This window comes from Bombina bombina, chromosome 1, assembly GCF_027579735.1.
Source record: "Bombina bombina isolate aBomBom1 chromosome 1, aBomBom1.pri, whole genome shotgun sequence".
Classification (NCBI taxonomy): domain Eukaryota; kingdom Metazoa; phylum Chordata; class Amphibia; order Anura; family Bombinatoridae; genus Bombina; species Bombina bombina.
The window spans coordinates 1,348,305,141-1,348,372,663 of record NC_069499.1 but is presented as its reverse complement, the minus strand read 5'-3'; the positions used below and the strand labels follow the sequence as shown (position 1 = coordinate 1,348,372,663).

The 67,523-nt window shown below is 39.8% G+C and overlaps 1 protein-coding gene across 1 annotated transcript; it reads left to right on the top strand.

Moving 5' to 3' along the window:
- Nucleotides 1-12,028: 12,028 nt before the first annotated feature.
- On the top strand, nt 12,029-58,312 carry GINS3 (GINS complex subunit 3). The gene is made up of 3 exons (XM_053695392.1): nt 12,029-12,252; nt 20,205-20,438; nt 57,528-58,312. Exons 1-3 carry the CDS (start codon nt 12,085-12,087, stop codon nt 57,753-57,755), a joined length of 630 nt encoding a protein of 209 aa, XP_053551367.1. The 5' UTR covers nt 12,029-12,084; the 3' UTR covers nt 57,756-58,312.
- Nucleotides 58,313-67,523: the final 9,211 nt, after the last annotated feature.

The window sequence follows — 67,523 nt, the reverse complement described above, 5'->3', positions numbered from 1 at the left end:
GCATCTGTCATGTATACTGTCGTTAATAGGGCTTTCTTAGGCACTGTATACACGGAGCTCCCAGATCATGCGACCATCTCTGTTGCTGGGCAGCTCCGCCCCCCCCAGTAATTAACTATTTAATAGCTATTGTAACTAGTTAAAATAAATACAAAGTTGCCTGTAAAATAAATATAAATCCTAAAATAGCTACAATGTAACTATTAGTTATATTGTAGCTATATTAGGGTTTATTTTATAGGTAAGTATTTAGTTTTAAATAGGAATAATTTATTTAATGATAGTAAATTTAGTTTGTTTAATTTAAATTATATTTAAGTTAGGGGGGGTGTTAGGGTTAGGGTTAGACTTAGGTTTAGGGGTTAATAACTTTATTATAGTAGCGGCGACATTGGGGGCGGGAGATTAGGGGTTAATAATTGTAGGTAGGTGGCGGCGATGTTAGGGAGGGCAGATTAGGGGTTAATACAATTTATTATAGTGTTTGTGAGGCGGGAGTGCGGCGGTTTAGGGGTTAATACATTTATTATAGTGGCGACGATGTCCGGTCGGCAGATTAGGGGTTAATAAGTGTAGGTAGGTGGCGGCGACATTGGGGGGGGCAGATTAGGGGGTAATAAATATAATATAGGTGTTGGCGATGTTAGGGGCAGCAGATTAGGGGTTCAAAGGGATAATGTAGGTGGCTGCGATGTCCGGTCGGAAGATTAGGGGTTAAAATTTGTATTATAGGGTTTGCCATGTGGGGGGGCCTCGGTTTAGGGGTTCATAGGTAGTTTATGGGTGTTAGTGTACTTTATAGCACTGTAGTTAAGAGCTTTATGTTCCGGCGTTAGCCCATAAAACTCTTAACTACTGACTTTTTTTGGGGTTGGAGTCTTGGCGGTAGAGGCTGTACCGCTCACTTCTTCCAAGACTCGTAATACCAGTGTTAGGCAAATCCCATAGAAAAGATAGGATACGCAATTGACATAAGGGGATTTGCGGTAGCCTCGAGTCGCGGAAAGAAAGTGAGCGGTAGACCCTTTCCTGCCTGACTCTAAATACCAGCGGGCATTAAAAAGTTGGTTACAACCCCCCCACCCCCCCCCCCCCTCAACAAAAAATGATTTTGATACCTTTTTTTTTTCCTCCAATTTTTTAAAGGAAAAACAAACAAACAGTGGTCACTGCACAGATACTATATAGCTTTGACATGGGCACCGGGTACATGCAGGACGTTTGGGCATCACACATCACAGAGATTGGCACACACTTGATGCCCATGGGCAAGCATACAGAGATCCTGACTGGTGGGTACACGCTGTGCACAGCTTGTCTGTAGCTCTGACATGGGCACCGGGTACAATTTTTGGGTAAGACTATGATAAATACCTACAAGTGAGATGTTAAATACATTATAAAGTGGAACCCTTCCAGAGCATAAGACACAAATGGTTTAGGGAATTGATTATAGCAAAACATTTTTTCTGAGACAAGGCACTGGGCAGAGAGCTCCCTGATACCTCAGTGAACCAGAGCCATAGGAGAACATGGGGTTTGAGAGAGATTAGAGAATGAGCCGCTCACATGCTCATGCTGCACACACAGATATCACCACCTTAACATGCCCCCTTGCTCGTACACGAACACCCTCTGCAGGTGGCTAGCGGCAGTCAGGCAGCTGCATTCCAAGCATCCCATTAATGCTGAGCGGATACATTGTAGCGAGCAGGCGGCAGCATGGCTGGTGTGTGCGCGGCTTTGCTAAGTGTACCGGGGCTGGGTGTGCCTAAGCAGGAGGACCGGGGTTGCAGCACACGGGGAGCAGAGCGAGTATACGGGCATGCGGGTAGCAGATCTTTCTGCTGAGCTAACGGGGTTGTGACAGCACTGGCAGGCGGCTTTCCATTCTGGGACACTGCATGAAGGTGCCCGGGACAGACCTGCAAAATGTGGGATTGTCTCGGGCAATCCGGGACATGGGTCACCCTAGCCTATTGCCATACAATTTTATTTCCCCCAGAAATGTACTTTATCCAGCAATTCAAGGGTTAACCTGACTTTTATGTATTTTGCTTGAATGCCCAGCACTTCTGCCAGACCATCCTCACTGTGTATTCTCTTCCCCAACTCTTCCTGGCCAGCATGCGCTCCTCAGGGTATTCACATTTCAAAGCGACTACGTCACAACACAGCACATTCGCTCTTCTGACAGAACTACTGCGTGCACTAATGTTAGCATTTCTGCTAGAACACCGGGGAGCTGCTGAATCCTATTGCCCTGGTTATATCACATTAATGCTGCCACAACATTACCACATTGTATTTTCACTGCAGTTCTTTTGCAGCCATTTTTGTGCCCCAAAAGCAATACAAGGGTTAACCTATTGTATGCCAGAAAATGAACCATAAGGTTAATATTACATCTCCACTGTTTTTATTGCTTTTGGGGCACAAAAATGGCTGCTAAAGGACTGCAGTGAAAATTCAATGTGGTAATGTTGTGGCAGCATTAATGTGATTTACCAAGGCAATAGGATTCCAGACATCCCAACTCTCCCGGAAGTTCCAGGAGTCTCCCGCATTGAGTGGCTCCATGACACCTGCAAATTAAAAACAAGATCCTGTAAAGAGCAGTGCCAGAGAAAATTAAATTTGTGCCTGTACTTTTCATTTCTACCTGTAGGTGTCACTGTTCCGTTATAGCAGTGATTTGCAACTTTTTTTTTGCCGTGGCACACTTTTTTACATTAAAAAATCCTGTGGCACACCACCATCCCAAAATGTTACAAAATCACACATTGTAGCCTAATACAGGATATATATATGTATATATGAGGAATCTGTTGGCGCTCTACAAATAACCGATAATAATAATAATAAATATATATATACACACACAAACTGTACTGTGCTGTCATGCCATGCCTCCTACAAACTATATATGACATATTGACACTCATTCACAAACAATCATAATGATTGTCTGTGAATGAATGTCAATGTCATGGTTGTAAATGATGCCTGATGAGCCTGTCACATACCTCCCAATATTTCAAAATTTGAAAGAGGGACACCCCCGCACTGTTGTCAGCTGTGGCACACCTGAGGATCTCTCACGGCACACTAGTGTGCCATGGCACACTGGTTGAAAAACAATGGCTTAAAGGGACACTGAACCCAAATTTTTCTTTTGTAATTCAGAAAGATCATGCAATTTTAAGAAACTTTCTAATTTACTCCTATTATCAATTTTTCTTTGTTCTCTTGCTATCATTATTTGAAAAAGAAGGCATCTAAGTTTTTTTGTTTCAGTACTCTGGACAGCACTTTTTTATTGGTGGATGAATTTATCCACCAATCAGCAAGGACAACCCAGGTTGTTCAACAAAAATGGGCCGGCATCTAAACTTACATTCTTGCATTTCAAATAAAGATACCAAGAGAATGAAGAAAATTTGATAATAGGAGTAAATTAGAAAGTTGCTTAAAATTGCATGCTCAATCTGAATCACGAAATAAAATTTTTGGGTACAGTGTCCCTTTAATGTAAATAGTTACTGCATTCATCTCTGGACTTTCTACCCCTTCCTGATCTCTAGTGCGGTGCAAGACATAGCAGACATGATACAGGTGAGATGTGCAAACTCACATACTTTCTATTGTGCCAGATTCCCATGCTGTATATTGTGCCAGACTCCCATGGTGTATATTGTGCCAGACTACCATGCTGTATATTGTGCCAGACTCCCATGCTGTATATTGTGCCAGACTCCCATGCTGAATATTGTGCCAGACTGCCATGCTGTATATTGTGCAGACTGCCATACTGTATATTTTGCCAGACTCCCATACTGTATAGCTATAAAATGGTTATTTAGATATTTATACATGCAAGGTTCATCTTGTCTTTAGATGGGTGTTTTTTCCCCCCACATACTCTTTGTGATAACATTTTCAACCATTTCATAATCAGAGAACTGAGGAATTCTGAATTGGAAAATTTACAACCAAAGAAAGTTGCTAGGAAGGTGTACACAGGAATAGCACTCACTCCCTCAAGTGGTAAATTATACACGTGTGGTGTGGTATATGTATGGGAAAAAATGACACGTTAAAACATACATTTTAATAAGAATTAATTAAAAATTGGGCTCACTTAAAAACCCTAGAGGACTAGTAGTTGTAATAGGTAGGATTGTCTGGATAATACCAGGTGAATTGAATTATGACTTAAATTAACAGATAAGTCATTGTAAGTTCATACGGGGTAATAATATACTATTGATTGTGGTTAAGCAAAACTATATAGGTACACACGGTGTGACCTCAATTTGGTCTATAATAGGTACCTATTGGTATTAAGTGTAATACTTTATCTAGTTATGCTAAAACCATCTAAATTAATAGGTAAGGTATCATAAGAGCCATGTTAGTAATCGTTACTTTGATAATTACAATATCCACTGGCTGTTGGACTTGTTATAGTAAAAATTACGATTAATACTATAATATTTACTGCGTGATGTATATGTATATAACAGTAAGCATGCCAATTGCACTAGTGGTATCACCTATTGATACTATACTGCAGTTTTTATGTAAGTAATCTAGCTGTTATAAATAGGATAGTACGATTTCAAGCCAAAGATAGTACTTTGGGATGGTAAAAATTATTATGTATCAAGGTATCTTATACATTGCCTCTAGATGTACTGAGATCTAATATTGTATGAATATATTGTAACCACTCAGTAATAACTTGAGAATCAAATAATCGTTGTTGCTAAATGAGGTTGCTATATCATTTTAGTGACACCTATGCTCCAAGATATTTGTTGCTGTATACTGATACTAGGATGGCTTAATAGCGTGTATTTGTTTCCCAATTTAGCAACTCAGTAGTGTTGAGGATAAGCAATCCGTATGGGTATATAAGATTATTATACCGACTTAATGATGTTTAAGAGACAAAATAAACTTGGTTGCTGTGTATAAATAATAGAACAGCTAGGTAGCGTATTGTTCAGTGTGTTACCTTGTTATTACAGTTAAGGTGGTTTGAGTAAACCGCAGTATTCCGCCGTCAGATCAAAGCGTATTTGCTCTGCTAGCTGTTCAACATATTTATAAATTAATAAGGTTATCGTCGGTCAGATGCTTGTTGTTTAAAATAAACAATAGCTAGCTCTATAAACAGATATTCAACTGTGTGGTGAGCTGTCCGTTAATGCATTATGATGACTAATACAAAAAATAGTATTGTATAGCTTATCAGTATGTTACTATTGAGTCACGCAATAATTTAAGATTGTTAAAGCTACCAATATTCTTCAATATCAATATTCGTCCATGGAAGCTGTATGTAAACAATAGAAAAACTAGGTAGTGTATTGTTCCATATGTGACTGGATTTTAAAGTTTAGGCAGTTTGAGAGGAACGAAGTATTACGCCGTCAAATCAAATAACTGAAAGGCTTACTTGTTATAAGTATACAGCAGAACCTACTGATTATTAAGCATGTTTACGTCTTAATAGATTATCATTGGTTGTCTGCCTGTTGTTGAAATAAGTAGCAGCTACTTCATTATGTTACATGTGAATCGCGTGATAATTTAATGTGGTCAGGACTACAAATATTCTCCAATAACAATATATGAACTACGGTGCTGTATGTAAATAATGAGACAACTCAGCAGCATGTTATTCAGTGTGTAACATTATTGTACAATATAGGCGGTTTGAATATAACGTAATATTTCCCCGTTAAAACAATTAACTGAAAAGCTTGTTTGTTGTGTGTATAACGGAGGACCTATTGGTTATCCAGCATATTGATGTATCAATTAAATTATCCTTGGTTAGATCCTATTTGTTTACAGTAAGCAACAGTTAGATATATAAACGGATACTATGCTGTGAAGTGAGCTATCCGTTAGTGCTTTATGGTGACATTTACAGGATTAGTGCTGTATACAACTAATTTGTGTGTTACTTGTGAATCTCACAATAATTTGAGGTAGTTAGGATTACATTGTAAAAGCGGATACAAGTTATCAACTATATGAGACATTAGTCTCACGTAATATCACAGAGCGCTGCTCCCCGATGAATATATCTGTCTGGTTAATCTGAGAATACGGTCATCGTCAGCTCAGATATTACAATTAAACAACTAAACTAGTACTTCTAGATTAAAACAGAGGGGTCCCAATTTCCCCTACTCCTGACATGTTTCGCCGGCTACACCGGCTTTTTTGAAGGCAGGGCGCCGCGGATTCCGCGGTCTTTTGTACTGTTCAAACCACGCCTAAAAAGTTCAAATGGCGAATCAGATCCTGAGGTATGTACTCAGTTTGACCTGATGGAGTTATGAATTGTTGGAATGTGGCATCATAAATAAAATCAAATGCTAGACAAGGATCTAAATACGTAAATAAAGAAATGGCAATAGTGAAATAATATGGCGAGTGTTTTTGTCTGCCATTTAATTGTATATCCTGAACTGTATTGCTTGTTAAGTTCTGAGTTCAATACATTGTATTAAATCTGTTATGATTGAGTATTGAATCAGACTAGTATACTCTGTTTTCTATGAATTCCTTAATAATAATAACACTGTAAATATACATAGGACGAATATATATTTTTTATAATATTCGTATATTTTACTCTTTTTTTGGTAATTATTATTTAAAGGGACACTGTACCCCAAATTTTTCTTTTGTGATTCAGATTGAGCATGAAATTTTAAGCAACTTTCAAATTTACTCCTATTATCAAATTTTCTTCATTCTCTTGGTATCTTTATTTGAAATGCAAGAATGTAAGTTTAGATGCCGGCCCATTTTTGGTGAACAACCTGGGTTGTCCTTGCTGATTGGTGGATAAATTCATCCACCAATAAAAAAAGTGCTGTCCAGAGTACTGAAACCAAAAAAAAAAACTTAGATGCCTTCTTTTTCAAATAATGATAGCAAGAGAACGAAGAAAAATTGATAATAGGAGTAAATTAGAAAGTTGGATTAAAATTGCATGCTCTTTCTGAATTACAAAAGAAAAAATTTGGGTTCAGTGTCCCTTTAAATCCGTACATATGAATCAGATCAGTAGTTTATATTTGACCTCTATAATTTTTCAAGTGCCTACTTGTGCAAAATATTTTTCTGTGAAGAATAGTAATATGTTAATTATATCTATTGTCAGTTATCAAAATGTGGGTGCTGATACCCATCATTAAATAAGAAGTGGTATGCATATTAAATTAATGATATTTCTATTTAATATTGTGTGATATTAATTATGTGGAATAGTGGAGTGAAATTTTGTGTTGCAGTGATAATATGTGATGTTATTAGTGTAGAAAAATTATGAAAAACATTTAAAAAAAAAAAATTATTATTAAGATTTATATCAAAATTAATATATTATGAAAAAATATGCTTAATCATAAAGTGATGATGACAGGAGAAGAGGCATGTCATATGCCTCTAAAAAATACTATGTGATAGTGATGAACAAATTCTTGGTTGTGATATTGATCATTTTATTAGATTAAACTCAAGTTAAAATGTGAGAGTGTGTCTAAGTTAAAAATATGGAACTGATAGTTACCATACAACCCCATGTGTGGTAGTGTTGTAATAATATTCTTGAAGAGTATGGGGAGAGTAAAAACAGTGAGAATGGTCTTGCAGGAGTGTAGAGCACTTATGAAAAGTGAATACAAGTCAGTTTAACCCTTGAATTGCTGTAGAAACCATATTTCTGGGGGAAACCTAATTTAAGGCAAAAGGCTTCCTATGAGATTGCATTTCTCGTGGCCAGGAAGAGTATGCCGAGAGAAAAACAGTGAGAATGGTCTGGCATGAGTGTTGAGCACTCATGGAAAGCGAATACAATCAGTTTAACTCTTGATTTGCTGTATAAACCATATTTCTGATGGAAACCTAATTGTATGGAAATAGGCTCCCTATGTATATGTGTTTCGCGTGGCCAGGAAGAGTATGGGAAGAGAAAAAACAGGAGGTAAGATGGTCTGACATGAGTGTTGAGCACTTATGGAAAGTGGATACAAGTCAGTTTAACACTTGAATTGCTGTATAAACCATATTTGGGGGGGGGGAAACCAAATTGTATAGCAATAGGCTTCCTATGAGATTGTGTTTCCCGTGGCCAGGAAGAGTATGGGGAGAGAAAAAAACAGTGAAGATGATCTGGCAGGAGTTCTGGGCATTGAAGTAAAACAGATAAAAGTCAGTTTAACCCTTGCATTGCTTTATAAACCATATTTATGGGGGAAACCATATTTTATGGCATTAAGATTCCTATGAGATCCTGTGGCCAGTATGGGGAGAGTAAAAACAATGGGGATGGTCTGGCAGGAGTCAGTCATGGAAAGCAGATACAAGTCAGTTTAACCCTTGAATTGCTGTATAAACCATATTTCTGAGGGAAACCTAATGGTATGGAAATAGGCTTCCTATTAAATTGTGTTTCCTGTGGCCAGGAAGAGTATGGGGAGAGAGAAAAACAGTGAGGATGATCTGGAAGGAGTGTTGGGCATTTAAAAAAAAAAAAAAAACAGATCAAAGTCAGTTTAACCCTTTAATTGCTGTATAAACCATTTTTGGGGGGAAACAAATTTGTATGGATTCCGATGAGATTGCGTTTAACAACGCCAGGAAAAGTATGGGGCGAGAAAAAACTGTGGGGTGGTCTGGCAGGAGTGTTGAGCACTCATAGAAAGCAGATACAAGTCAGTTTAACCCTTGAATTGCTGTATAAACCATATTTCTGAGGGACACAAAATATAATGGCAATAGATTTGCTATCAGATTCTATTTCTCCTGGTCAGAAAGAATGTGTGGAGAAAAAAAAAAAAGAGTGAGGATGGACTTTCGGAAAGGCAGGAGTTTTGTGTTAGGAATTACAGATTAGAAATCAGTTTAAACCTTGAAAAGCGGATTAAAAAGCACAATAAAATGCACTAATTTGACTTTGAGATTGATTCGCCTGCTGCACTCATTTAAAAGTCACCCACATGTTCAGCAAGAGAGCTGAAATCTTAGTGACCATGGGCATATTTACTATTCAGTGTTTGGTTTTAATAGGTCATGAAACACACATTTCTTATTTATACTAATTGGAGGCTCCACATATATGTCTTTATTATTTTCAACAAAGGATATACAGAAAATGAAAGAAATGTGATAAAATAAGTAAATTGGATAGAGTTCTGCTCATTAGGCAGCTTTACAAATGTATGCATTTGTCATTGACACAACAAATGTGCCCAGATAGCTCCCAGTAGTGTATAACATGTTTTTTCATCAAAGGATAGATAATGAAACAAATGTGATAATAGAAGTAAATTGGAAATAGTTTGCTCATTAGGCAGCTTTACAAATATATGCCTTGTCATTGACTCAACAAATGAGCCCAGCTAGCTCCCAGTAGTGTATGACATTTTTTTTTTATCAAAGGACATACAAAGAATGAAATAAATTTGATAATAGAAGTAAATTGGAAATAATTTTGTTCGTTAGGCAGTTTTACAAATATATGCCTTGTCATTGACTCAACAAATGTGTCGAGCTAGCTCCCAGTAGTGTACTTTTTCAATAAAGGATATACAGAAAATGAATGAAATGTGATAGAATTATTAACATTTTTTATTAATCTTTATTTCATGAATATTACAACTTGTTTGTTTATGTACCTGAGTATTTAAACATTTTTGTGAAGAAGTAAATAAATGTATTACAGACATCCCAACCTGCAAAAACTCATTTCAGGGAGGTGGCTTCACCAGCTACTGCGCTGCCAACCCCCCTCCCAGTTATATATTGGACACCTTGAAACCCTAAATAAGATACAGACTTATCATTAAAGTAGCTTCCCACTAAAGTCACATTAAAACCACATACAGCAATCCTATTTTCCAGTGATCGTACACTTGTTGAATGCTTAAAGGGACACTAAACCCAATTTTTTTCTTTCGTGATAAAGATAGAGCATGACATTTTGAGCAACTTTCCAATTTACTCCTATTATCAAATTTTCTTCATTCTCTTGGTATCTTTATTTGAAATGAAAGAATGTAAGTTTAGATGCCGGCCCATTTTTGGTGAACAACCTGGGTTGTTCTTGCTGATTGGTGGATAAATTCATCCACCAATAGAAAAGTGCTGTCCAGAGTACTGGACCAAAAAACAGCCTAGATGCCTTCTTTTTCAAATAAAGATAGCACGAGGACGAACAAAAATTTATAATAGGATTAAATTAGAAAGTTGCTTAAAATTGCATGCTCTATCTGAATCACAAAATAAAAAATTTGGGTTCAGTGTCCCTTTAAATATTTTAGAATACAAAGTTTAATTATGTGCAGTAAATAAGGTAGTATTTGTGTTTTAATTTGATTAAAATAAGTGGGGGCTTTTTGGTTACTGATCCATGCTTTGAGGGTTCTATAACGTCCCAGCAACTAAAGGCATTCCTTAAAGAAACACTTTTCCGGATTTGGGCCACATTGGATCATGGTACTTGGAGTTTCAGGGAGATTGCATTCCATTTGCTGGCATCAGGGAGCCGCTATTACAATCAGGGAGACTCCCTGAACTTCAGGGAGAGTTGGGATGTCTGGTATTAGTTTTCAACAAAGGATATACAGAAAATGAAAAAAATGCGATAGAATTATTAACATTATTCGTATTAATCATTTATATTACAAACTGTTTCTTCATGTACTTGCGTAACCTTTTTTGTGCTGCAGTAAATTTATTAACAAAAGCTCAATTTGTAATGTATTGAAGATATTGAAGAAAGCCTGAGAAAAGCTGCATAGGAGCAGCTGAAGAAGGCTGCAGAAGTCATCTTAATTTCTCAATACTTCTGTATATTATCTGTTTTTCACATTATTAGCCAAACTACATGAGTAGCAGGCCTTTAACAATTGTTTTAACTCATAGAGAGTCCACAAATCATCATAACTTGTCAGACATCCCAACCTGCAAAACCTAATTTCAGGGAGGTGGCTTCACCCACTACTGCGCCTCCACCCCCCACCCCTCCCAGTTACATATTGGACACCTAGAAACCCTAAATAAGATAGAGACTAATCATTAAAATAGCTTCCCACTAAAGTCACATTTAAAAAAAAGTAGCTTTATTGCACAAGCACATACAACAAACCTATTTTCCAGTGATCGTACGCTTGTTGAATGCTTAAATATTTTAGAATACAAAGTTTAATTACGTGCAGTAACACCTTAAGGACCAGCTACGTACCCTGTATGTCGCTGGCCTTTTTTTGGGACTTGATTGTTTTATAGCGTGGTCTTTCCACCAGCATTGAGACTGCTCTATTCCACAAAGCCTGCTGGAGGGAGGGCATTAATAGCGTGTTCTTGCTAGACTCATGATATTATGTCCTGAAAAACCCTTTAACGACCAGTGACATACAGGGTACATTGTGGTCATTAAGGGGGTAAATAAGGTAGTATTTGTGTTTTATTTTATTAAAACCAGTGGGGGCTTTTTGGTTACTGATCCATGCTTTGAGGGTTCTATAACGTCCCAGCAACTAAAGGCATTCCTTAAAGAAACACTTTTCTGGATTTGGACCACATTGGATCATAGTACTTGGAGTTTCAGGGAGATTGCATTCTATTTGCTGGCATCAGGGAGCCACTATTACAATCAGGGAGACTCCCTGAACTTCAGGGAGAGTTGGGATGTCTGACTTGTACAGGTTCAAGAAGCAGTGAGTGGAGAGATAGCCGAGAGGCGGGAGAGGGGCTGCTTGCTTTAGGAGTGTGGAAAATGGGAGGAGCTGCAGTGGGGGGAGCTGCGAATGTTACCTAGGTGCCGAGGAAACGGCTTTCCATGGGGGAACCATTTTTTATGCAACACCCTCCTCTGTACTTACCAGTGTTTCCAGCAGATGGCGCCTAATAAAATTAGAAGGACTAACATAAGCAACGTTACCACGGTAACTGTTCCTGGGTCAGCTTTGCCTTGCTGTGACGCAGTGCAAGAGGCGTGGCCTGGGGCGCGCGCGGGAGATTCGCAACACAGCCAGATTAGTTTCGAGTACTGGGATGTGGGAGCCGTATAACCCTGTGCAGCCCGGACTGGGTAGGGAGGAGAATTTCCTATCTTTAGATGACTTGCTCATGTCACAGGAGAAGCTACCATGTCGTATTGCGAGCGGCTTTCCTCGACTTGGATTTCTGGAAAAAGGCGGCGAAAGTGACAGCATCCCTGAGGTAGCTGTTTGGGCTCTAAACGCTGCTGTCATATAGTTTAATGAGCCACAGAAAGGACCTAATATTTGCGGCTCCTTCGTTTATTTGATCCAACTCGCGTATCCTTGAGCTTGTCCAGGAATTCGTGTGTTTATTTACATTTTTTTTAACTATTGATATAACACGTAAATGCTTTATGGGTTCATGTATTCCAGAGGTTAAAACAAACCGTACTTTATCTAATTGTAAACAATTTTAAACATACACGACTCGCTGGTATGAGGCAGTATTTATTGTGAATACATCAGTCTGTCATACCTGCTAACAGAAGTATTTAAAGGGTTATCAAAAATGTAAATACTTTAATTCTTTAGACTAGAGTGTCTTTGACTAGCTACCCTGCACCTCTGTGTTTTAACCCCTGCAAAGGGATTAAACACACAGTAGAAGCTCTTGGGACCTGCAGAGCACTGCTTGTCCTGAACTACCCGGTGAGCAGCGTTAATTGCACGACCCAGCAAAGTAGAATTGTAAAACTACTGATGTAGTGTGCACGAAGCTTGCTCCCTTGCCTGTCCCGTGACAGACATGCTGATTTGCTGTTTAGGGCTAGATGTATCAACCCTGAGGCGTACAGGGGCGCGTATACGCGCCCCTGTACGCCTCAGCTCGCCTGCGGCGGGGCGCAATTACCCGCAGGTAATTAACATTGCACACGAGCGCAATTTTGTGCTCGCGTGCAATCCCGCCCCCTTCCCGCGCACAGCCAATCACGCGCGGGCAGGAGCTGTCAATCTCCTCGGTCGGACTCGACCGAGGAGATTGAATTTCGCCACAATAGATGTGGCGAAGATGTTGGGGAAGCAGCGGTCTGGTGACCGCTGCTTGATAAATCGCGGCAAGCAAGTTCTTGTGAGAACTTGCTGCCGCAGGGGCTTGATAAATCTAGCCCTTATTAATATCTTTTACAATGCTATGTGTATACTTAGGTCATTTTGAGATACAATATCTTTCTTTTTTACATGTTCAGGTGATATTTTCTAGTCAGCTTTTTACAGCTATGCTGTTTCACTTTCAAGTGTTTAAACATTTGGGTATCATGGCCCTTTAAAACAGTGATTTTCAACCTTTTTTTGCCGTGGCACACTTTTTTACATAAAAAAAATCCTGTGGCACACCGCCATCCCAAAATTTAAAAAAAATCACACATTGTAGCCTAATACAGTGTATGTGTGTATATATATATATATATATATATATATATATATATATATATATATATATATATATATATATATAGAGAGAGAGAGAAACAAGTATAAGCATAAAGACAGGACCTGGTGATGATCCCTGTAGTCCCACGCCAATAAAGCCAGCACTCGAGATTTAAGCAACACACCTTCCTTTAATGTCAACAAAGCATGCTTTGTTGACATTAAAGGAAGGTGTGTTGCTTAAATCTCGAGTGCTGGCTTTATTGGCGTGGGACTACAGGGATCATCACCAGGTCCTGTCTTTATGCTTATACTTGTTTCTACATTTATCTTCTGGTCGTGCATTTGAGTGGTTACTACATTGGTGAGTGCTGATCTTTTCTGTAAATATATATATATATATATATATATATATATACACACACACTGTATGTATTGTGATGCCATGCCTCCTACAAACTATACATGACATATTGACATTCATTCACAAACAATCATAATGATTGTCTATGAATGAATGTCAATATGTCATGGTTGTAAATGATGCCTGCCTGTCTGCCTGATGAGCCTGTCACATACCTCTCAATATTTCAAAATTTGAAAGAGGGACACCCCTGCACTGGGAGTAAAAAACAAGCAAAATTTAAAAAATATGTCACACTGTTGTCAATCTGCCGCGGCACACCTGAGGATCTCTCACGGCACACTAGAAAAACACTGCTTTAAAACATGTAAAGTTTAACATCACTTTAATTTTAATTAGAAATGCAATACAATGTTTTTCAAATACCACTAATTTATACCTTTAAACCTAAGAGTAGAAAAATTGTATTACTGCAAAGATGCTTTTTATGTCTGAAATGCACTCCTTTAATTATAGGGGTTTATCTTAAAGGTCAAGTTCTGCTCGTGCACTGCATGCATTTTTTTGTATTTAAAGGGACATATACTCGTAAGCTAAATCACTTTAAAACTAATGCAGTATAACTTAAAAGCTGACTGGAAAATATCACCTGAGCATCTCTATGTAAAAAAGGAAGCTATTTTACCTCACAATCTCCTCAGCTCAGCAGAGTAAGTTCTGTGTAAAACGTTATACTCTGCTGTAGGTAAAAAAAAATGATGAAATGAACAGCAGCCAATCTGCATTAGCAGTGCTGAGGTCATGAACTTTTACTGTGATCTCATGAGATTTGACTTAACTCTCATGAGATTTCATTGTAAACTTCCTTAAGATGAATAGGGAAATAAGATGAGAGTTCACAAGGCTCAATCCCTTAGCTGTCCCGGGACAGACATACTGATTTGCTGAAAAGAAAAAGTGGGTGTAGTAAGGGCGCTAACTGCTAAAGATACCAAAAAGTGTCTTAAAAGGTGATTTAGAAAACAAATAGGTATGTAAAAATTCGTAAAGGCTTTGTGTTAAAGACATAAAATTATTTAATAGATGTAAAAATATATTTCACATAAAAACACCATCATATAACTAAGCATAAAATATAAAATGCAACATTAGTAGAGACGTCTCTAACTTAAACCACTATGTTTAATTATTAGGAATATACTTATTTGGTTATTGCGGAGTAGACAGAAAATAGAGATACTTTGTATCTTATCAAAGACTAAATCTGTTTCTAGTTGTTAGATACAATAGTATAGAAAGACCATTTTCTTTGTTCTCTAAATATTTGGTTGTATACCTTACGTAAAGTACATATAAAAATCACTTAACACAACGATTTTCTTATTTTGTCACTATATGCATAAAAATTAAACTGTTAGGAAATGTTCATGATTGAGCTCATTTTTTATATATTAAGAGTCCGTTTTGGCTGGTAATTTAAATTTAGCAAGTTCTTAGTAGTGAGGCTGTGCAATATTGGCTAATAATAAAGATGCCTGTTAAGGATCGTACCTTTAAACTTGTTTATCCACCACTGCAGGGTATCCAATGCGTCCTGCGTCTACATCAATGTCATAGTGTGTCACAGTTGGCAACTACTTGTCAAGTATCGTACCTTAAAGCTTGTTTATCCAAGACAGCAGGGTATCCAATATGTCCTGCAGTGTATCTTGGCTAGCAGATTCCTCGTGTTCTCGGCGTCTTACGTCACACCCGGTACTTTGGGGGGCTTGACTCACGCCTGCCAATCAACGCTTTAAGAACTCGTCTTGATTCTTGCTTATAGGTTTCTTGTCTCTCAAATCTTATATTTGTATAAATATCACAGAAATTAGTGGATATAGTTTGGGAAATAATTTCCTTGTGGTATAGGTTTTTACCTGCCCTTAATGCACACAATTTTTTCCACCGCTAATGAAGTTATAGTTGGTATATGATCAACCCGGGTTGTTAGAAGCATCATTCTTGATAAAGCTCTAGGAGAGAGCGAAACGCGTTGAATTGTGGGACTGTGCACCTTGTTGACTAAACTAATAATTTCTATTACTATCTTATAACAACCTGGGTTGATTATAATATACCAACTATAATTTCATTAGCGGTGGAAAAACCTGCGTGCATTAGCACTAAGGGCAGGTAAAAATCTATACCACAAGGAAATTCTTTCCCAAACTATATCCACTAATTTCTGTGATATTTATACAAATATAAGATTTGTGAGACAAGAAACCTATAAGCAAGAATCAAGACGAGTTCTTAAAGCGTTGATTGGCAGGCGTGAGTCGAGCCCCCAAAGTACCGGGTGTGACGTAAGACGCCAAAAACACGAGGAATCTGCCAGCCGAGATACACTGCAGGACATATTGGATACCCTGCTGTCTTGGATAAACAAGCTTTAAGGTACGATACTTGACAAGAAGTTGCCAACTATGACATTGATGTAGACGCAGGATGCATTGGATACCCTGCAGTCGTGGATAAACAAGTTTAAAGGTACGATCCTTAACAGGCATCTTTATTGTTAGCCAATATTGCACAGCCTCACTACTAAGAACTTGCCAAATTTAAATTACCAGCCAAAACGGACTCTTTTAATATATAAAAAATGAGCTCAATCATGAACATTTCCTAACTGTTTAATTTTTATGCATATAGTGACAAAATAAGAAAACAGTTGTGTTAAGTGATTTGTATATGTACTTTACATAAGGTATACAACCAAATATTTAGAGAGCACAGAAAATGGTCTTTCTATACTATTGTATCTAACAACTGTAAACAGATTTAGTCTTTGATAAGATACAAAGTATCTCTATTTTCTGTCTACTCCGCAATAACCAAATAAGTATATTCCTAATAATTGAACATAGTGGTTTAAGTTAGAGACGTCTCTACTAATGTTGCATTTTATATTTTATGCTTAGTTATATGATGGTGTTTTTATGTGAAATATATTTTTACATCTATTAAATAATTTTATGTCTTTAACACAAAGCCTTTACGAATTTTGACATTCCTATTTGTTTTCTAAATCACCTTTTAAAACACTTTTTGGTATCTTTAGCAGTTAGCACCCTTACTACAACCACACTTTCTTTTCACTTATTGTTTAGATTGAAGGATCTAATCTTTTTTTGTAAGGTGTCTGATACCCCACATTTGACACCAGCGCACTATTTCACACACTTTTGTTCACATACTGATTTGCTGCTTAGAAGTCCTTTACAATGGGATGTGGCTACTGAGGAATTTTTTGAGGTAAAATATCTTTTTTTTTTACATAGAGATGTTCAGGTGATATTTTCCTGTTAGCTTTTTACAGCTATGCTACATCACTTTAAAGTGTTTCAACATTTGTGTATTATGGCCCTTTAAATGATTAGACCTTAATGATTAAAAAATCGGTAACTATTAATGTGAAAATTGTTAGCTATTACCTTTTTGTGGCATTTTTTCCTCCTTTATAAATTCAGGTTGATACAGCTAATCTAAGGCTACACTGGAAACTGTTTTAGTCTGGAGTGTGCTCCTGTGGCTTTGATTTGTACTTTGTCAAGAGTATCTGTGACTGAAGGTGTGCATGTGCACACAATGGCCAGTGCTACTAGTGTGGATATTGGTATAGTGAGGTTGATTTTAGGACCTCTCTGTCTCTCAGAACTGTTTAATGGGGATGTACTAGAAATCTTCATAGTAAGTAGGATTATATTTCTAAATTTTACACAAACTAAAAATGCATCATACATATGGACTAACAAAATACGTTTAGCTAAGATAACACTGTTTCAGTGATGGATTTTAATACACAAGGTGTGCAGGTAATGTGTACATATGCTCCATTCACCTGTATCCAAACACAGAATGCTGACAGTGGTATGTAGTGCAACAAAAATGACCTAGACAACCAGCAACAAGATGTTACTTTACTACTTGTGGTGTTTTTAGCGACAATCGAGGTTATATTACTGCTGAATTGTTTGATTTCCTGGTAGTCAAGGGTTTAAAATATTCTTTTTTTTTGCTGGTGATTATTTGACATATCTGTATGTAAAATATTGTCATTTCTCCCATAAAAAAGTATCTGGTTGTCAAATATTTTACGTTTTGATAGTACATTCAGTAAGTGCATACCATCAACATTAATCTCACACTTAAAAAAGCATTATTTTCAGATGTCATCTTACTTTTTAATGTCCCCTTAGAGTTTTTCTGAGTTTTGTCAAGTGGGAGATAAAGCCAATATTAAACATACTTTTGCACTCTAGAAATCTATAGCAGCAATCACGCTCTTGCACTACTGCTGTTTAGAAATACCAGTTTTCACTGCCTCTGTGTCTGCTTATAGAGGGATAGATAACTACAGTAGGCTGGTTACTACTCACCATGCTATTTTCCCTCCTGTACCTGCATCTCTCTTTAAAGGGACATTAAACACCTGATCAAAATTGCCGAAACCTACTTTTTCTTAATAAACATAAAGTAATCACTGCTGCCTATTTTGTCCGTTCATATTAGCGTGCGTTACAGGGGCACAGTCACATGGTCATGATGCAGTCATGTGAGACACACACACACACACACACACACCATATTGTCTATACATATACAGTACTTAGAGGAATCACATCTCTGTCTGCAGCGTGTGAGCTACAGTGTCTGAAAAGGTATTTCTCAGTGAGGGTATAAATATATTTAATTTCCCAGTCTATTATGCAGCAGGATTTAAATTAAAATGCTTATAACTACGGTGCTTCTGTTTTTGACTCTTTTTTTCTTTTCTCCCCCCCCCCCCCCGTTTTTTTTTTTTCTCAAACTCTGCCCACAAGTTTTATGCTCTAAGCCAGAGCTTTCCAAACTTTTCATGTCGGTGACACACTTTTTAGATCTACATCATTTCGCGACACAGTTGTACTGGCATACAGGAGGTTAAACTAACTTGTTTTAAGAGATACGGACACTTACATACATTTTGTAATTATATCATTTATGTAACAGTATGTAAGTATGTGCAAGAATTAAAAAAAGGTTTAACACCAATAGCTACTTACTATTTTAATGGGATGTATGAGGTTGATGGGATGAACACAGTTTCTGAATATTTGGTGGAATATTAGACACTCGCATTTTTAAGCTTCCCCTTCCTATCCATATATCAAGAGCAGGAACAGCAATGCACTACTGTGAGCTAGTTGCAAAAAAAAACAACCCACTGACTTCTGACTTCAGCTCAGCATTTAAGCTGCCACCCTCAGAGCTCGGGGAGTGCGATTGACTACTGCCCGCGCTGCAAACACACTGCTGTCCTACTCACTGACTACACATGCAGTTACGAGCCAATTAAGGAGACTACACGTGCAATCAGGAGCCAATGTGCCGCCAAAGCCGCCAATGGGAATAGTTTCAGTTCCCACTGAGCTGCACCAATAGGTTAAGATGATCCTAGGTATCAATCACGTGTCAACCATGTGATATACGTAGCAGGCAGGCGGAAAGTCAGAAACCCTCCCAAAAAATATTAAAATTTAAAAAAAATTGTGGTGAAGCAGGGACACACCTACACACTGCTGCCGACACACTAGTGTGTCCCGACACACAGTTTGGAAATTACTGCTCTAAGCAATATGGTGTGTGTGTCACATGACTGCATCATGACCATGTGACTACTGTGCCCCTGTAACGCACACTACAGTATGGCTGCTTACATAGGAAATAAAGCACTGGATCAACACTATTTCAAACGTTTGGGCTAAGAGGAACAGATAAAATAGGCAGCAGTGATTACTTAATTTTTTATTAATAAGAAAAAGTAGGTTTTGGGGATTATTAGAAGTCAGGTGTTAAGGGTCCCTTTAAAGCTGTTTACTTATTTTAACTCATTACAGGAGTCAGTTGGTATGGCTGTGAATGATATGCTTTGTAGCACGCATATTGTTGCATCCTGTGACAGAATCAGATCAGTACTGTTACTGACTTTTTGACAGCAGTACCTTTTTACTTCAGTTTCTCTCACATAATAGAGAATGGAAGCGTTACATTTTTACAGTTGTTTGCACAGTTTAAAAGTTACATAACAAATATAAACTCCAAGATGGCAGCACCCAGTGAGAAGATGCAGAGCTTCACTAACTGATAATTGTAAGGGGTTTAAATAAGAGAATCATTTTGAAGGTGGCTGCAGACACAGGAGGAAAAACATGGTGAGTAGTGACCATCCAACTGTAGTTGTACTCCGCAGCTGAATATCCCTTTTTTAGTAGATTTGTAGGCTTCATATATATTGGTCAGCACCTGCCTTTTTAATAATTGAATCATATAAATCAATTTTATTGTAATTCTCTGCTTTTTATTTTTCTCAGGGCAGCAAGATGGAGCTCCCACTCTGGCTGGTAAAAGGTCTATATGACAACAAGCGACGTATCCTGTCTGTGGAATTGCCGAAGATTTACCGTGAGGGCTGGCGAACAGTTTTTAGTGCAGATGCAAATGTTGTTGACCTACACAAGATGGGACCACATTACTATGGTTTTGGCTCCCAACTTTTGAATTTTGATAGCCCAGAAAACACAGAAATTGCAAAGACAATTTTACAGGTAATTATGTAGTGATAAGAATTATGCATAACTTCCAAATATTCAAAAAAAAAAAATATATATATATATATATATATATATATATATATATATATATATATATATATATATATATATATATATATATATATATATATATATATATATATATATATATATATATAGGTATCCAAAACACCAGAAGTATTTGAGTTGTACAAATTCACCAAAAAATTCTTTATCTTAGGTAAATAAGGGGTTTTGACGGAGGGTATGAATAGTATGCATGTCAATAGCTCATGACAATGGGGAGATACCAGATAAATGATATTTTTTAGTATGTTAGTCGTTTACACATTGAAGGCAATGCATCGGAGGCATACATCTCCATATGAGACTCCTCAATGAATATTGGATAAACTAGTTTAATATCCTCAATATATATATGTATGTATGTATATATATATATATATATATATATATATATATATATATATATATATATATATATATATATATATATATATATATATATATATATATATATATATATATATATATATATATATACATATATACATACACACACACAAAGTAAAGAAAGTGATTTTCAATCCTTCATTAAATATATGTCCAAAGATAGTCTTATCCTTTAATAACCCCACATGGCTATTGCCCTAAGACTTCATTTGAGAGGCAACAACAGTCTCATCTGAAACAATTAGATCAATCATAGAGCGTAATCACTGTTGTGAGTAAATGTCGGTGTGGGTCTAATACACAATCTTCCTTAAAATGTCTTACTCATGCAAGAAACCGCTATGCGGCTACCCACTTACCGACCTCACCGGATATTTCCTCGATAGGTGATTGCTCTTGGCGTCCTGGAAGTTGTTATCCACCGCTATGTCCGTATTCTTACTTCAGCATTGAAGCAGCCCTCTGTACTTCCAATGCCAATCCGATATCCACGCACTGGAAACAGCGTGAATACGTGTAGATGCGTGTGTGACGTACCACGTGTACGTACTCGTCCAATCAGATTGGAGAGAATCCGGGACACCTTTTTTGAATGATAGTAAGCCTCAATAGGGAAGTCTAGCTGTCCACGCCAAACTGGGGTGTAAATAGAGCACTTAATACCGCTATTGCACAACTGCTGACCTGAAAAGTTCACGAATCCACAAGCCCAAAGTTTTTCAGCAAAAAAGTGCAAAATAGCGGTAAAAACATAAACTTTATTCAAGTGTAGTCACACTCATTAAAACATGGGGGTTTTAATGGAATTGGGCGCATAATATGTGACACATATCGCAAGCCAATAACACGCAATACACTTTTGCATGCTAGGAGTTGCCATCCTCCACATGTACCCTTTTCAGTGGCTAAGGGACAATTTATAAGGTTAAGGAGAAATTGTACGGAGGATGGAGCTTTTAGCATGCAAAGTGAGGAGTTGAGAAAAAGACTCAAAGAGAGAGGCTATGCAGATACTATCCTTGATAAAGCACAGGGGCAGGTAGCCAGGATAGATAGGAAGACATTGCTCAATACAAGAAAGAGAACAGATAACACCAACTCAGTGAAAAAGAGAGAGTCTTATTTTGTCACTGAGTACAGCGCCCAATACAGAGATATCTGTAGAATAGTGAAAAAACACTTTAAAATGTTGGCAGCAGACGATGGTCTAGTAGAGTGTGTGGACAGAGGCCTAAAATGTTCATATAGGAAATGTAGAACTTTGGGTAACATTCTGTCCCCTTCTTGTTTACCAAAATCTAATAGAAAGTCTGAGAGCTCATGGATACAACACAAAGGGCTATATAAGTGTGGTAAACGTAAATGCAGACCTTGTGAATACGCAATATTTTCTGACAGCTTCCATTCGACTAGTACAGGAGAAACATTTAAGATTGATACATGCCTCAACTGTACTACTACATATGTTATTTATCTAATAACATGTATAGAGTGTTCTGTACAGTATGTAGGATTAACCTCAAATGATGCCAACACGAGAATTAGGAACCATTTATCCACGATCAGTTCAGGCACAGCAACAACCCCTCTTGTCCAGCACTTTGCTAAAAGGCACAATAAGACTTTGACCACTTTTCGCTGGCAGGCTATTGAAAGGGTGGCTACCCCCCCTAGGGGAGGGGATAGAGATAAATTGCTGGGCAAGAGGGAGATGTTCTGGATATTTAGACTGGGTACCAGAGTCCCTTCAGGTTTGAACTCTGAGTTCGACTTAATTAACTATTGGAAATAGATTTTTTTCCAATCTTTCTTAATTTGTGTTACTGTAATGAATGTGGATTTGGTATAGTATATACTTAAATAAAGATAGGAAAAATCCTGAATGAATAAATTTGATCTTATTTGTTGATTCATTAGCTATATGCCAAGTCCGGATTCATTGCTGTATTTGGTGTTTTTTTTAAAAAACACTCTACACTTTTTTCATGGAATTTTTCATACACTCTTTATCTACACATTTGGATGCAATGGGTTTTTCAATATCTTTAATGAAGGAATTGTATGGTTACAACTTTTTCCACTATCTATTAAGGTTTTTTTTTTTTATTATTAATATACAAGATATTAGAACTGCTGCTATCCATCTAGTTATCATTCATTTCTATTGTAACGTTAGCCTGGCTAAGTGTTTAAGTTTGAATTCATATCAAATATAATAGACGTAATTTTGTTAGAATTATGTTCCTCTAGTTAAGAGTTCTATCCTATTATATTTAATCAAGATTGTATTGTAAGTTATAAATAAATAATAGGGAGGAGTGACAATCTCAACATGATTTTATTGCAACCAATGAGAATTTAGAGAAGGGTACTAAAGGTCTAATACAGGTGTGCCCATTAGCTATGATTACGGCTGTGTGCCGAAACATGTCAGCTATTTGTTCTCATGTTTGATTTTTGTTCTTTGTTCTATTTTTATGCTGATACCCCCATGTTTTAATGAGTGTGACTACACTTGAATAAAGTTTGTTTTTACCGCTATTTTGCACTTTTTTGCTGAAAAACTTTGGGCTTGTGGATTATATATATATATATATATATATATATATATATATATATATATATATATATCTCTATCTCTCTATCTCTCTATCTCTCTATCTCTCTATCTCTCCTCTATCTCTCCTCTATCTCTCCTCTATCTCTCCTCTATCTCTCCTCTATCTCTCCTCTATCTCTCCTCTATCTCTCCTCTATCTCTCCTCTATCTCTCCTCTATCTCCTCTCTATCTCCTCTCTATCTCCTCTCTATCTCCTCTCTATCTCTCTCTATATATATATCTATATCTCTCTCTATATATATATCTATATCTCTCTCTATATATATATATATCTATATCTCTCTCTATATATATATATATATATCTATATCTCTCTCTATATATATATATATATCTATATCTCTCTCTATATATATATATATATCTATATCTCTCTCTATATATATATATCTATATCTCTCTATATATATATCTATATCTCTCTATATATATATATCTATATCTCTCTCTATATATATATCTATATCTCTCTCTATATATATATATCTATATCTCTCTCTATATATATATATCTATATATATATCTATATATATATATATATATATATATATATATATCTATATATATATATCTATATATATATATCTATATATATATATATATATATATATATATATATCTATATCTATATATATATATATCTATATCTATATCTATATATATATATCTATATCTATATCTATATCTATATCTATATCTATATCTATATCTATATCTATATCTATATCTATATCTATATCTATATATATATATATATATATATATATATATATATATATATATATATATATATATATATATATATATATATATATATATATATATATATATATATATATATATATATATATATATATATATATATATATATATATATATATATATATATCTCTATCGGACAGGTAATTCATTTGCTAAAGATTGGACGGAAATACTTTAATCACCTAAGAAGGGAGCAAAGTAAATTTCCTCATTCATGCCTTTAGGCTTCAAGGAGCCTAAATTATATATCCACTTACACTCCTTTTTGTAACAATAAATTGTCCCAGTTACCACCTCTTTCATTCAATTGAAATGTATTAATTTACGGTATGTGTTAGACTCTCTCACTGCGCAGGTGCATCTGGTTGTCACAGCAACCGTTGTGTACCTACATCAGTGGGGTCTCCAATTCCATAATACAGAAAATATCTATAGTGGATAAGAGTATGTGTATATATCTATCAAAATAACTGTCACAGCTATCTCCTATTTATTATACCTAATGTATTTATAACCTGTAGCAGATATCCTACCAAAAAAGCAGTAAGCTGGTATACATGTCATTCTATCACATCGATACCTATGCAGTTACTTATAAAGTTACCTCAGAAAATGTAATTAATGTGAGGCTGCATGCTGCTGTAGTGAGGGTTAGTTACAAGAAGCAGTGCCAATCTAACTGTATTTAACCCCTTGGGGGCCAAAATCCCCAAGGTGAAAATCCACTTGGACTCCTTCTGCAACAAGAGATTGGCTCTGCCCCCCCCCCTCATTAAGCTTGGGTACATGATCGATAATGACATATCTTAGGTCAGTAGCTGTATGCCCACTCATCGCAAAATGCCTTGCAACTGGCTGTTCAGATTCTTTTTCTCGAATCGCTAGCCTAATGGCGGCGCGGTGGTTGGCCATAGGGATACGTAAGGTATCTACCGTCTTACCTACATAAAAAAAAGTCCACATGGACAATGTAATAAATATACAATAAACTCAGTTGTACATGTAACTCTGTCTAATTGTATACTTATTGGTATGCGGATGTAGAAATGTTTTGGTGTTACTCATCCCGCTGCACGTAGTGCAGCCCAGACATTTAAAGCATCTCAATTTCAGGGATTGTTCTCTCTTTATAACTATCCACAGGATCCACCTTAACTAGAGTGTCTCTTAGGGATCTTGCTCGTCTGTAGCTCACTCTTGGTGGCCCCATTGTAGTAAAGGGCAGTGTGATATCTGTGGTCACAATCTCCTAATTTTTCTTTATGGTTCTTGGCAATTCCTTTTTGTCCATGGTATATGTGGTTAGGTAGGATAGTCTATTATCCACTTGTTGGGGTTCCTTAGTACATAGAGCCTCTTCTTGTTTCATATCACAGAATTGTGCAAGATGTTTATCAATGTGTGATTCCTGGTATCCAAGTTGTAAGAATCTTTTTTTCATATCCAGTAATTGCTCTTTGGCTTTTAAAGGGTCACTGTTACTTATTACCCATTTAAATTGTGATATAGGTAGAGCTTGCTTGAGACCAGGTGGGTAGCAGCTGGTAGCTTGTAGCAATGAATTTCTATCCATTGTTTAACGGTATAGGGTTGTCCCCAAACCACCCTCCTGTTTGGAGATTCTCAGATCTAGAAAATCCACTGTAGTATTGCTGTATTCCATTTTAAACTGCAGATTGGGTAAAACCTGGTTGAGTTGTTGCAACCAACTTAATAGTTCATTTTCAGATCCATCCCATATCAAATTCAAATCGTCTATGTACCGACGAAAAAATAGAACATTAGCATGGCTAAACAATTGTGTATGGTGTTGCTCAAATTCAGCCATATAAATGTTGGCGTAAGATGGGGCCATACTTGACCCCATCGCCGTGCCAAGTAATTGCAGATAGAAACGGTTCTCAAACCGAAAATAGTTAATCTTTAAGCAGAATTCCAAAAGTTCTATCAACCATTCCATAGTGGGACCCACATAGGGATATCTGCACAGATGATTGCGTACAGTCTCTACACCCTGGTTATGTGGTATAACCGTATAAAGGTTTACCACATCAAGGGTGACCAGGTATTCAGTTCCCTTAATTCCTTTGATGTCCTTTAATTCCTTAATCAAGGATATGGAATCCAACAGAAATGATGGCATATTATGGACAATAGGTTGTAGGATAGAATCTAAATACACTGCGATAGGTTGTAGCAATGACCCTATTGCTGACACTATGGGTCTCCCTGGTGGCCGTGTGGCATGTTTGTGTACCTTAGGTAGTGTATAGAACACCGGCGTCCTGGGAAACTGTAGTTAAATAGGCCAGCAATTTATCATCAATTAGTCCACTGGTCAGAGCATTGTGTAAGGATTCATCCACTTGTCTTTTGAATGTCCAAATAGGGTCACCTGGTAACTGTAGGTATTCGTGCCTTGTAGTTGGGACATAATTTCTTGTTGGTAGTATTCATAATCCAGGAGTACCACAGCCCCCCCACCCCACCCTTATCCGCTTCACGGAAAATGATCAAATGGTTATCACTCAAATCATGTAGGGCTTTTCTTTCATGTAATTAGAAAGAGTCCATGAGCTAGTGACGTATGGGATATACATTCCTACCAGGAGGGGCAAAGTTTCCCAAACCTCAAAATGCCCATAAATACACCCCTCACCACACCCACAAATCAGTTTTACAAACTTTGCCTCCTATGGAGGTGGTGAAGTAAGTTTGTGCTAGATTCTATGTTGATATGCGCTCCGCAGCAGGTTGGAGCCCGGTTTTCCTCTCAGCGTGCAGTGAATGTCAGAGGGATGTGAGGAGAGTATTGCCTATTTGAATGCAGTGATCTCCTTCTACGGGGTCTATTTCATAGGTTCTCTGTTATCAGTCGTAGAGATTCATCTCTTACCTCCCTTTTCAGATCGACGATATACTCTTATATATACCATTTCCTCTACTGATTCTCGTTTCAGTACTGGTTTGGCTTTCTACTACATGTAGATGAGTGTCCTGGGGTAAGTAAGTCTTATTTTCTGTGACACTCTAAGCTATGGTTGGGCACTTTTTATATAAAGTTCTAAATATATGTATTCAAACATTTATTTGCCTTGACTCAGGATGTTCAACGTTCCTTATTTTCAGACAGTCAGTTTCATATTTGGGATAATGCATATGAATAAATAATTTTTTCTTACCTTAAAATTTGACTTTTTCCCTGTGGGCTGTTAGGCTCGCGGGGGCTGAAAATGCTTCATTTTATTGCGTCATTCTTGGCGCGGACTTTTTTGGCGCAAAAATTTTCTGTTTCCGGCATCATACGTGTCGCCGGAAGTTGCGTAATTTTTGACGTTATTTGCGACAAAGGTGTCGGCGTTCCGGATGTGGCGTCATTTTGGCGCCAAAAGCATTTAGGCGCCAAATAATGTGGGCGTCTTTTTTGGCGCTAAAAAAATATGGGCGTCACTATTGTCTCCACATTATTTAAGTCTCATTATTTATTGCTTCTGGTTGCTAGAAGCTTGTTCACTGGCATTTTTTCCCATTCCTGAAACTGTCATTTAAGGAATTTGATCAATTTTGCTTTATATGTTGTTTTTTCTATTACATATTGCAAGATGTCCCACGTTGAAGCTGAGTCAGAAGATACTTCTGGAAAATCCCTGCCTGGTGCTGGAGCTACCAAAGCTAAGTGTATCTGCTGTAAACTTTTGGTATCTGTTCCTCCAGCTGTTGTTTGTACTGTTTGTCATGACAAACTTGCTAATGCAGATAATATTTCCTTTAGTACTGTTACATTACCTGTTGCTGTTCCGTCAACATCTAATACTCAGTGTTCCTGATAACATAAGAGATTTTGTTTCTAAATCCATTAAGAAGGCTATGTCTGTTATTCCTCCTTCTAGTAAACGTAAAAAGTCTTTTAAAACTTCTCATTTTTCAGATGAATTTTTAAATGAACATCATCATTCTGATTCTGATAATGGTTCTTCTGGTTCAGAGGATTCTGTCTCAGAGGTTGATGCTGATAAATCTTCATATTTATTTAAAATGGAATTTATTCGTTCTTTACTTAAAGAAGTCCTAATTGCTTTAGTAATTGAGGATTCTAGTCCTCTTGATACTAAATCTAAACGTTTAGATAAGGTTTTTAAATCTCCTGTAGTTATTCCAGAAGTTTTTCCTGTCCCTGGTGCTATTTCTGAAGTAATTTCCAGGGAATGGAATAATTAAGGGGTTTGGGAATCTCAGGAGGTGAGATTACCGATCAATATTTTGGAACTCCGTGCAATTTTCAGAGCTCTTCAGTCATGGCCTCTTCTAATGAGAGAATCGTTCATTTGTTTTCAGACAGACAATGTCACAACTGTGGCATACATCAATCATCAAGGAGGGACTCGCAGTCCTCTGGCTATGAAGGAAGTATCTCGAATTCTGGTATGGGCGGAATCCAGCTCCTGTCTAGTTTCTGCGGTTCATATCCCAGGTATAGACAATTGGGAAGCAGATTATCTCAGCCGCCAAACGTTACATCCGGGCGAATGGTCTCTTCACCCAGAGGTATTTCTTCAGATTGTTCAAATGTTTGGACTTCCAGAAATAGATCTGATGGCCTCTCATCTAAACAAGAAACTTCCCAGGTATCTGTCCAGATCCAGGGATCCTCAAGCGGAAGCAGTGGATGCATTGTCACTTCCTTGGAAGTATCATCCTGCCTATATCTTTCCGCCTCTAGTTCTTCTTCCAAGAGTAATCTCCAAGATTCTGAAGGAATGCTCGTTTGTTCTGCTGGTAGCTCCAGCATGGCCTCACAGGTTTTGGTATGTGGATCTTGTCCGGATGGCCTCTTGCCAACCGTGGACTCTTCCGTTAAGACCAGACCTTTTGTCGCAAGGTCCTTTTTTCCATCAGGATCTCAAATCCTTAAATTTAAAGGTATGGAAATTGAACGCTTGATTCTTAGTCAAAGAGGTTTCTCTGACTCTGTGATTAATACTATGTTACAGGCTCGTAAATCTGTATCTAGAGAGATATATTATAGAGTCTGGAAGACTTATATTTCTTGGTGTCTTTCTCATCATTTTTCCTGGCATTCTTTTAGAATTCCGAGAATTTTACAATTTCTTCAGGATGGTTTGGATAAAGGTTTGTCTGCAAGTTCCTTGAAAGGACAAATCTCTGCTCTTCTGTTCTTTTTCGCAGAAAGATTGATAATCTTCCTGATATTCATTGTTTTGTACAAGCTTTAGTTCGTATAAAACCTGTCATTAAGTCAATTTCTCCTCCTTGGAGTTTGAATTTGGTTCTGGGGGCTCTTCAAGCTCCTCCGTTTGAACCTATGCATTCGTTGGACATCAAATTACTTTCTTGGAAAGTTTTGTTCCTTTTGGCCATCTCTTCTGCCAGACGAGTTTCTGAATTATCTGCTCTTTCTTGTGAGTCTCCTTTTCTGATTTTTCATCAGGATAAGGCGGTCTTGCGAACTTCTTTTTAAATTTTTACCTAAGGTTGTGAATTCTAACAACATTAGTAGAGAAATTGTGGTTCCTTCATTGTGTCCTAATCCTAAGAATTCTAAGGAGAGATCATTGCATTCTTTGGATGTTGTTAGAGCTTTGAAATATTATGTTGAAGCTACTAAGAATTTCCGAAAGACTTCTAGTCTATTATCTTTTCCGGTTCTAGGAAAGGTCAGAAGGCCTCTGCCATTTCTTTGGCATCTTGGTTGAAATCTTTAATTCATCATGCTTATGTCGAGTCGGGTAAAACTCCGCCTCAAAGGATTACAGCTCATTCTACTAGGTCAGTTTCTACTTCCTGGGCGTTTAGGAATGAAGCTTCGGTTGATCAGATTTGCAAAGCAGCAACTTGGTCTTCTTTGCATACTTTTACTAAATTCTACCATTTTGATGTGTTTTCTTCTTCTGAAGCTGTTTTTGGTAGAAAAGTACTTCAGGCAGCTGTTTCAGTTTGAATCTTCTGCTTATAATTTAAACTTTATTTTGGGTGTGGATTATTTTTCAGCGGAATTGGCTGTCTTTATTTTATCCCTCCCTCTCTAGTGACTCTTGCGTGGAAAGATCCACATCTTGGGTAGTCATTATCCCATACGTCACTAGCTCATGGACTCTTGCTAATTACATGAAAGAAAACATAATTTATGTAAGAACTTACCTGATAAATTAATTTCTTTCATATTAGCAAGAGTCCATGAGGCCCACCCTTTTTTGTGGTGGTTATGATTTTTTTTGTATAAAGCACAATTATTCCAATTCCTTATTTTTTATGTTTTCTCACTTTTTTCTTATCACCCCACTTCTCGGCTATTCGTTAAACTGATTTGTGGGTGTGGTGAGGGGTGTATTTATGGGCAATTTGAGGTTTGGGAAACTTTGCCCCTCCTGGTAGCAATGTATATCCCATACGTCACTAGCTCATGGACTCTTGCTAATATGAAAGAAATGAATTTATTAGGTAAGTTGTTACATAAATTATGTTTTTTCTCAATCTTTGTTAAGTTATTCCTACAGAATTCTTTTGAGGCCGTACATCCCTTGCCTAGTTGGTCAGCTAATAAGCCACTGTAGGTTTTTATACTGGGGTTGGAACTGGATGGGTCGTATCTCCCTTTAGCATGAAATTTGGGTATCTCAGAATTGTTGTTACCAAAATAAGTAGCCTTATTGTCCATTCAAATTTCTTTAGATCCAGATATCTAGTAAAAGGGTCATTCAGCTCGGTTGGAATAAATGACAGTCCTTTGTTTAACATTTGAGACTCTTGGTGTGAGTACATGAGAACAAAGATTAAGGACTATGTCCTCCATCAGAACCGTCGTCTGGGGGGTCTTCCTCTTAATCCCCCCCCCCCCCCTCCTGATGTGTGGCCTGTGCCCCTCACGTTTTTTGAACGTGTAATTACACCTTCCATGTTACTTGGTGTTATCATATTAGTTGCTGTGGCCCCATCAGACTCTGAACTATTGCCTGATGAGTCTACCGTTGTCAAGTTCCTCTTAAACGGCCTCAAAAGAATTCTGTAGGAATTTACACTGGTAAATATTTAGTCTTAAAATAACAAATATATACTTAGAGGTTGAATCTGGTACAAATCACAATTTATTAAAAAAATAAAAATAAAAGCCTTACACATTTATCTATACAGTACATATAATCAGCGATAGCAATCGGCTAATAATTGTGCAAATGGATAATAGTGCACATAAATTCAAATAACTCCCATCAATCTAGGGCTAAGTGTAAATAACACGCTCAACACTTATGCAAAGCATAGTCCTAAATCACCTGATTTTAAAACAATCCAAATGATGACTCCTATTATTTCTGGGCTGCACATAAGCCAGGAGTAGTTGTAAACTTAAAAATAAACGTATACTGTACTGAAAAAGTATATGTCTGTAGACATCCTATAAGCTAAGTGCATAACCATAAAGCACAATACCATGTGCAGGAGTTCATTGGAGTGAAGCAGCTGGTGCTGTGCACAGACCAACTAATTGCAAACCAACTAATCGATTATGAGATTCGTTGACAACTTTTTATAATCGATTGTCGATTAGTTGTTGCAGCTCTACCTTTAAAGCTTTTAAATGTTATATCTCTAGGAGGTGCGCTTTCTGGGGGGGATTAGGCCTGAGTGAACGGTGTGCTCTATCCCTAGGTATATTGGCTGCAGATGGTAAGCCTTGCAGATGTACAAATAAAGCAGACAGACTGGGAATTAATTTGGCAATATTGCTTCTGGAACTACTCTTATTCTAAGGTTTTTCCTGTGGCTTCTATTCTCCAAGTCCTCCATTTTGTCTTGTAGCGAGGAGATTGTCAGATTGTTGGTCAATGAGGGACTGCATGGAGGAAACACTGCTGCTCTAATATTTTGTACCATGAGAACCTTTTACAACTCTCCGCAGAGGACGGAGTCTGCATGGAGAAATTAGTATAGAGGTCGCAGAAGACTCCAGAATATGTTGTTTCAGGATAGACAGAGATTAGGTATTAAAGGGACAATCTAGTAAAAAATAAACTTTCATGATTCAGATAGGGCATGTAATGTTAAACAACTTTCCTATGTACTTTTATCATCAACTTTGCTTTGTTCTGTTGCTATTCTTAGTTGAAAGCTAAACCTAGGTAGACTCATATGCTAATTTCTTGGCCCTTGAAGGCCGCCTCTTATCTGAATGGATTTTGACAGTTTTTCACAACTAGAGGGCCTTAGTTCATGTGTGCCATATAGATAACATTGTGCTCACGCCCATGGAGTTACCTAGGCGTCTGCGCTGATTGGCTATATTTTATGCACGTCTTTCAAAAGACCTGAAGTAAGGGGGCAGTCTGCAGAGGCTTAGATACAAGGTAATCACAGAGGTAAAAAGTTTATTAATATAACTGTTGGTTATGCAAAACTGGGTAATGGGTAATAAAGGGATTAACTTTTTAAACGATAACAATTCTGGTGTAGACTGTCCCTTTAACCTTAGAGCTTGCGATAAGTATCAAGGGCACCATTGTAGTCATATTTTGTGTGCCACTGACCAAACTTATCAAATTTTAAGCGTTGCGTGGGTCCCTCATACTTGAGCTCCGGACTGAAGCGGCCATCTTGGCTGCAGCCAACTCCGCCCCCTTCTGGAACATACAATTATTATTTATTTATTTTTTTAAACAACTTTTCCATTTACTTCTGTTAAATTTGCTTCATTATCTTGTTATCCTTTGCTGAAGGAACGTTATTGCACTACGGGCAACTAGATGAACACATCTAGTTAGCCAATCACAAGAGACAAAATGTGTGCACCAATCAGCACTAGCTCCCATTAGTGTAAGATATGTACATATTCTTTTTCAACAAGGGATACCAAGATAACGAAGCACATTTGAAAATAGCAGTGTATTTAACCCCTTAACGACCGAGGACGTGCAGGGTACGTCCTCAAAAAAAAAAAGGCAGTTAACGCCTGAGGACGTACCCTGCACGTCCTCAGTGTGGAAAGCAGCTGGAAGCGATCCTGCTCGCTTCCAGCTGCTTTCCGGTTATTGCAGTGATGCCTCGATATGGAGGCTTTCTGCAATAACCTTTTGAAGCCATCCGATGCAGAGAGAGCCACTCTGTGGCCCTCTCTGCACCGGAGATCGGTGGCTTACTTCGTTGGTGGGTGGGAACAGGACCGGGAGGCGGGTGGCGGCCATCGCTGGCCATCGATGAAGCGGAGGGGGGCGGGATCGTGGACAGGGATGACAGGGGGCGCGCACGGGGAGGTGGGGGCGGGCGCGTGCACGGGGAGGGAGCGGGTGGGAACCGCTATACTACAGAAATATTTTATGTAGAAGTGGGGAAAAAGGGGGATATTATTTACACTTTAGCAGAATCGGTATGGCTGGTGGGGTGTTAGTTTATGGGGGGGAAGCTACACTACAGAAAATAAAATAATTAAACCTAAAATAAAAATAATAAAAACTTTTTTTTTTTTGCAAACTGGGTACTGGCAGACAGCTGCCAGTACCCAAGATGGCCCCCAATAAGGCAGGGGGGGGTTAGAGAGCTGTTTTGGGGGGGATCAGGGAGGTTGGGGGCTAAGGGGGATCCTACATAGCAGCATATGTAAATATGCTCAATTTTTTTAAAAGAATATTCAAAGATGCCTTATTTTAGTACTGGCAGACTTTCTGCCAGTACTTAAGATGGCGGGGACAATTGTGGGGTGGGGGAGGGAAGGGAGCTGTTTGGGAGGGATCAGGGGGTGTGATGTGTCAGGTGGGAGGCTGATCTCTACACTAAAACTAAAATTAACCCTGCAAGCTCCCTACAAACTACCTAATTAACCCCTTCACTGCTAGCCATAATACACGTGTGATGTGCAGCAGCATTTAGCGGCCTTCTTATTACCAAAAAGCAACGCCAAAGCCATGTATGTCTGCTATTTCTGAACAAAGGGGATCCCAGAGAAGCATTTACAAACATTTGTGCCATAATTGCACAAGCTGTTTGTAAATAATTTCAGTGAGAAACCTAAAATTGTGAAAAATTTAACGTTTTTTTTAATTTGATCGCATTTGGCGGTGAAATGGTTGCATGAAATATACCAAAATAGGCCTAGATCAATACTTGGGGTTGTCTACTACACTACAGCTAAAATTAACCCTAGAAGCTCCCTACATACGCCCTAATTAACCCATTCACTGCTGGGCATAATACACATGTGGTGCGCAGTGGCATTTAGCAGCCTTCTAATTACCAAAAAGCAACGCCAAAGCCATACATGTCTGCTATTTCTAAAGAAAGGGGATCCCAGAGAAGCATTTACAATCACTTATGCCATAATTGCAAAAGTTGTTTGTAAATAATTTCAGTGAGAAACCTAAAGTTTGTGAAAAAGTGAACAATTTTCTTTATTTGATCGCATTTGGCGGTGAAATGGTGGCATGAAATATGCCAAAATGGGTCTAGATCAATACTTTGTGGGATGTCTTCTAAAAAAAAATATATACTTGTCAATGGATATTCAGGTATTCCTGACAGATATCGGGGTTCCAATGTAACTAGCGCTAATTTTGATAAAAAATGGTTTGGAAATAGCAAAGTGCTACTTGTATTTATGGCCCTATAACTTACAAAAAAAGCAAAGAACATGTAAACATTGGGTATTTCTAAACTCAGGATAAAATTTTGAAACTATTTAGCATGGGTGTTTTTTGGTGGTTGTACATATGTAACAGATTTCTCCTGTTAAGTGTAGTCAGTCCACGGGTCATCATTACTTCTGGGATATTAACTCCTCCCCAACAGGAAGTGCAAGAGGATCACCCAAGCAGAGCTGCTATATAGCTCCTCCCCTCTACGTCACACCCAGTCATTCTCTTGCACCCAACTAATAGATAGGATGTGTGAGAGGACTGTGGTGATTATACTTAGTTTTTATATCTTCAATCAAAAGTTTGTTATTTTAAAACGGCACCGGAGTGTGTTGTTCCTTCTCAGGTAGAATTTGAAGAAAAATCTACCTGAGTTTTTGGATGATTTTAGCTGGCGTAGCTAAGATTCATTTTGCTGTTCTCGGCCATTCTGAGGAGTGAGGTAAACTTCAGATCAGGGGACAGCGGGCAGGTTCACCTGCAAAGAGGTATGTTGCAGTATATTATTTTCTGAGGAATGGAATTGACTGAGAAAATACTGCCAATACCGATATAATGTAAGTTCAGCCTTAAATGCAGTAGTAGCAACTGGTATCAGGCTGTTATGTATGTATGTGTGTGTATATATATATATATATATATATATATATATATATATTTACACTTCAGTATTCTGGGGAATGGCACTTCACTGGGATAATACTGTATGCATATAACTTTTAGCCTAACTTGCAGTGGGAACGACTAGCAGCAGTCTTTTTAATGACACTTCATTTTATTTGATTTTAAACGTTTTGCTGGCATGTTAAATCGTTTATTTATCTGAGGTACTGGGTGAAAAATTATTTTTGGGCACTGTTTTTCCACTTGGCGGTCGTTTATTTTAATTTAAGACAGTTCACTGAACTTCCCTCACTGTTGTGTGTGAGGGGGAGGGGCCTATTTTGGCGCTTTTGCTACGCAGCAGAAATTCAGTCACAAGTCTGTTTCTTTCCCTGCATGATCCGGATCGTCTCTACAGAGCTCAAGGGTCTTCAAAAATTATTTTGAGGGAGGTAATCACTCACAGCAGACCTGTGAGATTGTGCTTTGACTGTGATAAAAAACGTTTATATTTTGTACATTTTTTTTCTGCTATTTAAGGGTTAGTTATCCATTGCTAATGGGGGCAATCCTTTGCTAATTTGTGTTTTACCGGGAAAAATTTGATTATCATTTCTCCGGTTCATTGTTATTCAACTGTCATAGTTTTTTTTCTGTGCTTCTTAAAGGCACAGTACGTTTTTCATATTACTTGTAAATTGAGTTGAAAAGTATTTCCAAGCTTGCTAGTTTAATTGCTAGTGTGTTAAACATGTCTGACTCAGAGGAATATCTCTGTGCTATATGTGAAAAAGCCAAGGTGGAGCCCAATAGAAATTTATGTACTAATTGCATTGATGCTACTTTAAATTAAAGTCAATCTGTACAAATTGAACATCATTCACCAAACAACGAGGGGGAAGTTATGCCGACTAACTTGCCTCACGTGTCAGTACCTGCATCTCCCGCTCGGGAGGTGCGTGATATTGTAGCGCCGAGTACTTCAGGGCGGCCATTACAAATCACATTACAGGACATGGCTAATGTTATGACTGAAGTTTTGTCTAAATTACCAGAACTTAGAGGTAAGCGAGATCACTCTGGGGTGAGAACAGAGTGCGCTGATAATAATAGGGCCATGTCAGATACTGCGTCACAATTTGCAGAACATGAGGACGGAGAGCTTCAATCTGCAGGTGACGGATCTGATCCAAATAGAGTGGATTCAGACATTTCAAATTTTAAGTTTAAGCTAGAAAACCTCCGTGTACTGCTAGGGGAGGTATTAGCGGCTCTGAATGATTGTAACACCGTTGCAATCCCAGAGAAATTATGTAGGCTGGATAGATACTATGCGGTACCGGCGAGTACTGACGTATTTCCTATACCTAAGAGGCTTACAGAGATAATTACTAAGGAGTGGGATAGGCCCGGTGTACCCTTTTCCCCCCCTCCTGTATTTAGAAAAATGTTTCCAATAGACGCCACCACACGGGACTTATGGCAGATGGTCCCTAAGGTGGAGGGAGCGGTTTCTACTCTGGCTAAGCGTACCACTCTCCCGGTGGAGGATAGCTGTGCCTTTTCAGATCCAATGGATAAAAAATTAGAGGGTTACCTTAAGAAAATGTTTGTTCAACAAGGTTTTATATTGCAACCCCTTGCATGTATTGCGTCTGTCACGGCTGCGGCCGCATTTTGGTCCGAGTCTCTGGAAGAGACTCTTGACTCAATAACTATAGATGAGATTTCAAATAAGCTTAAAACCCTTAAGCTAGCTAATTCATTTATTTCAGATGCCGTAGTACATTTAACTAAACTTACGGCTAAGAATTCCGGATTCGCCTTTCAGGCACGTAGAGCACTGTGGCTAAAATCCTGGTAAGCTGATGTTACTTCTAAATCTAAATTACTTAACATACCTTTCAAAGGGCAGACATTATTCGGGCCCGGTTTGAAAGAAATTATCGCTGACATTACAGGAGGTAAAGGTCATGCCCTGCCTCAAGACAGAGCCAAACCTAGGGCTAGACAGTCTAATTTTCGTGCCTTTCGTAACTTCAAGGCAGGAGCAGCATCAACTTCCTCTGCACCAAAACAGGAAGGAGCTGTTGCTCGCTACAGACAAGGCTGGAAACCTAACCAGTCCTGGAACAAGGGCAAGCAGGCCAGAAAACCTGCTGCTGCCCCTAAGACAGCATGAATTGAGGGCCCCCGATCCGGGAACGGATCTAGTGGGGGGCAGACTCTCTCTCTTCGCCCAGGCTTGGGCAAGAGATGTCCAGGATCCCTGGGCTTTAGAGATCATATCTCAGGGATATCTTCTGGACTTCAAAGCCTCTCCCCCAAGAGGGAGATTTCATCTTTCAAGGTTGTCAACAAACCAAATAAAGAAAGAGGCGTTTCTACGCTGTGTACAAGATCTCTTACTAATGGGAGTGATCCACCCGGTTCCGCGGTCGGAACACGGGCAGGGGTTTTACTCAAATCTGTTTATGGTTCCCAAGAAAGAAGTAACCTTCAGACCAATCTTGGATTTAAAGATCCTAAACAAATTCCTAAGAGTTCCATCGTTCAAAATGGAAACTATTCGGACAATCTTACCCATGATCCAAAAGGGTCAGTACATGACCACAGTGGATTTAAAGGACGCTTACCTTCACATACCGATTCACAAAGATCATTACCGGTATCTAAGGTTTGCCTTCCTAGACAGGCATTACCAATTTGTAGCTCTTCCATTCGGATTGGCTACGGCCCCAAGAATCTTCACAAAGGTTCTGGGCGCTCTTCTGGCGGTACTAAGACCGCAAGGAATTTCGATAGCTCCATACCTAGACGACATTCTGATACAAGCGTCAAGCTTTCAAACTGCCAAGTCTCATACAGAGTTAGTTCTGGCATTTCTAAGGTCGCATGGGTGGAAGGTGAACGAAAAGAAGAGTTCTCTCTTTCCACTCACAAGAGTTCCCTTCTTGGGGACTCTTATAGATTCTGTAGAAATGAAGATCTACCTGACAGAAGACAGGTTAACAAAGCTTCAAAATGCTTGCCGTGTCCTTCATTCCATTCAACACCCGTCAGTGGCTCAATGCATGGAGGTAATCGGCTTAATGGTAGCGGCAATGGACATAGTTCCCTTTGCACGCCTACATCTCAGACCGCTGCAATTGTGCATGCTAAGTCAGTGGAATGGGGATTACTCAGATTTGTCCCCTACTCTGAATCTGGATCAAGAGACCAGAAATTCTCTTCTATGGTGGCTTTCTCGGCTACATCTGTCCAGGGGGATGCCATTCAGCAGGCCAGATTGGACAATTGTAACAACAGACGCCAGCCTACTAGGTTGGGGCGCTGTCTGGAATTCTCTGAAGGCTCAGGGATCATGGACTCAGGAGGAGAGTCTCCTTCCAATAAACATTCTGGAATTGAGAGCAGTTCTCAGTGCTCTTCTGACTTGGTCTCAGTTAACAACTCGGGGGTTCATCAGGTTTCAGTCGGACAACATCACGACTGTAGCTTACATCAACCATCAAGGAGGGACAAGAAGCTCCCTAGCGATGATGGAAGTATCAAAGATAATTAGCTGGGCAGAGTCTCACTCTTGCCACCTGTCAGCGATCCACATTCCAGAAGTGGAGAACTGGGAGGCGGATTTCCTAAGTCGTCAGACTTTTCATCCGGGGGAGTGGGAACTTCATCCGGAGGTCTTTGCCCAAATACTTCGACGTTGGGGCAAACCAGAGATAGATCTCATGGCGTCTCGACAGAACGCCAAGCTTCCTTGTTACGGGTCCAGGGACCCGGGAGCGGTCCTGGTAGATGCTTTGACAGCACCTTGGACCTTCGGGATGGCTTATGTGTTTCCACCCTTCCCGATGCTTCCTCGATTGATTGCCAGGATCAAACAGGAGAGAGCATCGGTGATTCTAATAGCGCCTGCATGGCCACGCAGGACCTGGTATGCAGATCTAGTGGACATGTCATCCTGTCCACCTTGGTCTCTGCCTCTGAGACAGGACCTTCTAATTCAGGGTCCTTTCAAACATCAAAATCTAATTTCTCTGAAGCTGACTTCTTGGAAATTGAACGCTTGATTTTATCAAAGCGTGGATTTTCTGAGTCAGTAATTGATACCTTAATACAGGCTAGGAAACCTGTTACCAGAAAGATTTACCATAAAATATGGCGTAAATACTTGCATTGGTGCGAATCCAAGAGTTACTCATGGAGTAAGGTTAGGATTCCTAGGATATTGTCTTTTCTACCAGAAGGTTTAGAAAAGGGTTTATCTGCTAGTTCCTTAAAGGGACAGATCTCAGCTCTGTCCATTCTTTTACACAAACGTCTGTCAGAAGTTCCAGACGTTCAGGCTTTTTGTCAGGCTTTGGCCAGGATTAAGCCTGTGTTTAAAACTGTTGCTCCACCATGGAGCTTAAATTTAGTTCTTAACGTTTTACAGGGTGTTCCGTTTGAACCCCTTCATTCCATTGATATCAAATTGTTATCTTGGAAAGTTCTGTTTTTAATGGCTATTTCCTCGGCTCGAAGAGTCTCTGAGTTATCGGCCTTACATTGTGATTCTCCTTATCTGATTTTTCATTCAGACAAGGTAGTTCTGCGTACTAAACCTGGGTTCTTACCTAAGGTAGTCACTAATAGGAATATCAATCAAGAGATTGTTGTTCCATCATTGTGTCCTAATCCTTCTTCAAAGAAGGAACGTCTTCTACACAATCTAGATGTAGTCCGTGCCCTGAAATTTTATTTACAGGCAACTAAGGATTTTCGCCAAACTTCTTCCCTGTTTGTCGTTTATTCTGGACAGAGGAGAGGTCAAAAAGCTTCTGCTACCTCTCTCTCCTTTTGGCTTCGTAGCATAATACGTTTAGCTTATGAGACTGCTGGACAGCAGCCTCCTGAAAGAATTACAGCTCATTCTACTAGAGCTGTGGCTTCCACTTGGGCCTTTAAGAATGAGGCCTCTGTTGAACAGATTTGCAAGGCTGCAACTTGGTCTTCTCTTCATACTTTTTCCAAATTTTACAAATTTGACACTTTTGCTTCTTCGGAGGCTGTTTTTGGGAGAAAGGTTCTTCAGGCAGTGGTCCCTTCCGTATAAAGATCCTGCCTGTCCCTCCTGTCATCCGTGTACTTTAGCTTTGGTATTGGTATCCCAGAAGTAATGATGACCCGTGGACTGACTACACTTAACAGGAGAAAACATAATTTATGCTTACCTGATAAATTCCTTTCTCCTGTAGTGTAGTCAGTCCACGGCCCGCCCTGTTTTTTATGGCAGGTCTAAATTTTTAAATTATACTCCAGTCACCACTGCACCCTTTAGCTTCTCCTTTCTCGTTGGTTCTCGGTCGAATGACTGGGTGTGACGTAGAGGGGAGGAGCTATATAGCAGCTCTGCTTGGGTGATCCTCTTGCACTTCCTGTTGGGGAGGAGTTAATATCCCAGAAGTAATGATGACCCGTGGACTGACTACACTACAGGAGAAAGGAATTTATCAGGTAAGCATAAATTATGTTTTTGGGGGTCAAAGTCAGAAAAAGTGTGTGTGGTTTTTTTTTTCCCATTTTTTCCTCATATTTTATAATTTTTTTTATAGTAAATAAGATATGATGAAAATAATGGTATCTTTAGAAAGTCCATTTAATGGCGAGAAAAACGGTATATAATATGTGTGGGTACAGTAAATGAGTAAGAGGAAAATTACAGCTAAACACAAACACCGCAAAAATGTAAAAATAGCCTTGGTCCCAAACGGTCAACAAATGGAAAAGTGCTGTGGTCATTAAGGGGTTAAGTGTCTTAAAATGACATGCTCTATCTGAATCATGTAAGTTTATTCTTGACTATCCTATGCATTTAAAGATGTAGTGCCCTGTCCTGGGTAATTAGCATTGAACTTGGAGAAATGCATACTTGTACGTTGCAATGAAACTGTGACTGACTCCAGCTACCCCGACTGGGTTTCTCCGCCAAGCGAGTCTTTCCTGTACCTGAAACCTGTAGCTGTAGAGCGGCAACGTGATTATAGCAAGTAGCCCACGCTAATAACACGATCAGGCTTTATTGTGAAAAACCTACAGCTTATATACACATTCCCATCTTGATAAGAGCCTTATCTGATCCCGTGCTTCCCGCCCCTCCAGACAGGCTGGCATCTCCATAGGTGTCAGTCACATAGAGACCCCACAATAGCTAGGTTGCGTTTTCAGGGTGATCCTGTTGAGCGGCGGCCATTCCAGGTTGTCGGAGCTCCTGGTCCCCAGATGCCACAGTCCAAAAAAAACGACATGATTCATTACTGGCGACTAGAGCGGCAGCCTGGCAAAGGTACTCAGGAACAGCCTAAGGTGTGGGGGGGTGTCCAAAACCCCTGGTTCCCGAGTGAGCTCCCCCTCAGCACTCACCCTAATCCCTGTCCACCAAAGGCATCCCCAAAAGAGCGGAGCTCTGGGGTAAAGGGCCTCTGGAGCGACCTAGGTTAATGTTCAGCTGGGACCTCTAGCAAGCCCAGCCGGCGAGTGGTTCCATAAGCCCGGCAAGTTATGAAGGGGCCAAGCGGGCAGAGATCAGCTCTATCTGTGACAACGTGCAACCAGGGTAACAATAAAAGGGAAGCTAGTTGGGACACAATCCACTATATGGGAGGTTAGCCTTGGCAGCCTGGTATATGTGACAGAAACAGTATAAAGTGGCATCTCTATGTGGTTCGCTTCAGCTTGGACTAAAAAAAAGCAACTGTTTGCAACTTTCACTGCTTTTTATAGCAGTAATATCCAGGGTAAGAACATTGTGGCTAAGTGGAATTTTTACAACAAAATAAATTATTTGAATGCCACTTTGCGTTTCAAACTGCAATATTGTAACTTTTTAATGATGTATTCATTGACTATTTATTTGGTTTTTATTTCAAATTGTGATTATTTGGGTAATATATTTTACATGTGATGTCCTTAATACGCAATAGCAATATTACTATTGATATGTTGTGGTTTTTGAGTCATACTTTGCACTCCAATTATTTTCTTATAAACTAAGAATTACTACAGTAATTTACTTTATATAAAACGTTATGTCTGCAATTTTTTGTTAAAACGTTTTTGGGGGAAAAATGTGACTTCTCAAGGTTTATGGCATATTTTAAATTGCTGTTTATGTCCCTTAAAAATAAAACTTAGTGTGTTTGCTATTGAAATGATGGTCACCTGGCAGCTGGAGGAATAGTGGGTCAGCAATGTGTGTGAGCAGAATTTATCTTCTTTAAAGGGACTTTAAACTGCTGAGTACGACTAAAATAAAATAGTCACTACTCACTATGCTATTGTTTTTCCTTCTGTGTCTGCAGCTATCTTCAGTCGTTCTCTTATTTTAACCCCTTACAACTATCAGTTAGTGAAGCTCTGCATATTCACTGGGCCCCACCTTCTTGGAGCTTATATTTAAAGGGACACTGTACTCAAAAAATTTCTTTCGTGATTCAGATTGAGCATGAAATTTTAAGCAACTTTCTAATTTACTCCTATTATCAAATTTTCTTCATTCTCTTGGTATCTTTATTTGAAATGCAAGAATGTAAGTTTAGATGCCGGCCCATTTTTGGTGAACAATCTGGGCTGTCCTTGCTGATTGGTGTATAAATTCATCCACCAATAAAAAAAGTGCTGTCCAGAGTACTGAAACCAAAAAAAAGCTTAGATGCCTTCTTTTTCAAATAATGATAGCAAGAGAACGAAGAAAAATTGATAATAGGAGTAAATTAGAAAGTTGCTTAAAATTGCATGCTCTTTCTGTATTACAAAAGAAAAAATTTGGGTACAGTGTCCCTTTAACATTTACCCTTTCCTGCTGGGACTCATTTGTCTGCATCAGAACGTGATGGGATCGGGTCAGGGGTGAATGCCTAAGACGCTAGGCACGCCCCATCCCTGGGATCACATATAGGAAGAGGCTAAGGTTTTTAGGACAGCCGATCGGTTAGGACTTTCCATGCCGTCCTGATGGAGATAAAGCCCAGCGCAGTTAGGACTGCAAAGAAAGTCCTAATGGTGGGAAGGAATTAAACTGTGCAAAAAAACTTCAAACATGCAACACTACTGCTCTCTATGTGAGCTAAACTGACATGAAATTTACAGCTGTCAAAAAGCAGATATGTGAAAGTGCACTGCTCCTTTCACAAGATGGCAACACACAGTATAAAATGCAGCGCTTTACCAACTGGAATCTGTAATGAGTTAAAACAAGAGAACGGCTTTAAAGAGAGCTGCAGGTACAGGAGGGAAAACGGAGTATTAAACGCTGCTACTGTAGTTGTACCCAGCAGTTTAATGCCCCCTTGTAATGATACATTTATCCAAGCTGCCACTTAAGAACTGGCATAATGTTGGTCTAACACTTTAATTGCTTCCTTTGTGTTTTGCTTCAGTTTTATCATTTAACCAAGTAAAGTGGGCAGGAGGAAAAGCAGTTTTCAGAACAAATGTTTCTTCCTATCTCGAAGTTATGTCTGTATTACTGTATAGCTAAAACACTAGGGTTTTGTTTTTTGTTTTTTTATTTTTTTTTATTCATGTTTTTTTCAGTTTTTAAAATGCAAATTTTTTTTTTTTAAATAGATGTTCCATTTTTTTTTTCTCTTACTTGGTGTATTCAGTCCACAACTTCATCCTTACTTGTGGGATATTCTCAATCCCTACAGGAAGAGAGCACACAGCAAAGCTGTCCATATAGCTCCCCTCAGGCTCCGCCCCCCCAGTCATTCTCTTTGCCGCTCTAACATGTAGCATCTCCACGGGAGGGTAAAGAGTATGTGGTGTTAGATTTGTAGTTTTTATTTCTTCAATCAAAAGTTTGTTATTTTAAAATAGTGCCGGTTTGTACTATTTACTCTGAGGCAGAAAGTGATGAAGATTTCTGCTGAGAGGAAAAAGATTTTAGCATGTTGTAACTAAAATCCATGGCTGTTCCCACACAGGACTGTTGAGTACAGGAGAACTTCAGTTGGGGGGAACAGTTTGCAGACTTATACTGCTTAAGGTATGTTCAGTCAATTTTTCTAACAAGACCTGGTAGTGCTAGAAGACTGACAGATATCCCATGAGGGAAGGTAAGACATTTTCTGAGACACAGTATAGAATGATGGCTTCAGTTAAGGGTTTTAATACTGGCAGACACTGTGATGGGCTAAATCGATTACTTTATTAAGGTAATCTTATATTTTTTAAGCGTTTTTAAACGTTGAAAACACTTTTTGGGGACTTTTTTTTACACCTGGCATATTATAAGACAGCTAATCTGATTCAGAAAGGCCCCATAACTCTGGAGAAGGAAGGAGGGGGCCTCATTTTCGCGCCTCAATTGCGCAGTTGATTTGCAGCACAGCTCCACGCAGCTTCATGTGCAGAGCCTTTAGAGTACAGGAGGACTTCAGGGAGGCTTAATTTACACCTGCAAATAACCCTAAAGGAAGGTAAAGCCACAGCAAAGACTGTGGCATAGTACTGTAGTGGGTTAAACCGGGTATTTACTTCATTTTGCTCCTGTTTGGGCATTAAGGGGTTTAATGATTTGAAAACTTGTGTGCAATCATTTCAAGGCATATTAGGATCATGTGGTGAAAATTTCATTAAGATCGGATGTTTTTTGATTTGGTAAAAAAGTGTGTGCCTTTTTAATATTTAGAGACAGTAACGTTTTTTCAAAAAGTATTTTTTTCAATATTCTAGTGTTGTCTGAGTGTCAAACATGTCTGAGCCTTCAGATAGACCTTGTTCTTTATGTTCAAAAGCCATGGCAGTACCCCCATTGCATTTATGTTTAAAGTGTGCAAAAACATCTAAGCATTTTAAGGATCAACCAGTGACAATTAAAAATGCTGCTCAAGATGATTCCTTAACGGAGGGTATTGAGGATAGTCCTCCTTCCTCCCCCCATGTGTCTACACCAGTTACGCCCGCGCAAGCGATGCCTAGTACCTCTAGCGCATTGGCCCCTATTACTTTACAGCAATTAGCAGCAGTAATGGATAATTCCCTTGCAGCATTTTTATCCAAACTGCCTGTTTTTCCAAGAAAGCGCGATAGCTCAGTTTTAAATACAGATGATGAGCAATCTGAAGCTTTGGATAATTTATCTGTAGTACCCTCACAAAACTCAGAGGTAGCAGTGAGGGAAGGGCTGTCTGAGTGAGAAATTTCTGACACAGCAAAAGTTTCTCAGCAGGCAGTTTCAGATTCCTTAGAGTTTAAATTTAAGCTGGAACACCTCCGCGTCCTGCTTAAGGAGGTTTTAGCTACGCTGGATCATTGTGACCCCATGGTGGTCCCTGAAAAATTGTGTAAAATGGACAGATATTTAGAGGTCCCTGTATACACTGAGGCATTTCCGATCCCAAAGAGGGTGGCGGATATTGTGACTAGGAAGTGGGAGAGACCAGGTGTACCCTTTGCTCCCCCACCTATCTTTAAGAAAATGTTCCCCATAAACGACCCTAGGCGGGATGCGTGGCAGACGGTCCCTAAGGTAGAGGGGGCTGTTTCAACATTGGCTAAGCGTACAACTATACCAATAGAGGACAGTTGTGCTTTCAAAGATCCTATGGATAAAAAATTGGAAGGATTGCTGAAGAAAATTTTTGTTCAGCAAGGTTTTCTGCTTCAACCAATTGCCTGCATTATCCCAGTAACTACTGCAGCGGCTTTTTGGTTCGAGGCCCTGGAGGAGTCGCTCCAGAGGGAGACTTCATACGATGAGGTCATGGATAGAATTCACGCTTTAAAGCTGGCTAATTCCTTTATCACCGATGCCGCTTTCCAATTGGCTAAACTAGCGGCGAAAAACTCAGGTTTCTCTTAAGTGTATCCAGTCCACGGATCATCCATTACTTGTGGGATATTCTCCTTCCTAACAGGAAGTTGCAAGAGGATCACCCACAGCAGAGCTGCTATATAGCTCCTCCCCTCACTGCCATATCCAGTCATTCTCTTGCAACTCTCAACTAAGATGGAGGTCGTAAGAGGACTGTGGTGTTTTATACTTGGTTTATTTCTTCAATCAAAAGTTTGTTATTTTTAAATGGTACCGGAGTGTACTGTTTCTAAGGCAGTATTTAGAAGAAGAATCTGCCTGCGTTTTCTATGATCCTAGCAGAAGTAACTAAGATCCTTTGCTGTTCTCACACATTCTGAGGATTGAGGTAACTTCAGAGGGGGAATAGCGTGCAGGTTTTCCTGTAATAAGGTATGTGCAGTTAAAATATTTTTCTAGGGATGGAATTTGCTAGAAAATGCTGCTGATACCGAAGTAATGTAAGTAAAGCCTTAAATGCAGTGATAGCGACTGGTATCAGGCTTATTAATAGAGATACATACTCATTTATAAAAGTGTATTTTAAAACGTTTGCTGGCATGTTTAATCGTTTTTTACATATGTTTGGTGATAAAACTTATTGGGGCCTAGTTTTTTCCACATGGCTGGCTTGAATTTTGCCTAGTAACAGTTCCCTGAGGCTTCCCACTGTTGTATTATGAGTGGGAGGGGCCTATTTTAGCATTTTTTTTGCACAGCAAAAATTAGACACAGACATCCAGCTTCTTCCTGCATGATCCAGGACTTCTCTGAAGGGCTCAAAAGGCTTCAAAACTCGTATTGAGGGAGGTAAAAAGCCACAGTAGAGCTGTGGCAGTTGTGACTGTTTAAAAAACGTTTTTGTCATTTGTTATTCCGTTTTTGGTATTAAGGGGTTAATCATCCATTTGCAAGTGGGTGCAATGCTCTGCTAACTTATTACATACACTGTAAAAATTTCGTTAGTGTAACTGCATTTTTTCACTGTTATTTCAAAATTTGGGAACATTTGTGTTTCTTAAAGGCGCAGTAACGTTTTTTTATATTGCTTGTAAACTTGTTTTAAGTGTTTTCCAAGCTTGCTAGTCTCATTGCTAGTCTGTTTAAACATGTTTAAACACAGAGGAACCTACTTGTTCATTATGTTTGAAAGCCATGGTGGAGCCCCATAGGAGAATGTGTACTAAATGTATTGATTTCACCTTAAACAGTAAAGATCAGTCTTTATCTATAAAAGAATTATCACCAGAGGGTTCTGTCGAGGGGGAAGTTATGCCGACTAACTCTCCCCACGTGTCAGACCCTTCGCCTCCCGCTCAGGGGACGCACGCTAATATGGCGCCAATTGCATCAGGGACGCCCATAGCGATTACCTTGCAGGACATGGCTGCAATCATGAATAATACCCTGTCAGAGGTATTATCTAGGTTGCCTGAATTAAGAGGCAAGCGCGATAGCTCTGGGGTTAGGAGAGCTACAGAGCGCGCAAATGCTGTTAGAGCCATGTCTGATACTGCGTCACAGTATGCAGAACATGAGGACGGAGAGCTTAAGTCTGTAGGTGACATCTGACTCGGGGAAACCTGATTCAGAGATTTCTAATTTTAAATTTAAGCTTGAGAACCTCCGTGTATTGCTTGGGGAGGTATTAGCTGCTCTGAATGACTGTAACACAGTTGCAATTCCAGAGAAATTGTGTAGGCTGGATAGATACTATGCGGTGCCGGTGTGTACTGACGTTTTTCCTATACCTTAAAGGCTTACAGAAATTATTAGCAAGGAGTGGGATAGACCCGATGTGCCCTTTTCCCCACCTCCTATATTTAGAAAAATGTTTCCAATAGACGCCACTACACGGGACTTATGGCAGACGGTCCCTAAGGTGGAGGGAGCAGTTTCTACTTTAGCAAAGCGTACCACTATCCCGGTTGAAGACAGTTGTGCTTTTTCAGATCCAATGGATAAAAAATTGGAGGGTTACCTTAAGAAAATGTTTATTCAACAAGGTTTTATTTTACAGCCCCTTGCATGCATTGCGCCTGTCACTGCTGCGGCGGCATTCTGGTTTGAGGCCCTGGAAGAGGCCATCCAGACAGCTCCATTGAATGAAATTATTGACAAGCTTAGAACGTTTCAGCTAGCTAACTCATTTGTTTCTGGTGCCATTGTTCATTTGACTAAACCAACGGCTAAGAATTCCGGATTCGCCATCCAGGCGCGTAGGACGCTATGGCTTAAATCCTGGTCAGCTGACGTGACTTCAAAGTCTAAATTACTCAACATTCCTTTCAAGGGGCAGACCTTATTCGGGCCTGGCTTGAAGGAAATTATTGCTGACATTACTGGAGGCAAGGGTCATACCCTTCCTCAGGACAGGGCCAAATCAAAGGCCAAACAGTCTAATTTTCAAGGCAGGAGCAGCATCAACTTCCTCCTCTTCAAAACAAGAGGGAACTGTTGCTCATTCCAGACAGGCCTGGAAACCTAACCAGTCCTGGAACAAGGGCAATCAGGCCAGAAAGCCTGCTGCTGCCCCCAAGACAGCATGAAGGAACGGCCCCCTATCCGGAAACGGATCTAGTGGGGGACAGACTTTCTCTCTTCGCCCAGGCGTGGGCAAGAGATGTTCAGGATCCCTGGGCGTTGGAGATCATATCTCAGGGATATCTTCTGGACTTCAAAGCTTCTCCTCCACAAGGGAGATTTCATCTTTCAAGGTTATCAGCAAACCGGATAAAGAAAGAGGCATTCCTAAGCTGTGTGCAAGACCTCCTAGTAATGGGAGTGATCCATCCAGTTCCGCGGACGGAACAAGGACAGGGATTTTATTCAAATCTGTTTGTGGTTCCCAAGAAAGAGGGTACCTTCAGACCAATCTTGGATCTAAAGATCTTAAACAAATTCCTCAGAGTTCCATCATTCAAAATGGAAACTATTTGGACCATCCTACCCATGATCCAAGAGGGTCAGTACATGACCACAGTTGGACCTAAAGGATGCCTACCTTCACATACCGATTCACAAAGATCATCATCGGTTCCTAAGGTTTGCCTTTCTAGACAGGCATTACCAATTTATAGCTCTTCCCTTCGGGTTGGCCACTGCCCCGAGAATTTTTACAAAGGTTCTGGGCTCACTTCTGGCGGTTCTAAGACCGCGAGGCATAGCGGTGGCTCCGTATCTAGACAAACATCCTGATACAGGCGTCAAGCTTTCAAATTGCCAAGTCTCATACAGAGATAGTTCTGGCATTTCTGAGGTCGCATGAGTGGAAAGTGAACGTGGAAAAGAGTTCTCTATCACCACTCACAAGAGTCTCTTTCCTAGGGACTCTTATAGATTCTGTAGAGATGAAAATTTACCTGACTGAGTCCAGGTTATCAAAACTTCTAAATGCTTGCCGTGTCCTTCATTCCATTCCACTCCCGTCAGTGGCTCAGTGCATGGAAGTAATCGGCTTAATGGTAGCGGCAATGGACATAGTGCCATTTGCACGCCTGCATCTCAGACCGCTGCAATTATGCATGTTAAGTCAGTGGAATGGGGATTACTCAGATTTGTCCCCTCTACTAAATCTGGATCAAGAGACCAGAGATTCTCTTCTCTGGTGGCTTTCTTGGGTCCATCTGTCCAAGGGTATGACCTTTCGCAGGCCAGATTGGACGATTGTAACAACAGATGCCAGCCTTCTAGGTTGGGGCGCAGTCTGGAACTCCCTGAAGGCTCAGCAGGGATCGTGGACTCAGGAGGAGAAACTCCTCCCAATAAATATTCTGGAGTTAAGAGCAATATTCAAGGCTCTTCTAGCTTGGTCTCAGTTAGCAACACTGAGGTTCATCAGATTTCAGTCGGACAACATCACGACTGTGGCTTACATCAACCATCAAGGGGGAACCAGGAGTTCCCTAGCGATGTTAGAAGTCTCAAAGATAATTCGCTGGGCAGAGTCTCACTCTTGCCACCTGTCAGCGATCCACATCCCAGGCGTAGAGAACTGGGAGGCGGATTTTCTAAGACGTCAGACTTTTCATCCGGGGGAGTGGGAACTCCATCCGGAGGTGTTTGCTCAACCAGAACTGGATCTCATGGCGTCTCGCCAGAACGCCAAGCTTCCTTGTTACGGATCCAGGTCCAGGGACCCGGGAGCAACGCTGATAGATGCTCTAGCAGCTCCTTGGTTCTTCAACCTGGCCTATGTGTTTCCACCGTTTCCTCTGCTCCCTCGACTGATTGCCAAAATCAAACAGGAGAGAGCATCAGTGATCCTGGTATGCAGACCTAGTGGACATGTCATCTCTTCCACCATGGACTCTGCCTCTGAGACAGGACCTTCTAATACAAGGTCCTTTCAATCATCCAAATCTAATTTCTCTGAGACTGACTGCATGGAGATTGAACGCTTGATTCTATCAAGGCGTGGCTTCTCCGAGTCAGTAATTGATACCTTAATACAGGCTCGGAAGCCTGTCGCTAGGAAAATCTACCATAAGATATGGCGTAAATATCTTTTATTGGTGTGAATCCAAGAGTTACTCATGGAGTAAGGTTAGGATTCCTGGGATATTGTCCTTTCTCCAAGAGGGTTTGGACAAAGGCTTATCAGCTAGTTCTTTAAAAGGACAGATCTCTGCTCTGTCCTTTTGCACAAGCGTCTGGCAGAAGTTCCAGACGTCCAGGCATTTTGTCAGGCTTTGGTTAGGATTAAGCCTGTGTTTAAAACTGTTGCTCCCCCGTGGAGCTTAAACTTGGTTCTTAAAGTTCTTCAGGGAGTTTCGTTTGAACCCCTTCATTCCATTGATATTAAACTTTTATCTTGGAAAGTTCTGTTTTTGATGGCTATTTCCTTGGCTCGAAGAGTCTGAGTTATCTGCCTTACATTGTGATTCTCCTTATCTGATTTTTCATTCAGACAAGGTAGTTCTGCGTACCAAACCTGGGTTTTTACCTAAGGTGGTTTCTAACAAGAATATCAATCAAGAGATTGTTGTTCCATCATTGTGTCCTAATCCTTCTTCAAAGAAGGAACGTCTTTTGCATAATCTGGACGTAGTCCGTGCCTTGAAGTTTTACTTACAGGCTACTAAAGATTTTCGTCAAACATCTGCCCTGTTTGTCGTTTACTCTGGACAGAGGAGAGGTCAAAAAGCTTCGGCAACCTCTCTCTCCTTTTGGCTTCGGAGCATAATACGCTTAGCCTATGAGACTGCTGGACAGCAGCCCCCTGAAAGGATTACAGCTCATTCTACTAGAGCTGTGACTTCCACCTGGGCTTTTAAAAATGAGGCCTCTGTTGAACAGATTTGCAAGGCTGCGACTTGGTCTTCGCTTCACACCTTTTCAAAATTTTACAAATTTGACACTTTTGCTTCTTCGGAGGCTGTTTTTGGGAGAGGTTCTACAGGCAGTGGTTCCTTCCGTTTAAGTTCCTGCCTTGTCCCTCCCATCATCCGTGTACTTTAGCTTTGGTATTGCTATCCCACAAGTAATGGATGATCCGTGGACTGGATACACTACAAGAGAAATAAATTTATCAGGTAAGCATAAATTATGTTTTTGCCATTGTGGCGCGACGAGCGCTTTGGCTCAAATCGTGGTTGGCGGATGTGTCGTCCAAAACAAAACTGTTAAATATTCCCTTCAAGGTGAAAACCCTTTTCGGCCCAGAGCTGAAAGAAATAATTTCAGATATCACTGGAGGCAAGGGCCATGCCCTTCCACAAGATAGGCCGTTTAAGGCCAAAAACAAGGCTAATTTTCGCTCCTTTCGCAACTTCAGGAGCGGACCTGCTGCAACCTCTGCTGCCGCAAAGCAAGATAACTCTTCCCAGCCCAAGGCAACTTGGAGTCCCTTGCAGGGCTGGAATAAGGGTAAACAGGCCAAGAAGCCTGCTCCTGCTACCAAGACAGCATGAAGAGGTAGCCCCCGATCCGGGATCGGATCTGGTAGGGGGCAGACTTTCTCTCTTTGCTCAGGCTTGGGCAAGAGATGTTCCGGATCCCTGGGCATTAGAAATAGTTGCTCAGGGGTATCTTCTAGAATTCAAGGACTCTCCCCCAAGGGGAAGGTTCCACATTTCTTGTTTGTCTTCAGACCAAACAAAGAAACAGGCGTTCTTACGCTGTGTAGAAGATCTACTAAAAATGGGAGTGATACACCCAGTTCCATTTGCAGAACAAGGACTGGGCTTTTACTCAAACCTGTTCGTAGTTCCCAAGAAGGAAGGAACTTTCAGGCCAATCCTGGATCTAAAAATTCTAAACAAATTCCTCAGAGTTCCGTCTTTCAAGATGGAAACCATTCGGACAATCTTGCCAATGATCCAGGAAGGTCAATATATGACTACCGTGGATCTAAAGGATGCGTACCTACATATTCCTATCCACAAAGATCACCATCAGTTTCTAAGGTTCGCCTTTCTGGACAAACATTACCAGTTCATGGCCCTTCCTTTCGGGTTGGCCACCGCTCCCAGAATTTTCACAAGTGCTAGGGTCCCTTCTGGCGGTACTAAGACCACGGGGCATTGCAGTAGCACCTTACCTAGACGACATATTAATACAGGCGTCGTCTTTTCACAGAGCCAAAGCTCATACGGAGATCGTTCTGGCCTTTCTAAGGTCTCACGGGTGGAAGGTGAGCGTAGAAAAGAGTTCTGTCCCCGCTCACAAGGGTTCCCTTTCTGGGAACATTAATAGACTCGGTAGAAATTAAAATCTTTCTGACAGAGGTCAGAAAGTTAAAACTGTTGAATTCTTGCCGAGTTCTTCATTCCATTCCTCGGCCTTCCGTGGCTCAGTGCATGGAAGTAATTGGTTTAATGGTTGCGGCGATGGACGTAGTCCCTTTCGCCCGAATCCATCTCAGACCACTGCAACTGTGCATGCTCAAACAGTGGAATGGAGATTACGCAGATTTATCTCCTCGAATTCAAATGGACCTAAAAACCAGAGACTCTCTTCTCTGGTGGTTGTCTCAAGATCACCTGTCTCAGGGAATGAGTTTCCGCAGACCGGAGTGGATCATTGTCACGACCGATGCCAGTCTGGTAGGCTGGTGTGCGGTCTGGAACTCCCTGAAGGCTCAGGGACTATGGTCTCGGGAAGAATCTCTTCTCCCGATAAACATTTTGGAGCTGAGAGCGATTTTCAACTCGCTCCAGGCGTGGCCTCAACTAGCAGAGGCCAAATTCATCAGATTTCAGTCGGACAACATCACGACTGTAGCGTACATCAATCATCAGGGGGGAACAAAGAGTTCCCTAGCAATGAAGGAAGTATCCAAGATTATCAAATGGGCGGAGGATCACTCCTGCCATCTATCTGCAATTCACATCCCAGGGGTAGACAACTGGGAGGCGGATTTTCTAAGTCGTCAGACTTTCCATCCGGGCGAGTGGGAACTCCACCCGGAGGTTTTTGCTCAGCTGACCCAGCTTTGGGGCATTCCAGAGTTGGATCTGATGGCGTCCCGTCAGAACACCAAGCTTCCCCTTTACGAATCCAGATCCAGGGATCCCAAAGCGGCATTGATAGATGCATTAATAGCGCCTTGGTCATTCAGTCTAGCTTATGTCTTTCCACCATTTCCTCTTCTCCCTCGGCTAATAGCCAGAATCAAACAGGAGAAGGCTTCGGTAATTCTGATAGCGCCTGGTATGCAGACCTAGTGGACATGTCATCGGTCCCACCATGGAAACTGCCATCAAGGCAGGATCTTCTAATCCAATGTCCTTTCAAGCATCCAAATCTAGTTTCTCTGCAACTGACTGCTTGGAGATTGAACGCTTAATCCTAGCTAAGCGGGGTTTCTCTGAATCAGTTATAGATACTCTGATACAGGCCAGAAAGCCTGTCACCAGGAAAATTTACCATAAGATATGGCGGAAATATCTTTGTTGGTGTGAATCCAAGGATTACTCGTGGAGTAAAGTTAGGATTCCAAGGATATTGTCTTTTCTCCAAGAAGGTTTGGAGAAAGGTCTGTCAGCTAGTTCCTTAAAGGGACAGATATCTGCTCTATCCTGTTACACAAGCGTCTGGCAGCTGTACCAGACATTCAGGCGTTTGCACAGGCCTTAGTTAGAATCAAGCCTGTCTACAGACCTGTGGCTCCTCCTTGGAGTCTAAATTTAGTTCTTTCAGTTCTTCAAGGGGTTCCGTTTGAACCTTTGCATTCCATAGATATCAAGTTATTATCTTGGAAAGTTTTGTTTTTAGTAGGTATCTCTTCTGCTTGAAGAGTTTCAGAATTATCTGCTTTACAGTGTGATTCACCCTATCTGGTGTTCCATGCAGATAAGGTTGTTTTGCGTACTAAACCTGGTTTTCTTCCGAAGGTGGTTTCTAATAAGAATATTAACCAGGAAATCATTGTTCCTTCTCTGTGCCCTAATCCAGTTTCTAAGACAAAACGACTGTTGCACAATCTTGATGTGGTTTGTGCTTTAAAGTTCTATTTAAAAGCAACAAAAGATTTCAGACAAACATCATCCTTGTTTGCTGTCTATTCTGGTAAGAGGAGAGGTCAGAAAGCGACTGCTACCTCTCTTTCATTCTGGCTGAAAAGCATCATCCGATTGGCTTATGAGACTGCTGGTAAGCAGCCTCCTGAACGAATTACAGCTCATTCCACCAGAGCTGTGACTTCCACATGGGCTTTCAAGAATGAGGCTTCTGTTGAACAGATTTGTAATGCAGCGACTTGGTCTTCACTGCATACATTTGCCAAATTTTACAAATTCGATACTTTTGCTTCTTCGGAGGCTATTTTTGGGAGAAAGGTTTTGCAAGCAGTGGTGCCTTCCGTTTAGGTTACCGGACTTGTTCCCTCCCTTCATCCGTGTCCTATTGCTTTGGTATTGGTATCCCACAAGTAAGGATGAAGCCGTGGACTGAATACACCAAGTAAGAGAAAACGGAATTTATGCTTACCTGATAAATTACTTTCTTTTACAGGTGTATTCAGTCCACGGCCCGCCCTGATATTTAAGTCAGGTTTAAATTTAATTTACAATAACTACATTCACCACTGCACCCTATGGTTCTCCTTTTTCTCCTAACAGTCGGTCGAATGACTGGGGGGGCGGAGCCTGAGGGGAGCTATATGGACAGCTTTGCTGTGTGCTCTCTTTGCCACTTCCTGTAGGGATTGAGAATATCCCACAAGTAAGGATGAAGCCGTGGACTGAATACACCTGTAAGAGAAAGTAATTTATCAGGTAAGCATAAATTCTGTTTTCTTTTTTACACATTTACTTGACTTTCTGACCGCTCTGTGCAGACATGGGTGAAAGTGATGTTGACAAAACCGGAAGTCTGCTTATGGCTGTGAGCGTGCACGCATATAGACATCGCGCTCACAGCATAACTAAACTACTGCTGCTATAAAGTTTGCAGCTATTATCTTTATTGCTAAAGCATATCTTTTGAACCGGCCTCAGCTATTGTTTGCTATATAGCTAATACCCTTGTAAGCTAAACATTCATTATCAATTATAAAAAAAAATATAATATTTACTCTAGAATGTAAAAATCATCCTTGTGGTGCAAGAGAAAGAGGGATGGGTAGGGATCCCCCCAACAACACAGTTACAGCTCAGCGACTGCTGTCTCATAAATATATTCTGTTATCTTCAACACTAAGCTGTGTCACCCATCTACCCTTCTCCTTTCTCTCCAAGCTCCCGGAGTCCAGCTCAAGCCATACATTTTTTTTTCTTTCCTATGCCTTTTAGAGTTTGTTTAGATCGGACCCTTTGAAAATCTTATCCTTAGTTTTTGATTTGCGGCTTTGACCAGCAGCTTACGCTCTCTGTGCTCCTCATGTGACAGCATCAGTGGTTTGTCTAATTAGCAGGCACTCGGAAGATCATAAAAGATACTGTAGGGAATGCTTTGTCTTGTTTTAGGAGTAGGCAGAAGTCGGCCATAGTGTTCTGTTCTGTGCACACCATGGATAAACCACTGATGCTGTCACATGAGGAGAACAGAGCGTGAGCTGCTGGTCAAAGCCGCAAATCAAAAACTAAGGATAAGATTTTCAAAGGGTCCTATCTAAACAAATTGTGAAAGGCATAGTAAAGAAAAAAAATGTATGGCTTGAGCTGAACTCCAGGAGCTTGGAGAGAAAGGAGAGGGGTAGAAGGGTGACACAGCTTAGTGTTGAAGATAACAGAATATATTTGAGATAGCAGTCACCTCGCTGAGCTGTAACAGTGTGTTGGGGGATCCCAACCCATCCCTCTTTCCCTTGCACCACAAGGATGATTTTTACATTCTAGAGTAAATGTATTTTTTTTATAATTGATAATGAATGTTTAGCTTACAAGGGTATTAGCTATATAGCAAACAATAGCTGAGGCCGGTTCAAAAGATATGCTTTAGCAATAAACATAATAGCTGCAAACTTTATAGCAGCAGTAGTTTTTTAGTTATGCTGTGAGCGCGATGTCTATATGCGTGCACGCTCACAGCAATAAGCAGACTTCCGGTTTCGTCAACATCACTTTCACCCATGTCTGCACAGAGCGGTCAGAAAGTAAAAAAAAAAAAAATGGAACACCTATAATAAAAAGATTTGCTTTTTAAAAACTAAAAAAAACTTGAATAAAAAAACACAAAACCCTGGCTAACAATCACTGACAAGCAGGTCCTCTCACACAGCTGTCATTCAGTAAAACTGAAAACTGCTGCAATTGAATCCACTAAATCTATGAAGGTCATAGATGCGGCAAAGACTTTGCTTAGCATGCGCTGTAGTGAATAAGGGAGCGCACAGCGAGTCAATATGATATCGGATGCAACATGCGTTACAACATGACGGTTACCACCGCATTCAGTAGGCGGTGGTTTAGGGCTAACATTGACAATTAAAAAGATTTCGGCAGAGCTTAGATAAAAACATAATAAAACAAATAACATTAAAATCTAAAAAAAAAAAGGTAAAAATAAATGCTAATTACATAGAAACAGAAGGTGTTTAGGGTCCCTTTAATGTTGCACTGATTTTATAGATTTCATGCCCTTTTAAAAATGTGTATCCAACTGTATTTTAATGTTTTCTTTCCTTTTTATATATGTATGCTAATAGTAACAAAAAAAAAAGCAAATGTTTATTGCAGCCTAATTGCTTCCTTGTCATTTACACATTCCTCTCTTCTTTAGACATTTGTTGGTCGTTTTCGTCGCATTATGGACTCCTCTCAGAATGCTTACAATGAGGACACTTCTGGCCTGGTGGCACGTTTGGATGAGCTGGAACGTAGTTTGTTTCAAGCTGGCCAGAAAGGACTTAATGCCTTCCAGAGTTGGGAAAGGGGAAAAGCTGCACAGATTACAGCCTCCAACCTGGTGCAAAACTATAAGAAAAGAAAGTTTGATGGGGACGAATGAGAAATACCAGTTCATTATACAACTATAGATTTTCTTTACTATTGAAGCTATACCTAGACATGTTTTATCCATCTTTTAAAAATTGGAACTGTTCTGGACATATTTGTGCTAAGGTTTTCCTACTATTGACTAGTCTTTTTACCTTGGACTCATGTCTTGTATCCTTGAAAATACGATCATGCTGACAGGGAAGACTGTAAGCTATTCTGTGTTTTGTGTAATTTGATCTTTTACATAATGAAATACATTGCATCCAGTTTTTAATGTAATTTAATCTGTCATTTAGATCGAAACATTCAGAAACTGAAAGGGACATAAATTCGGAAATCAGAAATATGGAGCCGTTTTCTATTTAATTTCCTTGATTTGCAAAAGATTTTCAATCTGTGTACTACAGACATTTTTGCTGACCAAGGATAAGTAAAGTGTGTTGCAATGTAAAGTTTTTCTACTACCATTCTTTTCAGTATTTTACTGTATTGTTCAGTCTGACCTGCCTCTAAGTCATGCTCTGTGAGAAAGCAATTTAATTCACTTATAAAAGTAATCTTAAATTATTTTTTTTCTTTATCTAAATAGGTTGTTTGTTGTTGGTGGGTTTTTTTTGTGTGTTTTGGGATTCCAACTACCTGCTTTTTTTTTTTTTTTTTTTTTTTTTTTTTTTTTTTTTTTTTTTAATTTGGTAAGATATAAATTTACGGTTTTCATTCCTTGTTCCGAATGATATACATGCTTGGTAAAATCTGTATGGTTTAGGCAAGTACATTTTTATGTTAATACTTTTTAACCTCTTAAGTGCGTGTGACGTGTTTGTCATACACACACTTTAAGTGTGGATTACCACCACATGTCATGGGGGGGGGGATTTTGGTGCTCATTGCTGGCCATCTCTGATCTTACCCCCACATCCTTGGTAGTCCAGTGGACTGGCAGATCCAGAATGTCAGCAATATTTTAGATGGAGTTTAATTCATCACGTGTAATGAAGATGAGCTATATTTTACTTTTTAATGTAGCGCTGAAATTCAAATACACAGCGGTCAGGCCGCCCGCTTCAAAAGTAATATTTTTTTGTGAGCCAACGGTTTGAACTGTTCTTCAATCGGTGCAGTAGCTACAAAAAAATGTTTTGGAAGTGGGCAGCTGGACATTCTGGATCAGTTTATACAAAGGGGATAGTTTTCCATCACTTGAAGTCCTAGAAATCTCCAAGACCCACCATTTGAAAGGTAATATCATTTTTTTTCAAATGGTGAGTATCTTGTAAAGCACACATGTTAAAAAAAAAAAATAATCCCCATACTGCATGAACCCTTGTTTTAACACCCAGAAACCCCTTGTTAAAATAAAGCCTCAATACTGTGGTCTTTTCTTTTGTCATTTTGTTTTTATAGCCAGGGGATTACTAATAGTGATCCATTATGCATGGGAACTAATAATTTTGGGAGGGACAATAGGAAAATAGGTTTCTACCATCTTTTTTTTTTTTTTCTCTGACACTGCTGCCTGGAGTACTTTTCTACCAAAATCCAATTCCGAAGAAGCAAAATGATAATTTAGTGAATGCATGTAAAGATGACCAATTTGCTGTAAATTAGCAAATTTGCTCTACATAAGCCTTATTTCTTTCATATAGGTGGCAAGAATCCACAAGCTGTTGCGTATGAGAGATACATTCCCCAGGAGGAAGCAAAGTTTCCCAAACTTCAAAAGCCTATTTAAAAAAAACAAAAAACAATACAAATAAAACCACCTCACTCATACCTCCCAGTTTTTTTAAACTTTGCCTCCGTTGAAGGCATTTGAAGCATGATGTGCTTGATTTCTTCATTCATTGAAAGGCCTTTCAGAGCATATTAAAGCCTGGTTCCCCTCAGAGGGATGTGAAGGGAGTACTACCCCATGACACCATTATTATTTTTTTGCCTCAAGGGCTCTAAAAAAGTGCTATCCAGGGTCTGAACCAAACAAATAGCTTAGATGCCTTCTATTTCAAACAAAGATAGCAAGAGAGCAAAGAATTTGATAATAGGAAGAAATTAGAAAGTTGCTTAAATTGCATGCTCTATCTGAATCACAAAAGAAAACATTTGGGTTCAGTGTCCCTTTAATGGTTATCTATATGAAGCGAACTCCTAACGAGCATAACATTTTATGTACCGACTTTTTAGGAGCTGTTTGGCACTTTGTTTAGTCACTTTAGGGATTGAAGAAGCTAAACCTTCTGATGATAAACCCTGTACTCGTTTGAATTCAGTGTCTAAAACTGTTAATCAATCTCCCTGAGATTTTCCCTGTACCTGGTCTCTGATATGATTGTACCTCTTTTAAACCTTCAAGGTTTAAAATAACTGTATCCTCTACCTTCTACTAATTTATAGCCATTTCCACTCAAGCTAAAGTACTATTTCTTTGGAAGATTGTATTTCTTTTAAAGACCCTTTATATAACTTGAATCGTATCTAAGAAGGGCATATTTACACACTGGCTATATTTTTAGACCAGCAATATCTTTTGCTGACATAGCTGCTGCTTCTACTCAGCAGCTGTCTTCTGATCCTGAATGTTCCAACATTCTGAATTTATTTTAAAATGCAAATAATTTTATTTGCAGTGCATTTTTTTATATGAAAACATAAAAAACATGTCTTTAGCTAATCTTACTAGAATAGCTTTATGGCTTAAATAGTGGAATGCTGATATGGTATCTAAAACCAGATTACTATCTCTTTCATTTCAAGGGAATAATCTAAATTCCTGGATTCAGAACATTATTTCTCAGGGATCTCAAATTGGATTCAAAATTTGACCTCCCAGATTTTTTTTTTTCTCACCCATTATTCAAAACTTCCTTTAAAGATCTGTTTCGGACCTGAAAAATATGGGAGTAATTGTTAGTGCCTTTAAAGGAACAAAGGATGGGATTTTATTCAAATCTCTTTATTGTGCTAGAAGGAAAATTCTTTCAGACCAATTCTGGATCTGAAAACTAAACCAATTCCAACTTTCAAAATGGAATCTATTCAGACTATTCTGCCTTTTTGTTCAGCAAGGTCACGTTATGTCCACAATAGATTTACAGGATGCTTACCTTCACATCCCAATCCACCTAGAACATTATCATTTTCTTAGATTCTCTTTTCTGGAAAAGCATTACCAGTTTGTGGCTCTTCCATTTGGCCCTAGCTACAGCTCCAAGAATATTTTCAAAGGTTTTCAGTGTCCTATCTGTAATCGGAGCGCAGGATATTGCAGTGTTTCCTTATTTGGACGATATCTTTGTACTAGCTCAATCTCCCAAGAATCAACTGTTTCTTCGAGAACATGGTTGGAGAATCCGTGCCCATGACCGAAAAGAGGCATAATACTGGTTTCAGCTTGTCTAAACCTTCAGTTTCTTTCATTACCTTCAGTGGCTATGTGTGTGGCATTTTCTAGGCCTAATGTTTGCAGTATCGGACGCGACCCCCTTTGCTTGTTTTCATGAGACCTCTCCAACTTTGTATGTTACGCCAGTGGTGCAAGGATTATACTCCAATATCAGTGATATTCTTAGATCCCAAAACACACATTTCTTTGACTTAGTGGTTAAATCTCCACTTCATTCTTCAGGAGGCTTCCTTTGCTTGTCCTACCTGGTCTGTGATTACCATAGATGCAAGTCCTACAGGTTGGGGAGCTGTCTGGGGGTCTCTGACAGCACAAAGAGTTTGGTAAACTCGCCTCCTGAGAATTCCAATCAAAATCTTGGAACTGTGATTTTTCTGGGCCCTTCAGGCTTGGCCCCTATTGAAGAAAGGGCCTTATCTCCGATTTCAGACAGACAATATCACGACAGTGACCTATGTCAATTATCAAGGGGGAACTCTTAAGTTCCCTAGCCATGATAGAGGTATCTCAAATCCTTTCTTGAGCGGAAACCAATTTCTGCCTCATTACTGCGATTCACATCTCAGGTGAGAGGCATATTACCTCAGTCGGCAGTCCCTGTATCTGGGAGAGTGGTCTCTCCAGCAAGATGTGTTTTATCAGATTGCGGCCTACCAGACATATCAGCTGGCCTCTCGTTTGAACAAGAAACTTTCCAGGTACCTTGCTAGGTCCAGGGATCCTCAGACGGAGGTGTTGGATGCCTTAACAGTGCCCTGGTCTTACCAGTCTGCTTATATATCCCCTCCCCCGGTCCTGCTTCCCAGAGTGATTTCCAAAATAAAAAATGGAATGCTTCTCTGTTATACTGATAGCCCCTGCGTGGCCTCACAGGATTTGGTATGCGGATCTAGTTTGAATGTCCAGTTGCTTGCTGTGGCTTCTTCTTTTAAGACCAGATCTGTCTCAAGGTCCCTTCTTCCATCCAGATCTAAAGTCTCTAATCTTATTGGCATGGAGATTGAACACGTGGTTCTGTCAGAGTGGTTAGCACCATGATTCAGGCAAGCAAGCCTGTTTCAAGGAAGATCTATCACAAAGTTTGGAAAACTTATATTTCATGTTGTTCTACTCATGATTATTCCTGGCATTCTTTTAGAATTCCTAGGATTCTTCAGGATGGTTTGGATAATGGTTTGTCTGCCATTACTTTGAAAGGAAACATTGCTGCCCTTTCTGTAATGTTCCGCAGAAAAATTGCTAATTTTCCAGATATTCATTGTTTTGTACAGGTTTAATTCCAACTAAACCTTTTATTAAACCCATTTATGCTCCCTGGAGTCTTAATTTAGTACTAAGTGTTGCAGGCTAATCCTTTTGAGCCTATGCATACATTAGACATTAAACTACTTTCTGCTAGAATAGTTTCTGAATTGTCTGCTCTCTTGTGAGTCTAATCTGATTTTTCCATCAAGCTGAAGCTGTTTTGCGGACTTCTTTCAAATTTTTACCAAAGGTTGTTAATTCTCACAACATTAATAGGGAAATTATTGTTCCTTCCTTGTGTCTTAATCCGAAAAATGCTACTGGAAAAGCATTCCTGTTAAAATGTTTTATGTTGATGCTACTAAGGTTTTCCGATAGTCTACTGTGACAGACCCTTCGGTCAGAACTGAAAGCTATAATTAAAGGGACATTATACACTAATTTTTTCTTTGCATAAATGTTTTGTAGATGATCTATTTATATAGCCCATAAAGTTTTTTTTTTTTTAAATAAATGTATAGTTTTGCTTATTTTTAAATAACATTTCTCTGATTTTCAGACTCCTAACCAAGCCCCAAAGTTTTATGTGAATACTGTCAGCTACCTTCTCCAGCTTGCTCCTGTTTGTGTAAAGGGTCTTTTCATATGTAAAAGAAGGGGGAGGGGGGGAGTGTCTTATTTGCCACTTGCAGTGGGTTTCCAGCTACCTTTTCAACAGAGCCAAACTGACAGCTTCTAAGTAAGTTTTTAAACAGTTTTATACTGGATATTTATATCAGTATCTGTGCATCTTATTCTTTATAGTAGTGTCTATTACATGCAGTTATATGAAAATGAGTGTATACTGTCCCTTTAAGTTTAAGTGATAAACATTCCCATTGTTCAATCACATCTAGAGAGCAGACGCCCCAGTGATAAGAAAGGATCAAGTGTGTCTTGTGTTTAACTTGTTATCTGCTGAAGTAATGTAATTCTATTGTGGCCTGTCAAAGGGCGTTGTCCCTCTATCTAATGTACAATATTCTTTCAACCCCCCATCTGGGGTCAGACCTGCATAAATACTGAGCATATGGCCCTTAATAAAGTAGACTCTGTTTTTACCTTCCATGTGGAGCCTCATCTCATGTTTGAGGGGGGAACTGATTGGGGTTGTGAATTGCTGATTCCCTATTCAGGACATTGTTCATCTGGTATTAACCCTTGGTATCCTGTTGGACCGTAACAATTGGTGGCAAGCGACGGAATGAACCTTATCGCCCAGAAGAGCAACTACACAAGCCAGTAACCTCAGGAAGAGGGGGATTATTACAATACTGACTAAGATGGACGGAACCAATGGGCCCAGCATATAAGACAGAACCCCCGAAGAAGCAAGCTTTGATCGGGCGGTTAAAATAAGACTGGCACATTATGGCCCCAACCCATCTGCAGAAATTATCGACCGGGTCATAGCACCTCTGGAGACCAACCTACTTCGCCAAAGCGGTGCTGCAGCAGCCCAAGTCACAGCAACCCCAGTGGAAAAGGGAAAAGTAAATTTTGCAGCTTTTAAAAACTTCCTGGAAACAGGAGAGATTGATGGGTACCTTGCGGATTTTGAGAGTCAATGTGCACTACACAAAGTACCAGCAGAGGACTGGGTTACGATATTATCCGGAAAATTATCCGGCCGGGCCAGTGAGGCTTTTCAGGCCATTCCAGATGAGGAAGTCGGGGATTATAATACTGTAAAAGAGGCTCTGCTCTCCAGGTATGCGGTTACACCGGAGGCGGTTCAGAGACACTGTTAAATTAGCTGGTGATTCCTACGTTGAGTGGGCATGTAAGGTGCACCGCACAGCATCTCACTGGATGGCGGGGTGCCAAGCCGTGTCTGGGGAAGAGGTGCTGCAGCTATTCCTGTTGGAACATTGCTTTGACAAGTTATCAGCAGGAGTTAGAGTGGGTTCAGGACCGTAAACCCTCCACCCTGCATGAAGCTGCTCGCCTGGCAGATGAGTATACGGATGCCCGCAAACTGGACACTGCTACCACTAAGCCCCCTGCTAGAGTGGAGTACAGACCCCCAGTCACCCCAGCAGCTGCCAGTTACCAAACCCCGGCGCACCGCTATACCACACGGCCTCCGGCCATGAACTACCCTCAGAGAGCCCGGTTCAATTTGCGGGGCTACTCACAACCTATTCGGTGCTTTGGATGTAAGCAACTAGGGCACAAAAGACCAGTGTGTCCCCTAAACGCAGCGAACCAAGCACAGTCCTGGAGAAGACCCGCCGGCGGAATCCCACGTAATCCTCAGCCTGCGGCCCGCTATGTTAAGGAGCAAGAATGCTGGGGCATCATACATGAAGCAGACCTTGTGCAAGCTGCCCGCCGGAATAACCGGCAACTGGTTAAAGTGAATGGGAAGGAGGTCCGTGGTCTATTGGATACTGGTGCTACCACGACCTTGCTTCAAAAGAACTTGGTGTCTGAGAAACAGCACACTGGAGACACTGTGAGGGTAGCAGGGGGCGCTGTGTTCCGCCTACCTGTTGCCAGGGTGCATTTGGATTGGGGAGTGGGCGCTAGACCTGTGAATGTGGGGGTCATGAAGGATTTACCCGCTGATGTTCTCCTTGGAAATAACTTGGGCCCCCCCCTTGTTTCTGCCTACGCTCCTATGGGTCCCGCTGATGTTAACCCTGTGACTACCCGTGCCCAGATCCGTGCAGCAGAGACTGACCCACCTGGTGATGAGCCCCAGGACGCTGAGCTCAGTAAATCCCTATCCGCTATTGATACGTGGGAGTCCCGTTACAATGCGCTGATGAAGGAGAAGAGCCAAGTAGAGGATAAAATGGTCATCTTAAACAATCACGTAACAGTGCTAGCGGAAGAGAAGAGGAGCGCAGAGGAAAAAGCACGTTTAGAACGGGAATCTCTGCTAGACAAGCTGCACCGACAGACTGCAGAAAACACCAGCTTGAGAGTGGAACATGAAATATTAAAGACAAACTTAGCGACACTTGAGGAGAAGCTGACGCTGGCTCATAGTGAGGTGCAGCAACTCAAGGGCACCCTATGTCAGTATGAAGGGATTGTGGATACCTATAAAGAGCAGGTACAAAAAACTCGTAAAGAAGCTGATGAGATTTTGAAGGACTATTTAGCCCTGGTCTGGGTACTGAAGAAGTTGAACCCTTTTTTATACGGGCAGGAATTCTCTCTCATAACGGGAATACGGATGGATTGTCCTGGCAAACTGACATGCCTACCACCTCCTAGTCCGGTCATCCCCAGGTTGACCCGCCAAAGGGTCAATCTGGGTCTGCCGGAGTGTTCCACAAGGGGGGAGCTATGTGACAGACCCTTCAGTCAGAACTGAAAGAGTTAACTTTGTTCAGCTTTAAGAAGCTATTTTCTAAATACAAGTTTGCTGGCATCAGCTATAATTAAGTTTAAGTGATAAACATTCCCATTGTTCAATCACATCTAGAGAGCAGACGCCCCAGTGATAAGAAAGGATCAAGTGTGTCTTGTGTTTAACTTGTTATCTGCTGAAGTAATGTAATTCTATTGTGGCCTGTCAAAGGGCGTTGTCCCTCTATCTAATGTACAATATTCTTTCAACCCCCCATCTGGGGTCAGACCTGCATAAATACTGGGCATATGGCCCTTAATAAAGTACACTCTGTTTTTACCTTCCATGTGGAGCCTGGTCGTCTCATGTTTGAGGGGGGAACTGATTGGGGTTGTGAATTGCCGATTCCCTATTCAGGACATTGTTCATCTGGTATTAACCCTTGGTATCCTGTTGGTACCGTAACATCTACTAGTTTATTTTTTCTGTTCCAAAGAAAGGCCAGAAGGCCTCTATTTCTTCAGCAACTTGGTTGAAACCTTTGATTCACAAAGCTTATTTGGAGGTGGGTCAGTCTCCGCCTCAGAATTACAGGTCATTCTACTAGATCGGTTGCCACTTCTTGGGCTTTCAAGGATGAGGCTTCAGTTGATCAAATTTGCAAATCAGCCACTTGGTCTTCTCAGCATACCTTTAGTAAATTTTACCATTTTGATGTTTTTGCCTCGTCTGCAGCAGCTTTTTGTAGAAAGGTCCTTCAGGCAGTTGTCTCAATTTGATAATTGTGCAGTTTTTTGGTCATAAAAATATATTTTGGGTTTTGGATTTTTTTTTTTTCTCATCGAGAAAAGCTGTTTCTCTTAAGTGTATCCAGTCCATGGATCATCCATTACTTGTGGGATATTCTCCTTCCCAACAGGAAGTTGCAAGAGGATCACCCACAGCAGAGCTGCTATATAGGTCCTCCCCTAACTGTCATATCCAGTCATTCTCTTGCAAGCCTCAACCAAGATGGAGGTCGTAAGAGGAGTGTGGTGTTTTATACTTAGTTTATTCTTCAATCAAAAGTTTATTTTTAAATGGTACCGGAGTGTATTGTTTATCTCAGGCAGTATTTAGAAGAAGAATCTGCCTGCGTTTTCTATGATCTTAGCAGAAGTAACTAAGATCCATGGCTGTTCTCACATATTCTGAGGAGTGAGGTAACTTCAGAGGGGGAATAGCGTGCAGGTTTTCCTGCAATAAGGTATGTGCAGTTAATATATTTCTAGGGATGGAATTTGCTAGAAAATGCTGCTGATACTGAACTAATGTAAGTAAAGCCTTAAATGCAGTGAGAGCTACTGGTATCAGGCTTATTAATAGAGATACATACTCTTATAAAAATGTAATATAAAACATTTGCTGGCATGTTTAATCGTTTTTATATATGTTTGGTGATAAAACTTATTGGGGCCTAGTTTTTTTCCACATGGCTGGCTTGAATTCTGCCTAGTAACAGTTTCCTGACTTTCCACTGTTGTAATATGAGTGGGAGGGGTTTTTTTGTGCAGCAAAAATTAGACACAGACATCCAGCTTCTTCCTGCATGATCCAGGATATCTCTGGAGGGCTCAAAAGGCTTCAAAGTCGTTTTTGAGGGAAGTAACAAGCCACAGTAGAGCTGTGGCAGTTGTTGTGACTATTTAAAAAAACAAACAAAAACGTTTTTGTCATTTATTATTCTGTGTTTGGTATTAAGGGGTTAATCATCCATTTGCAAGTGGGTGCAAAGCTCTGCTAACTTGTTA

What these genes read in the sequence shown, in the direction of transcription:
- GINS3 (XM_053695392.1), top strand. Translation starts at nt 12,085, where the DNA reads ATGTGGGAGCCGTATAACCCTGTGCAGCCCGGACTGGGTAGGGAGGAG. An exon ending in AAAGTGACAGCATCCCTGAG is followed by an intron (nt 12,253 to 20,204) that starts GTAGCTGTTTGG and finishes TATTTTTCTCAG; the next exon opens with GGCAGCAAGATGGAGCTCCC. An exon ending in TTGCAAAGACAATTTTACAG is followed by an intron (nt 20,439 to 57,527) that starts GTAATTATGTAG and finishes TCTCTTCTTTAG; the next exon opens with ACATTTGTTGGTCGTTTTCG.